Here is a 72,089-nt window from a genome sequence, read left to right on the forward strand (position 1 = left end):
ACAGGTTCGATTCCTGGGTCAGGAAGGTCCCTTGGCCTGGGGAATTCCATGGAAAGAGGAGCCTGGGTTACAGTCCTGGGGTTGCAAAGAGTCGGATACGAATGAAGTGACTTAGCACACACTAATGGGTTTAGTGCTGATCTTTTCAACATTATCTCACCGCAACAATCTCATCAGGTAGACAATGTTGTCATCACTTTACAGATGATGAAATAGAAATGATGAAATAGAAAAATAAAGGAAGTGACTCAGGATCATACAGCCAATGAGCGGTAGGACCAGATATCAAACCTGGGTTTACTGATTCCAAAGACCATGTGGTATTGTGAGATCAATGTCAAAATAAAGGTGCAAAGTTCTGAAAATATTTATTAATAGAAAATATGGAACACTTCTTGCCTACGTGATCAAGGAGGTTTTGCCTAGGTGGGTTAACATTTGAGCTAATCTCTGAAGGTAAGTAGAACTCAATAATTTAGAAGAACATCTTTTGAAGGACAAAATGAGCTTACCTGGAACAACCTGAATAGAATCTGAGACAAGTTTAATCTATCTGACAATGTAAAGAAGCAGCAGAAGATAGAGCTGGAAAGGTGAGCTAATGTACACTTCATGAGTGTGAGGCCCATGCTTCTGGAACTGTGCTGGTTAATACAGTAACCATGAGACACAATTAACTCCCAAAATGTTGCTACCGAGACTAAAGAACTGAAGTTCAAATTGTATTCAATTTCAATTAATTAAAATTTAAATCTAAAAACTGATACCCAGCTTACTTACTGAAAATTTGCAAGAATGTTTGGAACAACTTAAATATTAATCTGCTTTTTCAACTGTACACCTTAGGAATTCTAATTACTGATTAAGGATTTTCAATGAAAATTTTTTTATCTGAATTAAAATGTGATGAAAGTATAAAATACACCTTGGATACTTGAGATTTCCTAAAAATGAACATAAAATATCTCATTAGTAGTATTCAGTATTCATTATATTTTGATATTTTATATATTTTGTGTATGGTCTTCCATGTTGGCTCAGAGATAAAGAATCCCCCTGCCAAGTAGAAGATTCAGGTTTGATCCCTGGGTCAGGAAGATCCCCTAGAGAAGAAAATGTCAACCTACTCCAGTATTTTTTCATGGGAAATCCCATGATGAAGGAGCCTGATGGGCTACAATCCATTGGCTCACAAAGAGTCTGACATGACTTAGTGACTAAACAACAACAACATATTTTTGAATATATTGGATTAAATAAAATGTATTATTTACATTAAAATTACCTAATTCTTTTTAGTTTTTTTAATATGACTACTAAAAAATTTAAAATTATATATGTGACTCAGTATATATCTACTAGAGATTCTTGACACACAGTAGACACTCAATAAAATATTTGCTCACGAACTGCAGTTAAGAACCAGACTGTAACCTCAAAGGCAGACTGAGGATTTTGTATTTTCCTTAATAGACACAAGTCATTGAAATCTCTCAGTAGGGGAAGTGATATGCTTTTTCAGAGTACTATTTTAGGAGGCTCCATCTGGAAGAGTGACCAAAACAGAGGAGGAACTGAAGTTAGGTTAGAAGTACACTGCAGTATTAAAGTTGGACCTGAAACCCCCCAAATTCTTCCAAAGCAGCTCAGCTGAGTAGCAAAACATGCTGGAAGTGTTCAATGCTTCTCGTGGGAATGCTAAATGCTCTTGCAAGTAAAAGGCAATTCCTTCTTAAGTCAAGTCCTAACCCTCTATGTTTCCAATTTCATCATTATTACTTTTAAAGAGAATCAAATGCAGAATCATTGCGATTACTTCTGAAAAAAAAAAATCATTGGGCTATAACTCGCTTCATTAGAGTAATCATTTCCCAAATAAAGCTCCATAGTATAACTGTGAAATGTTATAAACTAGAAGTGTAGCTCCAGGTATAAAAAAAGCCTGAATATCACTCTATTCTTCATCCGGTAAGCAGAGTTTTGTTTGTTTTTTCCATCACATCTCTGTTTGTATCATTCTATGTTGAAAAACTTTAATGTTGAGGACAGAACAAGATGGCAGAGGAATAGGATGGCGAACCACTTTCTCCCCTACAAATTCATCAAAAGAACATTTGAACTCTGAGTAAATTCCACAAAACAACTTCTGAATGCCAGCAGAGGACATCAGGCACCCAAAAAACAGCCCACTGTCTTCGAAAGGAGGTAGGAAAAAACATAAAAGATAAAAAGAGAGACAAAAGAGGTAGGGATGGAGCTCTGTCCCGGGAAGGGAGGCTTAAAAAAGAGAGAAGTTTCCAAACATCAGGAAACACTCTCACTGGCGAGTCTGTGGCAAGCCTTGGAACCTCAGAGGGCCACATAACAGGGAGGAAAAAGAAAAAGATAATTAAAACCCACAGATTACCCGCCAAAGGTTAACACCCAGCGGAGAAGCAGCACAGACGGCCACATCCACCATTAGCAAGCAGAGGCTGGGCAGGGAGGAGCCGGCTGAACTGCTTAGACAGAGGACTGGGCCTGAATGCTGCGAGGGCAATCTGAGAGAACTAACTGGGGATAGCAAAGCAGACTGTGGGGTAGCTACCCCACGAAAAGGCGGAAAGCCCTAACCTAAGACTCCGCCAGTCCCGATCACAGAACAAAGGACTGAGCAGAGCAAGCTGACTGCGGATGGCCCATCCCCCACCAAGACAGGCAGGGGAGGGCAGCCAGAAATGGAAGGGGGCAACCGCAGCCCCAGAGAGGCATCCGATACCAAACTGCAAGCAAGCTTCGTTGCTAACCAAGACTTCATGGGTTTCTGACTGTGCAACATCTGCTTGAGAAGGTGTGCCAGCTGTACAACCAGAAAATTGAGTGAGAGGGACCAGGGGAAGAGATAGGTCGCAGCAACCACGATCACCAAACACCTGGTAACTTGAGCTGCTCTGACCGGGGAAGGCACAAAACGCAGGCCCAACCAAGTACTTGGAGTAAAAAAGAAAAACGAATTAAAAGAAATGAGGACAATATTAGAGACCTCTGGGACAATGTTAAATGCCCCAACATTCGAATCATAGGAGTCGCAGAAGAAGAAGACAAAATGAAAGACTGTGAGAGAATACTTGAGGAGATAATAGTTGAAAACTTCCTTAAAATGGGGAAGGAAATAATCACCCAAGTCCAAGAAACCCAGAGAGTCCCTAACAGGATAAACCCAAGGCGAAATACTCTAAGACACATATTAATCAAATTAACAAAGATCAAACACAAAGAACAAATATTAAAAGCAGCAAGGGAAAAGCAACAAATAACACACAAGGGGATTCCTATAAGGATAACAGCTGATCTTTCAACTCTTGAGGCCAGGAGGGAATGGCAAGATGTACTTAAAGTGATGAAGAAAATAACCTACAGCCCAGATTACTGTACCCAGAAAGGATCTCATTCAAATATGAAGGAGAAATCAAAAGCTTTACAGACAAGCAAATGCTGAGAGAATTCAGCATCACCAAACCAGCTCTCCAACAAATGCTAAAGGATTTTCTCTAGACAGGAAACACAGAAAGGGTGTATAAATTCGAACCCCAATCAATAAAGAAAATGGAAACGGGATCATACTTATCAATAATTACCTTAAATGTAAATGGGTTGAATGCCCCAACCAAAAGACAAAGCCTGGATGAATGGATACAAAAACAAGACCCCCATATATGTTTTCTACAAGAGACCCACCTCAAAACGAGGGACACATACAGACTGAAAATGAAGGGCTAGAAAAAGATATTCCATACAAATAGAGACCAAAAGAAAGCAGGAGTAGCAATACTCATATCAGATAAAATAGACTTTAAAACAAAGGCTGTGAAAAGAGACAAAGAAGGACACTACATAATGATCAAAGGATCAATCCAAGAAGAAGATATAACAATTATAAATATTTATGCACCCAACATAGGAGCACTGCAAAATTACTAACAAGTAAGAAAGGGGAAATTAACAACAATGCAATAATAGTGGGAGACTTTAATACCCCACTCACACCTATGGATAGATCAACTAAACAGAAAATTAAGAAGGAAACACAAACTTTAAATGATACAATAGACCAGTTAGACCTAATAGATATCTATAGGACATTTCATCCCAAAATAATGAATTTCACATTTTTCTCAAGCACACACGGAACCTTTTCCAGGATAGATCACATCCTGGGCCATAAATCTAGCCTTGGTAAATTCAAAAAAATTGAAATCATTCCAAGCATCTTTTCTGACCACAGTGCAGTAAGATTAGATCTCAATTACAGGAGAAAAACGATTAAAAATGCTAACATATGGAGGCTGAACAACACGCTGCTGAATAATGAACAAATCATAGAAGAAATCAAAAGAGAAATAAAAATATGCATAGAAATGAATGAAAATGAAAACATGACAACCCAAAACCTCTGGGACACTGTAAAAGCAGTGCTAAGGGGAAGGTTCATAGCAATACAGGCACAGCTCAAGAAATAAGAAAAAGGTCAACTAAATCACCTAACTCTACACCTAAAGAAACTAGAAAAGGAAGAGATGAAGAACCCCAGGGTTAGTAGAAGGAAAGAAATCTTAAAAATTAGGGCAGAAATAAATGCAAAAGAAACAAAAGAGACCATAGCAAAAATCAACAAAGCCAAAAGCTGGTTCTTTGAGAAGGTAACTAAAACTGACAAACTACTAGCTAGACTCATCAAGAAACAAAGGGAGAAGAACCAAATCAATAAAATTAGAAATGAAAATGGAGAGATCACAATTGACAACACAGAAATACAAAGGATCATTAGAGAATACTATAAGCAATTATATGGCAATAAAATGGACAACTTGGAAAATGGACAAATTCTTCGAAAAGTAAAACTTTCCAAAACTGAACCAGGAAGAAATAGAAAATCTGAACAGACCCATCACAAGCACGGAAATAGAAGCTGTAGTCAGAAATCTTCCAGCAAACAAAAGCCCAGTTCCAGACTGTGTCACAGCTGAATTATACCAAAAATTTAGAGAAGAGCTAACACCTAATCTACTCAAACTCTTCCAGAAAATTGCTGAGGAAGGGAAACTTCCAAACTCATTCTATGAGGCCACCATCACCTTAATCCCAAAACCTGGTAAAGATCCCACAAAAAGAGAATACTACAGGCCAATATCACTTATGTGCATAGATGCAAAAATCCTTAACAAAATTCTAGCAATCAGAATCCAACAACACATTAAGAAGATCAAACATCATGACCAAGTGGGCTTTATCCCAGGAATGCAAGGATTCTTCAATATCCGCAAATCAATTAACGTAATACACTACATTAACAAACTGAAAAATAAAAATCATATGATTATCTCAATAGATGCAGAGAAAGCCTTCAACAAAATTCAACATCCAATTATGATAAAAACCCTCCAGAAGGTGGGAATAGAAGGAAAATACCTCAACATAATAAAAGCTATATATGACAAACCCACAGCAAACATTATCCTCAATGGTGAAAAACTGAAAGCATTTCCCCTAAAGTCACGAACAAGACAAGGGTGCCCACTCTCACCACTACTATTCAACAAAGTTCTGGAAGTTTTGGCTACAGCAGTCAGAGCAAAAAAAGACGTAAAAGGAATCCAAATTGGAAAAGAAGAAGTAAAACTTTCACTGTTCGCTGATGACATGATCCTACCAGAAAACTACTAGAGCTAATCAATGAATACAGTAAAGTTGCAGGATATAAAATCAACACACAGAAATCCCTTGCATTCCTATACACTAATAATGAGAAAATAGAGAAATTAAAGAAACCATTCCATTCACTGTTGCAATGAAAAGAATAAAATACTTAGGGATATATCTACCTAAGGAAACAAAAGACCTGTACATAGAAAACTATAAAACACTGGTGAAAGTAATCAAAGAGGACACTGATAGATGGAGAAACACCGTGTTCGTGATTGGAAGAATAAATATTGTGAAAATGAGTATACGACCCAAAGTAATTTGTACATTCAATGCAATCCCTATCAAGCTACCAATTATATTTTTCACAGAACTAGAACAAATAATCTCACAATTTGTATGGAAATACAAAAACCTCGAATAGCCAAAGCAATCTTGAGGAAGTAGAATGGAACTGGGGGAATCAACCTACCGGATTTCAGGCTCTACTACAAAGCAACAGTCATCAAGACAGTATGGTACTGGCATAAAGACAGAAATACAGATCAATGGAACAAAATAGAAAGCCCAGAGATAAATCCACGCACCTATGGACACCTTATCTTTGACAAAGGAGGCAAGAATGTACAATGGAGAAAAGACAGTCTCTTTAACAAGTGGTGCTGGGAAAACTGGTCAGCCACTTGTAAAAGCATGAAACTAGAACACTTCCTAACACCATACACAAAAACAAACTCAAAATGGATTAAAGATCTAAATGTAAGACCAGAAACTATAAAACTCCTAGAGGAGAACATAGGCAAAATACTCTCCAATATAAATCACAGCAGGATCCTCCATGACCCACTTCCCAGAATATTGGAAATAAAAGCAAAACTAAACAAATGGGACCTAATTAAAATTAAAAGCTTCTGCACAGCAATGGAAACTATAAGCAAGGTGAAAAGACAGCCTTCAGAATGGGAGAAAATAATACCAAATGAAACAACTGACAAAGATTTAATCTCCAAAATATACAAGCAGCTCCTGCAGCTCAAGTCCAGAAAAATAAACGACCCAATCAAAAAATGGACCAAAGAACTAAACAGACATTTCTCCAAAGAAGACATACAGATAGCTAACAAACACATGAAAAAATGCTCAACATCCCTCATAATAAGAGAAATGCAAATCAAAACCACAATGAAATACCATTTCACACCAGTCAGAATGGATGCTATCCAAATGTCTACATTTAATAAATGATGGAGAGGGTGTGGTGGAAATGCAAACTAGTACAGCCACTATGGAGAACAGTGTGGAGATTCCTTAAAAAACTGAAAATAGAACTGTCATATGATCCAGCAATCGCACTCCTGGGCATACACACCGAGAAAACCAGAATTGAAAGAGACACATGTACTCCAATGTTCATCTCAGCACTGTTTATAGTAGCCAGGATATGGAAGCAACCTAAATGTCCATCTGCAGACGAATGGATAAGAAAGCTTTGGTACATATACATATACGCAATGGAGTATTACTCAGCCATTAAAAAAATGCATTTGAATCAGTTCTAATGAGGTGGATGAAACTGGAGCCTATTATACAGAGTGAAGTAAGCCAGAAAGAAAAACACCAATATAGTGTACTAACGCATATATATGGAATTTAGAAAGATGGCAATGATAACCCTGTATACGAGACAGCAAAAGAGACATAGGTGTATAGAACAGTCTTTGGGACTCTGTGGGAGAGGGTGAGGGTGGGATGATTTGGGAGAATGGCATTGAAACATGTATATTATCATATGTAAAACGAATCACCAGTCCAGGTTCAACGCATGGTACAAGATGCTCGGGGCTGGTGCACGGGGATGACCCAGAGGGAGGATAAGGGGAAGAGGGAGCTGGGAGGGGGTTTCAGGAAGGGGAACGTACGTAACCCGGGGCAGATTCATGTCAATGTATGGCAAAACCAACCAATATAATATTGTAAAATAATTAGCCTCCAATAAAAAAGAAAAAAGAAAAACTTTACTGTTATACCATAGCTTAAAGGATGAAGTCCAACCAATCCTATTCAGCCTCAACTCTCTCTAAGCTTTCCTAGAAATATTCATATAGGTCTCTTTAAGTAGCAAGTGACAGGAATTCAACCCAGACTAGTCAAGAAATTTATTGATCCCACAATAGATAAATGTTGCTAAAGAGATAGACACATACACGGTGGGGAAATGGCTATCTTGATTCTGTTGCTCCTTAGGTGCTGGCCATTTTCATCCTTGATGTAGACAGACTTGTTCCACATGGCAGAATAAATGTCTACCATCAGTCCCCACCGCACTTTCTTCCAATCACTTGACCAAAAATGCAAAGCACAATTTCCTCCACTCTAAGTGAGCACACACTACCATGGAGAGTGTGTACCATGTTCCAGGCACTGTTCTCCATACTCCTCCACACTTTCTCTCTCACTACGTGTATATATATGTGTGTGTGTTATACTTTATATATAATATTAATATATTAATGTACAATATTATATATATATATATTAAGTAATTTGGTCCTCACAAAAGCCCTATCATCAACCCCATTTTGGAGATGGGGAAATGAAGCATAGAAAGAGTAACTTGTCCAAGTAACTCGCTGTGGTAAGAAATGGCCGGACCAGAATTTAAAAGCAGGCTCTGATATCCAAGCATTGCTACAGGAATCATTGTGGCCAGAGGAAAAGGAATTGTGATCAGCTATGCCTGCATCATTGATGAGTTCCCACGGGGGAACAGGGGAGTACTAGGAATAACAGTCCCACCAGAAACATAGGACATTATGGAGCAGGAGAAAGAGGGAATAAGAGGCAGATCAAAACAATAGTCTGATGTAGGTTCTACATTTCAGTCACAGTAAACAGGATTGGATAGCCTTTTTCAAATTTTCCATGCCTTCTTTTGCTTCTATAATTTGCCCCTTTCCACCTCAAGCTCCAACCCTCCTTCCTGGAGAACTGCTATTTATCAGTCTATGATGCCAATCTCAAGCAATGAACTCTCTTTTCAACATTTCCTCAGTCCCTGGAGGTAGGATGAATTACCCTCCCCTCTGATTCCTTCGGTGTCCCATACAACCCAGTATCCATAGAGCAAACAGAAGTTCTGTATAGAGTAAGCCTTATCACTCTTTCTCCTTTAAAAGGATACAAAAAAGAAATAAAAAAGGATCCTGTGTTAGCAAGACTCATTATAGTAGAATTAAAATTGATCTTCCGCACACTTTTCCTCCACTTATTCTTAATTGTTTCTTTCTTTGGATCACTTTAGGATTTTGAGAGTGATATCTGCTCCACTACCGTCCTCAGTTCTCTCTGATTTCCGACACCGGCAAAGTCTTCCCTCTCTGCTCTCCTCTTGGCTCCCACTAGCTTCTACATTTGACGGTCATTTCTTTAATATGGATTCCTGGCATGGTTCTAAGAGGCTTGTCTCTGACATACACTCTGGCATATTCCCATTATGGTGCTCATTTCATTGATTTATAATTTTTTGTTTTGATATCTGTCTCTCCTGTGAGACTCTGAGTTCCTTAGGGCAGGCATTAAGACATAAATCACCTTGTTATTCCTAATGTTGAAAGGAGTTCAGTATAAAGGGAATGAAGAAAAAGAAGGTAAAAAGAGAGAAAAGTGTGAGATTATTCCAGTATCTATGTTTTTCTTGGGAAAAGGTAAATAGGAAATAGTATGCTCAATTCGAACTTAAGCCAAATAATCTTTTAAATTTATAATAGTGAAAAAAATGAATGAAACAAGGCAATTTCTGTTGCTGGCCAAGAAAGAAAATTCTCAGAAACAAACTTTTTCCTTAAAATCTTGAGCACAGTTGCCTTTAACTTATATGGCAACTTGAACCTATTGTGATAATGCAAGACAATTGGGATGATTGAAGCAAATCTACCTTTTACAGGCCCAGAGAAGTAGTTTGATAATCTGATCACTTTGTCCTAACCTCAATCTAAGCCTCCAAACAGAAGAAAGTTGGCATTGCCCTGTGTTTCGAATGGACATTGATTTTGGCAATGATTTTGTCACCCATGTTCTTCTCTTGCTGTGCCCTGGACAGAGTGGTGTGGTTGGAAATAGCTGATGGCTGAATCTGAGCAAGAATGCTCACTGATTTAAAAGTGTATTTTTTGACATGTTTCAAGAGATCCTACATCCAACTCTACAGAACAAGTATTGTGAGAGGTAATTTCCTGAGGAGTAAAATCTGTATCTCTCTACAAAATGAGTGAATGCTAACATTTAATACACAGGAGTGGTTATAAATATCAGTTCTGGAACTGGATAATTTTAGTTCAAATCCTGATCATGCACTTTACTGACTGGTGTGACTTTAGGCAGGCTACTTTAATCAATCTGTGCCTCTGTTTCCCCAACTGTATACAGAGATAGTAACACTCATCTCATATGGCCGAGGGGTATAAATGAGCTATCTTTTTAAAATACTTATATATCACTGTGTCTCACACACAGAAAGAACTTGTCTTTGTTAAAGAGATAAAATTAATTCAGCATAGAAACACCTTTGGAATTTTACCTAAAATACTAAACATAAAGAGAAGTCCAAGCAAAATAATAAATACATATATACTATAATCTGTAGAAATATATTAAGTAATATGGAAGAAACCTCAAATTTCTTGAAAATTTTAAATGATATGGGCATAAGAGTTTTATCATTTTTTAGTCATTAGGATATTGCATCAAAAATTATTCTATTGGATACAATTAAAAAATCCTCATGCTTCCTTATATAGTCAGTGTGACTTCTCTGAAATTAAGTTTAATGTTTCCAACAACTCATAAAATATTGTTTTAAACCTTTTAAGTAAATCATTAATGAACTTAAAGTGCTCTAGGAGAGTAGGGCCATATACTGCAACAGAAAAGAAAAATTACAAATTTTATAAATTCCACAAAAGTTCAAAAAGATCAATAAGAGCTATGCCCCCTAAACTCTATCACTTTCTTCTCAGGCTGTGTCATCATCATATGTCTGCCTACATCTAGAAACAAAAGATAACAATACCCAATTTTTAAAGAATCAATAACCTAAGAGGGATTTGATGACTGTGCCAAACAGCGATCATATTCAGTATTATCTACTTGTTTGCTACTCTACTTTTTAAAAGTTCATGAGACCCAGATTCCAGAGAAAAATTAATAAAGTCAATGCCAAAACAAGGGGAGCTGGCAAGAGGACATCAACACACCTACCTAACTCAATCAAAGTATCATTCTACATTTTAGCTGTTTACGATGCTAATTAGATTCTTGGAGAAGCCTTCCAAAAAGCCCAGAAACTTTTTCTCTTCCCTATATTTTTGGAAACACATTTTTAAAAATCCAGATAGTACTAAAATAAGGAAAAATCACCACATGATTAGTGAGGCCAAAACTTTTGTGGAAAAAAGCAAGGCCATGTTATTTCAAAATGAATAAAAAATATTTTCCATCTGAACTTTCACAAAAGCACAAAAGTAAAGAGAGTGAAATGTTCTGCATGCCCCTGCATACAATTTGAAAGAGTCCCAAATGATCACAAATTGATCATTTCCTAACCCTATTCTCCCACAAGCATCCTTCCTTCCCCCACAGGAATCAGTTTCCCATTTCTAATTAATGTTGTTGTCAGATATGCTAGGACCGGATTTAAATGTTTAAGAGGAGAATTGTGCGACCAAGGGAAAATGAAGCAAGCTTTATGAAGGAAAGGATGTTGAATGAAAACCTTATGCATACCTAAAGCCTAAACTCACTGACTTGGTCACAAAATGAGTTTAAGAGAAAAGGGAAATTTATTGAAAGCATACAAGGTTATATTATGAAATCCAAGGTCAAAATATGCAGCTGGGCCTTGTGAGAGACTAGAACCAGGAACAGGAAAGTCGGTAGGAGCCAGCACAGCTGCTACTTCCAACATTTTTGTTTCCTCTGGGAAGCAAGATCTAACTTTTTCTCTCTGCAGATTAGCTTCATTCTTCAATCTTGACATGAACTGACTTCCTAACTTCTGTTTACAAGTGGACCCCTGACTATTGTCATCACAGATTTCTTGCAGAGAGAATCTGAATGGAGGAGACGAGCTTCCAGGTTGGTTCTCTTTGTACACTGAGTGTTGGCCATTGGGGTTACAGAAATAATATACAGTAATGTCATTGGCATGTTGCAGTCCCTGGGATTACAGAGTCAAACACAACTGAGTGACTGAACAAAATAACCTACAAAAGAGTTGATAATTTTTTCCTGTGAAAGGTTATTGAGTAAATATTCTAGGTTTGGGAAACTATTTATTATCTGTAAAACTACTCAATTCTGCTGTTGTAGCACAGACGCAGTCACAGACAATAGATAAATGACTGGGTGTGGCTGTGTTCCCATAAAAGTGTGTTTAATAAAATAGATATTGGCCCAGATCTCTTCTACAGGCTATAGTGTGCTGACCCCTGGACTACAGCTATACTATGAACAGGAGAGACTGTTTAAGATAGGGCTGGGGCAGGTTGGTAAGACAGACCATCTCTGGCAAACACAGCCAGCACTGAGATTTGGAAGGAGGAACTGCCATGTGTGGAGGAACCCAAAACTTGGCTGCACTATTGGCTGCTAAGTCACAAAGCATCAGCATCACAGTCTGAGAAGCTTTTCAGTCTATCAACTAAATTCTCACCACAGGAACATGCCTTTATCCCTCAGAAAAGACATGGAAGAAAGAGCTCAGAAAGAAAGTAGTCACTTCAGCAGGCCGGAGTTGGAATAGAGAGAACCACGCTAATGGAGGAGGAGATCCAAGTCTGACAAACATATGTAGCTACAGCACTTCTGAGAATTATATATTATGGGGAAAGTGGTAGGGAATCTCACAAGGTGAAATTGAAAAACAATGCAGTAGGCAATTTTAAAGTCCTATTTTGGGCTAGGAAGGAAAAGAGAGTATAAATACTGCATGAAGTTGTATTCTGAGACAATATTCCATCCATTTCAGCAAACTAGAAATTCAGTGTCTAATGGCAACTGAAATAAAGTGTGATAAGGATGAAGTGGAGACAGGCACACCACTGGAGTCACTGCCCCCAACAGCCCTCAGTTCAGTTCAGTTCAGTTTAGTTCAGTTCAGTCACTCAGTCGTGTCTGACTCTCTGCGACCCCATGAATCACAGCACACCAGGCCTCCCTGTCCATCACCAACTCCCGGAGTTCACTCAAACTCATGTCCATCGAGCCGGTGATGCAATCCAGCCATCTCATTCTCTGTCGTCCCCTTCTCCTCCCGCACCCAACCTTTACCAGCATCAGAGTCTTTTCCAGTGAGTCAACTCGTCGCATGAGGTGGCCAAAGTATTGCCGTTTCATCTTTAGCATCAGTCCTTCCAATGAACACCCAGGATTGATCTCCTTTAGAATGGACTGGTTGGATCTCCTTGCAGTCCAAAGGACTCTCAAGAGTCTTCTCCAGCACCACAGTTCAAAAGCATCAATTCTTCGGCGATCAGATTTCTTCACAGTCCAACTCTCACATCCATACGTGACCACGGGAAAAACCATAGCCTTGACTAGACGGACCTTGGTTGGCAAAGTAATGTCTCTGCTTTTTAATATGCTATTTAGGTTGGTCATAACTTTCCTTCCAAGGAGTAAGAGTCTTTTAATTTCATGGCTGCAATCAGCATCTGCAGTGATTTTGGAGCCCAAAAAAATAAAGTCTGACACTGTTTCCACTGTTTTTCCATCTATTTCCCAACAGCCCTAGAAGCACTGAAAGCAAGAGCTAAAAGGCATGTTTGCTTCATACTTCCCCTAAGCTACTAGTGTGACCCAGGGAGTTCTGCAAGAACGGATATGATTTCTTCAGCAATTGCTGTAGCCCAAATATGGTCACCAAGACCCAGCTATGCAATCACTGGAGAAGGACAATCACAGATGGATGTCAGTGTCCCATCCTCGTAGTTTTCCTCTGTACCTTAAATGGCTTCAATCAACTCACTGGTCTGAAGCTATCTCTTTGGCAGGACAGTTCTAACTTCTCTGCCATAGAGAGAGGCCGGAAAAGAGAGGGTGGCCACAACTACTGAAGCGGGTGGATATCACAGTATTTTTAAAACATTAAATATTGATACTTGATATTAAAAATCTAAAACCCAAAGGGCTTCCAAATACATTTTCCTTTGCCTGGAGGCAATATAGCATAATGGCTAAAAGCAAACCCAGTTTTTGTGTCCCAGCATGAGCCAGCTGTAGAAGTCAGTTACCTATCCTCTCTCAGGCTCCTTTTCTCATCTGCAAAATGAGAATAATTACTACCTCATACAATTATTGTGCCTCTTAAATAAGATAAAGTACATGAAGAGCTGAGTTTACCAAACTTGTGCTTATCTTAAATGCTAGTTATTAATCTATTATCTCTAACAACTAGGTAGTTAGAAGTTAAAGAGATATGAAATTATTACCGTGACATATGTGAGACAGAGCTCAAGGCATTTTATTATTCCTTGAGCCAGTGTTTACAAAACTCCAGGCTTGGCTACTTTTGCCAGAAGGAAAATGGTGATCACTAGTTTCATTTGTCTGTTCCTTACACACTCTCCTATATGTGATGTTTCATTTCACCATGCCATAGGATTTCTCTGGACCTAAAGAACAGTGAATCACCCCTTCGCTATTTAGCAATTATGCCCTCTATCAGGGCACCTCATGTTAGACACTAGAGATAAAATCATGACAGAAACACTGACCCGGTCCTCCTGGAGGATTACTGTCTAATCTTCAGGTATGTTCTTTGCAGAGTGCCTTGGAGTTCATCTGTTTACTGGGAAAAAAAAAAAAATGTTTACTTTTTTCGAGTAAAGATGAGTAAGATATATACTTACTCATCTGTTTACTACAAAGATGTTGTAGTAGGTATGATATTTCAGACCACAGACTCAGGAGGCAAAAAAAGGAGGTAACCTTATTTGTCTATAAGTGAACTTAGTTTCTGTCTTGAGACCTCATTCCATCAGGTAGTGAAAAGACAATCTTGGGTAGTTTGGCGTGAACTCCCCATCCTCTCAAGGTCTCCTCCTTTTCTCTTTCCCTTCATTTTCTTCTCTGGACCTCATAGCCTTAAGCGATCTGGTTGGGAGAGTTCTCTTGTCCCTGGGAGCTGTTACTGTCACACTGTCACCTCCACCATTGCTGCGTTCTTAACATCAGCAACTGCAGGGTCACCCACCTTCCCTCTGATATCCAGCTGCTCAGTCATCCTTCCCAAGTCTGCCCACCCTCTCACCTGTCCTTCACACTCTTCCCAGATTTACACAAAAATATTGCTGACTCACCCTGAGGCTGTCTCAGGACCTCTCTGTTCAGTAGTCTACGAAGCTCTCTTTCACAGAAATTTGCCATTATTTATGATAATGCAGAAGAATGTCTGTGACGGTGCCATGCCCAAGGCTCCCAGATAACAAGTCAGAACAGGGTTCCTTTTCTCCTGTTCTCATATCCCAAATCTGTAAAAGAATTCTATTTATCTCTCTAACCCAAAGAGACAAAGGTAGGGTCTTCTCGCAGGGATCCATCCCAGCAATTCCTTCTATTGTTTTTATTCCTTCAGTTTCACTATTTATATTATACTCCTCAAGAGTTCTTCCCTTTATCTCCAAACCATAGAGTTTTCACCTCCACTGGTGCAGGAAAAAATTGTGTCAGGAAGCATTCTTCCAACTCTATTGTTTTATTCAAGGTCCTTAACTTCTGGAGCTCAAAAGCCAATCAATAATTGTTTATTTTGTCTAGTCGGGGAGTTTATGTGTTATGTCTTGATATCCCAATGAAATAATGGTATGAAGCTTTAATGTTAAGAGGAAGAGTACTCTTTGAGAAAAGGGGGGATGTGTGAGAACACCTGCAGTCAGAGGAGCCAGGTCCATATCTTCATGTCAAGATAATGATGGAATGTTTTCTTATCACTTCCTCTAGATCTGAAGTCCGGTCTCTACACCAAATGTTAGGGATTGAATTGTGTCTGCCCAGGAAGCTTTGATAAAGTCATTCCCCTGGTACCTGGGGATAAAATCTTATTTACAAATAAGGTCCTTGCAGATTTAATCAAGTTAAGATGAGGTCATTAGGGTGGGCCCTAATCACAAATGACTGTTGTCTTTATAAGAAGAGGAGAACAGACATGGAAACATGGGGACAGAAGGGGAGAATACTATGCAATAATAGAAACAAAGATCGATGTACTGTAGCTGCAAGCTGAGAAATGCCAGCAATTGACATCACCAGAAGCTAAGATGAGGCAGGAATGGTTCTTCCCCAGAGACTCTGTGGGGACCATGGCCCCCCTGACACACCGACTTCAGATTTCTCACTTCCAGAACTGTAAGACAATGCATTTCTGTTCCTTTAAGTCATTTTGTTTGTGTTTTTTGTTGTTGTTATGACAGCCCTAGGAAGCCTGTATACCTACTAAACTCGGCACATCAAAGGCTGCTCATTTTGAAAGGATTTAAGTTTCAAAGAAATTGGTTCATATTATCTAAGCTTTCTTGAGACTTCACTAATTTCTAGAAAACTAAAGTGAGCCCTCGAAAAATCCAGCAAGATGATGTTAACGATGCCTCCTCCGGGCTACATTGCCCAGAGTCCAATGCTGAGTCTTACGACATCTGAGAAAGACAAGAGATGAGAGAGAGGCAGCTCTAGAATTGAGGTGGAGTTGCTTTGAGTGGCCACAGTTTTGATCCCTGTGAGAAGGTGGGGAGAGTGTATCTCCATTAGCAAAAGAAAAAGAAAAGGTGGTCCAGGATGAAAGAAGTGGCCAGAATGAAGAACGTACCACACATCACAGCCCATAAAGAAGAAACAGGTATAGAAGACAAATCTTCAAAACAGATTTTGAAGCAGATGCCAAGGAAGAAAAAGGCTTCATCTGAGCCTGTGAGGTGAAGGTAGCCATGACACACACTGAGCTCTTTCAGATAACCTCACTTGCTGAGTTCTGCCATTCCCTGATGGGTCCTTCATTTCCCTCAGGTCCAAAGCCTACACCTTTGGTTCACAGGAGTACACCATCCTGTGTACTGCTCCTGAGAGAAATTTATCATACTTTTTGAACCCCAGAGACTAATTTCTACAAAAGTGTCCATTTATTTATCAATTTTCTGTGAGAAATATACTGTTCGTTGATGCTGTCTCTTCCCACCAGGAAAAACTACATGAGAAAACTAAATAAATTTCCACAGCTGTTAGTGAAAACAAAACTAAAACACAGGAAATGACAGTTCAGTAAGGAATTTTTCATCAGACTGTACATTCTGATGAATCATCTCTCTCCACAGAAGAGATACACCTATCAAGAGAAGAGCCATGATTGTGAGAGATCCCATACGTCTCTTCCCGTAGAAGCCCTCCCCTGACTTTTACCCGATAACATTGAATGCAGAACCTACATCTTTTTAAAGCATGTCTTTCTCTCTTCCACATATAATTCATAGACTGGTATAGATATTTTTAATTATATTTATTTTAAATACCGTATATTTGAAACAAGGCAAACATGCAAGCATCAATGATGAAGGTAGATCTTTCCAGATGTAGATATGTGGTACTTTCATGACTTCATAGATGCTCTCTCAGACTCACTTGGGACCACAATTCTCTTTTTCCAGAACGTAGCTATTAAACAGAAGTGTCAAACTCAGTCATGTTTGACTCTTTGCGACCCCATGGACTGTCACCTGCCAGCCTCCTCTGTCCATGGAATTATCCAGGCTAGAATATTGGAGTGGATAGCCTTGCACTTCTCCAGGGGATGTTCCTGACCCAGGGATTGAACCTGCATCTCTTGTGTTTCTTGCATTAGCAGGCATGCTCTCTAACACTGCACCACCTGGGAAGCCTAACTATCAAATAAGAACAAAGTAAATTAATGTATCACTCTCAGAAGGAATTTTCATCTAGCTGCTGTAGCCTAATGAGTAACCTCTTCTATTCTACAGATAATTCTATTTAAAGACCAAGGCTGGTAAACAGGAATTTGAATGCACTCTCTCCAAGACATTCCAAATAGATTTTGGAGAATATTTTCAGAGTTTAAACTGAGGGAGTACTTTTCTTCAGAAGAATTAACATGACATCTGAATTGTTGGAACACATCAAGGCTCAGTCATGGGGACTTTTTATTTCATTTTTTAAAACTCTCTATCATAAAGTCCCATCCTTTAAATACTGTTTATGTGCTGATGGATATATTGCTCTATGTCTGATCTCTCCAGTAAAACCAGGCTTCTATATCCAACTCTAAGCTTGACAATTCTGTTTGATTGCTGCCCTGCAACTCAACTTTACATTTCCAAACCAGAAATCATGATCCAGGATATTCTGTCTGCCAAAGCTGCACCTACTCTGATATTCTCCATTTCAGTAAGTGACACCTCCATCCATTCACTTATACTTGTCCTAAAACTCAAATGCACCCCAGATACCATCGATGAGCAATTCCAGTCAATTATATTTCCTAGTTATAGCACTCTCCTAGTTACTTCTATGTAATACCATCTTCTACCACCTATACTTCTACAATAGCTTTTTTTTAAATTTATAGTCCATTTCTTAACAATATAAAATATCATTATATTACTAAAATCCCCCAGTCACTTCCCTTTGTCCCTAAAATAAAATCATAATCCCATTCTCAACATATAGCTGTATATGACCTGGCCTCTGCCTATCTCTCTGACAGATATGTTTTTAATTTAATGCTCCTATTAGTAACTGAAATGAGCTTGTTCCTGCCTCAGGGCATTGATACATGCTGTTTCCTTTGCTTAGAATGTCCTTGTCTACTGCTCCATTGCTGAGAGTGACACACTAGTACCAGTTTGTCTGGTAATGCCCCAGTTTTAGCACCCGAAGTCCTGTATCTTCAGAACTGCTTCAGCCTCAGGAAGACTGGAAAGGTTGTTCACCCTATGACTGAGTGCATGTATTCAGTAAACATTTCCTAAATGAATACATTTAGTAACCATGTCAGTAAAGATAATTTTTGAATACTGAGAACAGTAATTTCTTATTATGGAAAACAAACTATATGACTTAGCAAAAGTTCTGGGCTACTCTAATTATTAATGAAATTTTAAAATAGTTTGCAAAGATAAAAATCTAAACTGGCTGTCTAGAGTTTCACTGGGAAACAGAAATTAAAATAGTTTAGGACAAAATATTCAGTTAAAATATGATCTTATGATCATGGAAAATGACTGGATAAAACCAAATCAATTCATTAAAAATGTTTACATTGGAGTCTATAGCTAGACCTGCATTTCCTAAAATGTGGTCTGATGAAATGCTCCTACAATATTCAAGAAGAGGAGAGAAGATGGGTATGCAAAATACACAACACCTCCCTCATGGAAGTCAACAGTACTTAGTGTATTTGAGGGCTCTGAGAATTCAGAGAGCAAAGACAACTTCTCAACATTGATAAACTCAGAATTTTACATACTGGACTAGATAATTCTTTTTGTCACATTTATTCGTACACTATAGCATTTAAGAATATATTTTGGGAAATGCTACCATAAACCACAGAGTCCCAGACATCAACCAGGATCCAACAAGAAATTTCAAGCCTATGCTTGTAGATATCCAAGCTCTGTCCCAACCTGTCTCTGGGTAGTTTGCAGAGATTTGCAGCAGGCAAAGAAGTACTAATGGTAGCATGGCTCCTTTAAGATGGGTTTACTGTCAGCACCTCCAGACCCAAGATCTGAAGTCTAAGAGAAACTAAGGCAGCTCTTCATGAGAAGTGGAGACAATAGAACCCTCACCATCTGGAAACAAATGACATGGAAACTATAGGCAAATGTTTGGCTACAACTCTATCAAAAGAAGTTTGAAGATTCAAAAGAATGAAAATATACAGTACACAGCTCATAATTAAGTTCAAAACCATGGTAATATGATGCATTGTTATTATTATTTTTCTTTATTAACAAAATTATCAAGTCATATAACTGAGCATCATCAAAGATTTGTGGAGGTTTACCAAAAAAAGACAGAATGATTATTTTGGAAGGACTTAACATTCAATTTTTTAAAAAGGAAGGAATTACGAAATAATTTGTCTGAAGACAACAGTGTAGGGTGGCATTTAGTAAATTAAGCTTTGATTAATAGAACACAGTTAATCAGGAAAGTCAGTTGGGACAAGGTACATTTTAAAGAATCACACACTGGAAAAATAGCATAATGTATGAGTATAAACAATTTCTGTTTCTAAAGGAAGTACAAAAAGTATCAGTAAACTCTTTTTTTTGTCTGAAGGCTGGAGAATGAAGGATAAAATGGGGGTAAACAAAAATTGATGCATAAAATGAATTGCTATTTCCAGAGAAAGCTAAGTGATTTAAAATTCAGAATGAGTAATAGATTGTCATAAATATTTTAAGGGGAAAAAGAAAAAGAGTCCGTGTAAGCTCCCTAATAAATTAGAGCTATTAAATCCATAATGGACAAAATGCTGAGCCATTGAATTTGTTTTAATTGTTGCAGGTAAAAAAAAAAAAAATAAAGGAAGCTTTCAGGAAAGAAAGAATTCGATGTGAGAATTATGTGACTCCTTTGGGAAGATGAGGGGTATATACTAAGCTAGAGAAGAAAGGTGATGGTCAGGATGGGGAAGGGGGGTGTGTTTAGTACAAATTTCATTTATTTGGCTCCCTCAGTGCTCTGATTTTTATAGTTGGAACTGATTCACAGGTGCCCCGTTCCCCACAAACTATGTATGTTAGCTAAGCAAATTACTACTGTAAACACAATTTGAAAACTATTGTTTCAACAAATCTGGCAGGTTCTTTGCTTGGCAACCTTTGGTTGGCCATTAGCGGATGTTACTAATTAACCTGCTCCTTCTGCCATCTGCTCTTTTCTCTTCACAGTCTCTCCCTTGGAGAGTGAATGCATCTATTCTTGTGACTTTCACTATCACCTCTTTGCTAATGACTCCCAAACTTACGTATCTATCTCTCAATCTTTTCCAAGTCCAAGCCTCACAAGTTCAAAAGCTAAATCAAAATCTCTGTGTGTAAAGCCAATTTCATTGTGTATTTCCCCAAACCTGCCACCTGCCCTAATTTCCCTATCTTTGTCAATGACAACATCCTTCTGCCAAGCAATCAGTCTTAATAACTTGGAGCAACTTAGAATTACTTTTATCCTCATAGCTCACATGAAGTAAGTTCTCAAATTCTCCATTCCAATAACCCTACCCTAGGCTATAGATCCACTGACTCATTAATGAAATGCCACCTGGGGCCTCTGACTTTTTATACTTCCCCAGTACACATTTCTTGCTGTATAGCTTTAATTGTGTCAATTCCCTCATCAAAAACTGTCATTTCATTCCCACACCAGACTTTATGAGATAGTGTAACAATGATAATAAAAGCATGTATTCTGGAGCCAGACTACTTGAATTCAAAGCCCATCTCAGCAACATTTCCACTGTAAGGTCTATGCCAAGTGAGTCAAACTTTCTGGACTTCACTTTCCTCCTCTGTAAAATGATAATAACATATCATAGTCTTGTAGCAAGGATTACACAGGTTAATATATTTAAACCTTTTAGAACAATGCCTGGTACAGAGTTAATGTGCAATAAATATTAGCAATTATTATTATAACAAGATGTACTTGTCTATTTTTCAAGGTTCCCTAAATCACACTGCATCTCAGCCTAATAATCTTATTTCAGATGACCTTATAACATGAACTTCCATTCATTATGCTGAGCACCTCAACGTTATATAGGAATGTGTGATTTCTTGCCTCCATGCCTTCCCTGCAAGGAACACATGGTTTCCCATCCCTCAAAGCCCACTGGCACCCCTCCTACCCTCACTACAGCACCTCTAGCCTGACAAGTCAGTCTGCTTGCTGAGATTCCTCAAGTATTTATAGGTAAAAATTTGGATTTTAATTACATACCTCTTTATAAGAGTTCACTCGTGGCTCATTTGTATGATTCTTGCTTTCCTTGCTGTACAGCCATGTGCAATGAAAAGAGGCCTGGACTGGAGTCAGAAAAACTAACCTGATGAACTCAGCCAGTAATTCAAGCATGTTTTCCTTCCTGCCTCCATTCATCACACAGTACCAGCACATCATGAGTACTTAGCATACATGATAAATTAATGAATGAAGAAAAACAAAAAGGAAGTATGGAGGGATATACTATAAAAAGGCGCATGTCAACTAACATTCAGCTATTGCACTCTGTAGCCTGTCTGTTCTCTTTGCTGTGAAAGCGACCAACAAAGGCAGGGAAGCAACTGATCACAGACTTTGTGATAGGTAGTTTTACTTATGTGATCTCGTTTAAAACCCTGTGGAGTGGGTATTGTTAACATCTTTTATAAACAAAGGATCTGCATTCAGAAATATGAATGAGTGAGTGAAGTTGCTCAGTCGTGTCTGACTCTTTGCAACCCCATGGATTGAGGAGCCTGGTAGGCTACAGTCCATGGAATTTTCCAGGCAAGAGTACTGGAGTAGGTTGCCATTTCCTCCTCCAGGGGATCTTCCCAACCCAGGGATTGAACCCAGGTCTCCTGCATTGCAGACAGACACTTTACTGTATGAGCCACCAGGGAAATATGAATAAAACTGGAGAAAGTTTACTTCACTGGAAAGCCCATTTTTTTTCCACTACCCTCTACTATTTCTCTCAGACATATTTCTCAATAAACAACTTTGAAAGTTCAGTTTATAGTATACTTAAAAGTGAAAATCACATTTTAAAACGTGCATATTCTATCATGCTATACTATATGCTCTGTAATATTTAGGGAATTAATGTTTTATATTTCAGAAATTTTAACTCATTCATAATTTTACCCAATATTATACAAATTGGTAAGTTTTCAGTGAACTTAAGAGGCTAAAATGCTTCTTGATTTATGCTCTTTTGTATCCTTATCTAATTTTCTTAAACATCTGAATCTGATATACTAGGCATTACTAATTAGATCAGTGGTTAACAGTTAAATAAACTGATCTTTAAGTTGTAAACCTAGAATATCTTATAGGTAAATTACCAATTTAGTGATTATTGCTTAAATATAAGTTTTAAAGAAATTATCTTATCTACTCTATAAGCCATCAGTGGCTTAAATATTAGATAAATTGAAGAAACAAATGCCAATAAATTACAAAAGAGAAATTTTAAAAAGTTATATAATATGTTAAAAAGCAAAAGCAATAATAACTATTACCATTAGATAGAATAATACAAGCAGAGATAGCATTGGACATAGAGTCAATGAAGCTGAGTTTGCAAACTAGTTCAGCCATTCCCTGGCTATGTAACATTGGATAAATTACTTTACCTCTGTCACTAAATCTCAAGCCACTCATTTATAAGGTATATTATCTAATTAACATGTGTTCATATATGTGTGTAGTATTTATCCTCTTTATACATAACTCATAAATATAAATATATAATTATATTATATATAAAATATCCATATGTCTGATTTGTAAAGTATAAAGTGATAATAAATAGCAAACACTAATATATACATATTAGTTGAAAGATTAGCATTTCTAGAAGAAAATATTATAAAAGCTTTGTATATCAATAAGCTTTTTATAAAAACAGTGTAATCAAATGCAAATAATGTTTAAGTCACTATTGGAAAGTAATTAAATTACTTGATGAATTGTAATGGGTTTGAACAAGACTTCTTGAAACTGCTACTAAATTTTTGCAGGGAAATATTCAGTTTGATATGACTGTATACAATGTGGCATGAAAATCATTTAAAGGACATTTTCACATGGTGAGAAACAAATTAAAAAAAAGAATTCTATAAAATAATGTGACTCATAGAGCTGGATTAAAGTTATTTCTTACCTTCAAATAACTTTAAAGAATACTGCCAGTTTCTGTTCTTAAACAAAAGAAAAACCAAATAGATAGCAAGAGAAAAATAATGTCTTTTGCATGCAGTGTCACAGTCAGGAAGAGCACAGAGGAGTCCCAAACTTTAAGTGCCACTTTAAGTAATGTGAACTTCAATTCAAACAGCAGAAAATTTGCTGGAAATATTTTCCATGAGTTATCTCTGTACTATTTCTTAGTATGAACCACCCTATTTAATCTCTTAATCTCTTCAGCCTTTTCTTTTGAATATTTCTTCTGTGAAAGTAGAAAATTAAGTAGGAAAAGAGAGGAAATTAACATTCATGTCTAGATCTCTTGTCTATTGCCAACCCTGAAATTACAGGAGTCCTTGTGACTGTTTCTTCATTTGCTGAACAGCGAAGTCTCATGAGAAGTGAACAACTGTTGGTGGAGAGTTCATTGTCACCCAGAGTTCATAACATTTCTACTTGCTCTGGTCACACCTACACATTTAAAAAGATACTTTAAGAAAGTCTGCTTTATAATGATTATGGGTACTTTTGTGAGAAAAGGAGAGAGAGGAAAATAATTTGCATCAACAAAAATATAATTTTTAAGATGTATCTTTACAAATTTCAAGTTTTTGCCTCAAATTTTATCATAAAGTGAAAAATACTTTGCAGCCACCACAAGCACAGTTGAATGTTATAATGTTGCCCATAAGGGAGGAGTTGAATTAAGAAGGAAAAGCACCAAATGCCCAGCCTATGAAAAATAAGAGAAAGGAAGGAACAGGACATGAGAGGTAACTGGTAAGAACAGAGGAGAAAAATCTTGACTAAATCTCCTCCCACACATCACAGTTAGGAGCTGATGATACCCTTTGTTTTCCTTCACAAGGAGAAGGCACATTTTGCTCATTAAATCATCTGCTAGAGGCTTGGTTGTTACTTGAAAAAAAAAGAAAAACATGTTTGTTTTGAAAGTAACAAGATGGATTTATGCAAGGCAAATAGCTTACCTGAGACTCTTCACAAAAGGCACATGGAAAGAAATGTTCTGCCAGGAGTAGAATACATGATCCAATTCAATAATTTATGATTTAAAGACTTAAACATAAAGTTTTTAGGTAATGCCACTTGCACAAATGAGCAAATCAATTCTAAACATATTGTTGGAAAACAGTTATGCCTTTTTTCAGCTTATATTTGAGACTGATCTGTTACAGCTTCCTGCCCATCTATAGTTTTTACCTTGCTTGAATTGTAACTTGAAATTGTCTAGAATAACATCCTCCTTGTATAATCATAGGAACCCCCTGTGACACTTGTTAAAAACATACCTTCCTCAGCCCCATTCCAAAGTTACTCAATCAGAAACTTTTCTGGAGAACTTTTAATCTCCAGATAACTTTGATGATCAGTAAATTCAGAATTACTGCCACTGAACATTTTTGTAACCCTCCCTGACCTTAATTCTGTCCCCTGCTGTCCCTTCTCTCAACATGGGCACGTCAAGGTAAAGAAACCAAAAGCATATAACTTTAATTCAAATTTGTTGTCTATGCTCTCGGAATAATTTTATCACTATATCCTTCTCACCATGTAATGTCAAAGAATCTTAATATTAGAGTTATGGAGATCTTTTTCTAATGGATAGAACTTACATAGTAAGTATCAAATTGTATGTTTTAAATCACATCTTTGAAGCAATTCAAGATAAGAAGGCATAAAGAGCACCACAGGAGGAGGAAGCAAACGATTATAGACTATGCTTTTTACTCTGCCTGGGGTGAGTCAGAAGGTTATGAGAAGCCCATTCCACGTCACAAAGTGAAATTTTACAAGGTTCAGTGAATTAAAAGCTTTGTAGAAAAAGGTCTGACCAACAACCATTTTTAAGAGAAGATATAGATCCCTGGTACACAAATAACCATGGATAGTTCAAGAAACTACTGCCTCAGATGCCAGTCTCTAACCATGGAAGTCTCTAAATCAAGTCAGTAATTGTCGTTCCTATTTTCAAGAACAGGGACTTGCTAGGATTACTGTCCTAACATCTCTATTTCATAACTTTCTCTTACATATAATGGACAGTAATTTCCCACCAAAGTTCAAATTCATAAGATGTGTTCATTATCAGATGAATAATGAGGAATTTGAAGGAAAAAGGAACCACAGCCAACTGTCAGATTCAACTGTCATCTGAATTCACCCTACAAGAATTCTTCAAAGTGAGAATTTAGCTTTCGCTTGAATGTTTCCAGCAAGGTGGCTTGTTTGTCTTTTGCCACCCCTGTCAGAACATCATTTTTTGTTCTAAGTTATATAAGTCCATCCCCTTGTAACTTTCGTCCACTGCTCCTTGTTCAACTTACTGAAGTCATCTTAAGAAAGTCTGATCCTTCTTCTGTTTGGTACTTACAAGTATAGGTATCGAGGGCTTCCCTCATAGCTCAGTTAGTAAAGAATATGCCTGCAATGCAGGAGACCCGGATTCGATTCCTGGGTCAGGAAGATCCCCTGGAGAAGGAAATGGCAACCCACTCCAGTATTCTTGCCTGGAGAATTCCATAGACAGAGGAGTCCGGCAGGCTACAGTCCATGGAGTCGCAGGAGTTGGACATGACTTAGTGACTAAATCACCACCCCATTGGTACCAAATCAATATGAAGTTTCTTATCTCCTGGTTGAAGTTCTCTCTTCCATATAGGATACCAAAGTGCTTGCTGCTTATCACAGTCTAGCTTGTCTTTGTCTTACAAACTGTGAAGACCCGCCTGCCAATGCAGGAGACATAAAAGGTGCAGGTCAGGAAGATCCCTGGAGGAGGGCATGGCAACCCACTCCAGTATTCTTGCCTGGAGAATACAGTATTCTTGCCTGGACGGAGGAGTCTGGCAGGATATGGCCTGTGGGATCACAAAGAATTGGACACAACTTAAGCGACTTAGCACACATGCATACAATGCTATCTCAAGAGAACTGTTGGAAGAGATCATCAAGATGTGAAGGTCAGTTGACCTATAACCTGGACTCATGCAATCAGAGTCTCCTAACCTCCAACTCTGCCCTGGGATCTCCTGCCCACTCTTCTCATATCCAGAGTCATTTTCAAAGATGCACCTAGAGAGCAATATGTTTTTGAGACCACCTGGATTGGATACATGACTGAACATCATTACAACCTCTATTATAAATGTTTATGATTTTGGCAGATGTGTACTCTCTTGTGGCCACCCAAGACAAGCTTTTGCATGTACATTTCCTTGCTTATTAACCTTCCTGCCTACCCATCTAGAGTGGCCTGCCTCTTCCTTTTGCCTCTCCTAGTGTGTACATGTAGCGGGAGAACAGTTTCAGATACTGCTCCAGGAACTCCCCATGTTTTGAGCCATCAGAACACTCTGTCACTTTCTTCATGTTCATACTGTGCATCTACCAATGTATCTAAATCACAATATTATTGTGCCACATCACACTGCTGCCTCACATTGCACTTAGTGATGCGAGATCCCATCTTTACTCTGCTAAAGTAACGTCTCCTACAGTTGGCACTTGTGAAGATCTCTTTGTGCTCAGAAGCACAACCTCAAATTTGTTCATTTTTATAGTTTCAGCCTTTATTTCAGCCTGTAAAGGTCCTTTTAGTCCTGATTCTGTCATCTATTTATAGCATATTCAATACCATTCCCATCTTTGGGTCATCTATAAATCTAATAAAACAGCATCTATATTTTAATAGATTAAAAACTCTAACAACAAAAGGCTTAAAAAAATTAAAAGAAGTCCCACAGCAGGTTAACTTGAACCTGCTCTCCATTGACCTTTTTTGGGTAACATACCCATTTCAAATCTTCTAAATATATTATTACTCTATTTTTCCATTGTGTCCAGAAGGCTACTATGGAATGCCTTTGCCAGAAGGAATACAGTTGGAGAAAGTTAAGAGAACCAAGAAAACCTTACGAACATTATGATTAGGTGGGAATTTCTAAATCATCTGATATCTTTTCAGGGAGAATTTTTAAAACCTCAAGAGCTCAAATTTCTATAATCCTATATTTTATACTCTATACTCTAAATGGATGTTTTGTATTTATTCAACTGCCTTGCACTACTGCAAGCCTTCTAAAGAAAAAAGTCTTAATTCAGTGTCATTTGTTCATCAAAGAAGTAGACAAATTTCTCTAAAAAGAATGTGAAACCTACATAAACATCAAGCGTGTGAAGCAGAAATGGATTTTAATTGATTTTAATGGCCAAACAAAGACTCCTGAAAGCAATATGGTGTACTTTCCAAACCTAAACCTGATTTCTGTGTATTAGCAATTAATTTAAGAAAGCGGGATTTCTAGATACATATCGAATTTAGACACAAATATTTTAACATTTTGCATGTGACAATATGAATTGTTCTCAAAACTAATTCCAGCTGGCGGTGAGTGGACAGCCAGGCAGGTAGAGAAACAAATGGTTCCTTCAGGTGGGTCTCTTACTGGCATTCAAGTTTACATGTTCTAGCTGGCTGTGAAGATTTCCCAAGTCCCTCAGAATCTGGGACTCCAATTCAGAAAACGGGTTCATCCATTATTCATCATTACTTCACACCAAATTTCTAAATTAGTATCTGACCTGGAAAAATAAAAGGCTGGCTCCTATAAATCTGAGGAGTTGTGCAATAATGTGATGGAAGGTAACACAATGTGACAGATCAAAGGAAGGGCACATCTGAGATTCTGAAACTCTATTTGAGGTTTCTTTTATTCCACACATAAAAAAATCTAGTTGCCTACCATTCCTAAACACTCCAATCTTCATCTATCAAAATCACGATTGTCAAGGAAAAAAAAGTACAAAAAAACTGTAGTAAATTCCCACTGTGCTCTCTAATACAAAGTTTGATGTTCTTTTTACTGACTTCTTACTATGGATAAGAGCTGAGTTCTTGTAATTTAGGTTTAAGGAGAAAGTGGTTTTGCTAAGAGAAATGAAAAACAAGACCAGAACAAACTAATCCCATGGTGCAAAGATCCCATTTCTTTCTTTTAGTCCTGGAAAGTATATTTCAAGGAAATCTAATAGTTATATAACCACTGCCATTATGTGGTTTTCAGCTGGATTTGCTTCTATGACAGGGTCATGCTCAGCCTGTAGCAGAACAAGTAATGAGTGAAAGGCAAATGTTTGAAGCGTTTGCTGTTGCAAGTCAAAGAGAATCTGTTTACAGAGAGGAGAGCTGGACTGTGTAGTTGTGGAGGAGACAAGGCTCCCTGAGCCCGTGGAGCCTAAGATTGCGGTTGTCGGTTCAAATAAAAGGACCACACACAACTGTGCTAATTGCCAGGAAGCAGGTCAGAGAGGTTCTCTTAATTAAAATGAATGAGTTTCTACCCAAATATTTCAGCTTATTGTCAGGGTTTCTATTGTCTTCTCTAAAGCTGGCTCGTTTAAGAGCCTGGTTTGAATGTAGTGTGCAGTGAATGTAAATGATCACAAGCTGAGGGACCTCTGCAGACAAACCCAGGTCGTCTTATTATCAATGCTAATAACGCTCTACTTGTCAAGTGCTGGGCTGTGTGTCCTGGGTTTTGACATCTCTGCAGTGCTGCATGTTGTGTACAGATGTGCTAGGGCTCTTGACTCACAAAGTCTTAACAGCACGGTGGAAAGCTATGCCACTGTGCAATAAACACAGTGGGGAGGGCTGTGAAGACTGGACCCTGTCTACCACACTAGGGCCTGCGTGAATGAATAGATCACAGAAAGCCAAATGAATCAACTTAGGGTCTACTACATAATAACTGATGAGAATTAAAACAGACGCAGTAAAGCCTCTTCAATAACTTGTCATACTCTCTGAAATGAATGAACAACCATCTGAAATAAACAATACATTGTCTTTAATAGGCAAAATAATACTGGAAATAAGAGAAAATTTCCTTTTACACGTAATTGATTAAATCTGTTTCACCATATTACCTACCCAGCAATGGACCTACAGATTATCATAATGAGTGAAGTTAGTCAGACAGAAAGAAATATCATATAATATCACTTGTATGTAGAATATAAAAAAATGATATAAATAAATTTATTTACAAAATCATAATAGACTCACAGACACAGAAAGTAAACTTATGCTTACCAAAGGATAAAGTAGAAGAAGGAAAGAATAAATTAGGAAGGTGGGATTAACAGATACATATCATAATATATAATAGATAAATGACAGGACCTAACATACAGCACAGGAACTGAATCACTTTGTCATACACCTGAAACTAACACAACATTCTAAATTAACTTTAATTTTTTAATTTTATTTATTTATTTTTTATTTTTATCTTTTTTTATTTATTGTTGGAGGCTATTTTTTTTTATTTTTATTTAATAAATGGTACAAAGCACAATGCCAAAAATATTAACAGTTAAAATTTCACCAAATGAAAAAATACTATAGAATACACAGTTGTAAAAAGCTACATTAAGTTATTTTACAACTGCCTCAAGCTGCAAAAAGAAAAATAAACCCAATGCCATACCTAAGTTATCCCTCTCTCAAAATAATGCCATTTATGTTATAAACCATGAGCACCCCATCAAAAGACGGGAACTGCTTTTGTTAATTCATATATATATATATGACTGTATCACTTTGCTATACACCTGAAATAAACACAACAATGTAAATAAAATATAGTACAATATAAAATAAAAATAAGTAACAGGCCTTCGACCAAGGTAAGAGAAACCCAAATAACGGTAGGTATTGTGAGGGGGCATCAGAAAGCAGAAACACTGAAATCATAATCACAGGAAACTAGCTGATCTGATCACATGGACCACAGCCGAATGTGGTCCACTGCAGAAGGGAATGGCAAACCACTTCAGTATACTTGCCTTGAAAACCCCATGAACAGTATCAAAAGGCAAAATGATAGGTTACTGAATGAGGAATTCCCCAGGTCGGTAGGTGCCCAGTATGCTACTGGAGATCAGTGGAGAAATAATTCCAGAAGGAATGAAGGGATGGAGCCAAAGCAAAACCAATACCTAGTTGTGGATGTGACTGGTGATAGAAGCAAGGTCTGATGCTGTAAAGAGCAATATTGCATAGGAACCTGGAATGTTAGGTCCATGATTCAAGGCAAATTGGAAGTGGTCAAACAGAAGATGGAAAGAGTGAACAGAGACATGCTAGGAATCAGTGAACTAAAATGGACTGGAATGGGTGAATTTAACTCAGATGACCATTATATCTACTACTGTGGGCAGGAATCCCATAGAAGAAATGGAGTAGCCATCATGGTCAACAAAAGAGTCCAAAATGCAGTACTTGGATGCAATCTTAAAAACGACAGAATGATTTCTGTTTGTTTCCAAGGAGAACCATTCAATATTACAGTAATCCAGGCCTATGCCCCAACCAGTAATGCTGAAGAAGCTGAAGTTCAACGGTTCTATGAAGACCTACAAGAACTTTCAGAACTAACTCCCAAAAAAGATGTCCTTTTCATTATAGGGGACTGGAATACAAAAGTAGGAAGTCAAGAAACACCTGGAGTAACAGGCAAATTTGGCCTTGGAGCACGGAATGAAGCAGGGCAAAGGCTAATAGAGATTTGCCAAGAGAACGCACTGGTTGTAGCAAACACCCTCTTCTAACAACACCCTCTTCCTCTACACACGGACATCACCAGATGGTCAACACCGAAATCAGATTGATTATATTCTTTGCAGCCAAAGATGGAGAAGCTCTATACAGATAACAAAAACAAGACTGGAAGCTGACTGTGGCTCAGACCATGAACTCCTTATTGCCAAATTCAGACTTAAATTGAAGAAAGTAGGGAAAACCACTAGACCATTCAGATATGACCTAAATCAAATCCCTTATGATTATACAGTGGAAGTAAGAAATAGATTTAAGGGACTAGATCTGATAGAGTGCATGATGAACTCTGGACGGAGGTTCATGACATTGTACAGGAGACAGGGACCAAGACCATCCTAATGAAAAAGAAATGAAAAAAAAACCAAAATGGCTGTCTGAGGAGGCTTTACAAACAGCTGTGAAAACAAAAGAAGTGAAAAGCAAAGGAGAAAAGGAAGATATAAGCATCTGAATGCAGAGTTCCAAAGAATAGCAAGGAGAGATAAGAAAGCCTTCCTCAGATATCAATGCAAAGAAATAGAGGAAAACAACAGAATGGGAAAAACAAGAGATCTCGTCAAGAAAATTAGAGATATCAAGGGATTATCTCATGCAAAGATAGCCTCGATAAAGGACAGAAATGGTATGAAAATAACAGAAGCAGAACATATTAAGAAGAGGTGGCAAGAATACACAGAAAAACTGTACAAAAAAGATCTTCAGATCTTCACCAAGATAATCACGATGGCATGATCACTCACCTGAAGCCAGACATCTTGGAATGTGAAGTCAAGTGGGCCTTAGAGAGCATCACTACGAACAAAGCTAGTGGAGGTGATGGAATTCCAATTGAGCTATTTCAAATCCTGAAAGATGATGCTGTGAAAGTGCTGCACTCAATATGCCAGCAAATTTGGAAAACTCAGCAGTGGCCACAGGACTGGAAAAGGTCAGTCTTCATTCCAACCACAAAGAAAGGCAATGCCAAAGAATGCTCAAACTACTGCACTATTGCACTCATCTCACACTCTAGTAAAGTCATGCTCAAAATTCTCCAAGCCAGGCTTCAGAAATATGTGAACTGTGAACTTCCATATGTTCAAGCAGGTTTTAGAAAAGGCAGCGGCACCAGAGCTCAAATTGCCAACATCCACTGGATCATGGAGAAAGCAAGAGAGTTCCAGAAAAACATCTATTTCTGCTTCATTGACTATGCCAAAGCTTTTGACTGTGTGGATCACAATAAACTGTGGAAAATTCTGAAAGAGATGGGAATACCGTACTACCTGACCTGCCTCTTGAGAAACCTGTATGCAGGTCAGGAAGCAACAGTTAGAACTGGACATGGAACAACAGACTGGTTCCAAATAGGAAAAGGAGTGCATCAAGGTTGTCTATTGTCACCCTGCTTATTTAACTTCTATGCAGAGTACATCATAAGGAACGCTGGGCTGGAAGAAGCACAAGCTGGAATCAAGCTTGCCGGGAGAAATATCAATAACCTCAGATATGCAGATGACACCACCCTTATGGCAGAAAGTGAAGAGGAACTCAAAAGCCTCTTGATGAAAGTGAAAGAGGAGAGTGAAAAGGTTGGCTTGAAGCTCAACATTCAGAAAACGAAGATCATGGCATCTGGTCCCATCACTTCATGGGAAATAGATGGGGAAACAGTGGAAACAGTGTCAGACTTTATTTTTGGGGGCTCCAAAATCACTGCAGATGCTGATTGCAGCCATGAAATTAAAAGACGCTTACTCCTTGGAAGGAAAGTTATGACCCACCTAGATAGCATATTAAAAAGCAGAAATATTACTTTGCCAACCAAGTTCCATCTAGTCAAGGCTAATGTTTTTCCCGTGGTCTTGTATGGATGTGAGAGTTGGACGGTGAAGAAAGCTGATAGCCGAAGAATTGATACTTTTGAACTGTGGTGCTGGAGGAGACTCTTGAGAGTCTCTTGGCCTGCAAGGAGATCCAACCAGTCCATTCTAGAGGAGATCAATCCTGGGTGTTCATTGGAAGGACTGATGCTAAAACTGAAACTCCAATACTTTGGCCACCTCATGTGACCAGTTGACTCTCTAGAAAAGAGTCTGATGCTGGGAGGGATTGGGGGCGGGAGGAGACGGGGACGACAGAGAATGAGATGGCTGGATGGCATCACCAACTCGATGGACATGAGTTTGCGTGAACTCCGGGAGTTGGTGATGGACAGGGAGGCCTGGCATGCTGTGACTCATGGGGTTGCAAAGATCGGACACGACTGAGCGACTGAACTGAACTTAACTGAACAGGCCTTTGGATCTTACACCGAGGTAGAGTTACTATCAGAGGGATAACCTCACCACAGCCGTACTGAATCCTTATGAAGGAGGCACACGAATGACTGGATTACAAGAGTTACAGGAATGAGAGCTGCTCACTTCCCAGAAACTACAGCTCACAGAAAACCAACAAAGGCAAGAGATACAGACCATTTACATATGAATGTGTAAAACTCAAGAAAGTCCACATTATTCCTACAACATGCTGAAAGTACTTCAGAATTCACACAATACTAATTTTATTATGGGTCTGGTTAAAATATATATACCAGGTTATAACAAATGGTAAAATCTCTGTTCAAAGTTTTAAAAGATTACTTAAGGATAGTTTTTCGTATTTCTATATGACCTTTATAGTTCTGGTTTCTCATTTCTTAATTAGTAAATTCAGCGTGCAGGTTCTATCCCAGGCTAATTTATACACTTCCAGAATGAACGGCCTCTTAAATCCACAGAGTGTTGAGGTGGGGAGCCCCAAACCATGTCAGATTCATTTCACTTATGATAATATACATGTTTCAATCCATTCTCCCAAATTTTCCCACCCTCACCCTCTCCCACAGAATCCAAAAGAGTGCTCTACACATCTGAGTCTCTGCTGTGGTCTCATATAACAGGGTTATCGTTATCCTCTTGCTATATTCCATATATATGCATTCAGTTCAGTTCAGTTCAGTTGCTCAGTTGTGTCCGACTCTCCGCGACCCCATGAACCACAGCACTCCCTGTCCATCACCAACTCCCGGAGTACACTCAAACTCATGTCCACAGAGTCGGTGATGCCATCCAGCCATCTCATTCTCCGTCGTCCCCTTCTCCTCCCGCCCCCAACCTTTCCCAGCATCAGAGTCTTTTCCAGTGAGTCAACTCATCGCATGAGGTGGCCAAAGTATTGCAGCTTCAGCTTTAGCATCAGTCCCTCCAATGAACATCCAGGATTGATCTCCTTTAGAATGGACTGGTTGGATCTCCTTGCAGTATAAGGGACTCTCAAGAGTCTTCTCCAACACCACAGTTCAAAAGCATCGATTCTTCGGCGATCAGCCTTCTTCACAGTCCAACTCTCACATCCATACATGACCACGGGAAAAACCATTGCCTTGACTAGACCGACCTTGGTCGGCAAAGTAATGTCTCTGCTTTTTAATATACTATCAAGGTTGGTCATAACTTTCCTTCCAAGGAGCAAGCGTCTTTTAATTTCATGGCTGCAATCAGCATCCGCAGTGATTTTGGAGCCCAAAAAAACAAAGTCTGACACTGTTTCCACTGTTTTTCCATCTATTTCCCATGAAGTGATGGGACCAGATGCCATGATCTTTGTTTTCTGAATGTTGAGCTTCAAGCCAACCTTTTCACTCTCCTCTTTCACTTTCCTCAAGAGGCTTTTGAGTTCCTCTTCACTTTCTGCCATAAGGGTAGTGTCATCCCCATATCTGAGGTTATTGATATTTCTCCCAGCAAGCTTGATTCCAGCTTGTGCTTCTTCCAGCCCAGCATTCCTCATGACGTACTCTGCATATAAGTTAAATAAGCAAGGTGACAATATACAACCTTGACGTACACCTTTTCCTATTTGGAACCAGTCTGTTGTTCCATGTCCAGTTCTAACTGTTGCTTCCTGACCTGCATACAGGTTTCTCAAGAGGCAGGTCAGGTGGTCTGGGATTCCCGTCTCTTTCAGAATGCTCCACAGTTTATTGTGATCGACACAGTCAAAGGCTTTGGCATAGTCAATGAAGCAGAAATAGATGTTTTTCTGGAACTCTCTTGCTTTCTCCATGATCCAGCGGATGTTGGCAATTTGATCTCTGGTGCCTCTGCCTTTTCTAAAACCTGCTTGAACATCTGGGAGTTCACGGTTTACATACTGCTGAAGCCTGGCTTGGAGAATTTTGAGCATGACTTTACTAGCGTGTGAGATGAGTGCAATTGTACATTAATATACTCTATTGGTTTTTTTTTTTTTTTCTGTCTTACTTCACTCTGTATAATAGGCTCCAGTTTCATCCACCTCATTGGAATTGATTCAAATTCTTCTTTTTAATGGCTGAGTAGAACTGTGGTGTTGGAGAAGACTCTTGAGAGTCCCTTGTACCGCAAGGAGATCTAACCAGTCCATTCTAAGGGAGATCGATCCTGGGTGTTCATTGGAAGGACTGATGCTAAAGCTGAAACTGCAATACTTTGGCCACCTCATGTGATGAGTTGACTCACTGGAAAAGACTCTGATGCTGGGAAAGGTTGGGGGCGGGAGGAGAAGGGGACGACCGAGAATGAGATGGCTGGATGGCATCACCGACTCTGTGGACATGAGTTTGAGTGAGCTCCGGGAGTTGGTGATGGTCAGGGAGGCCTGGCGTGCTGTGATTCATGGGGTCGAGGAGAGTTGGACACGACTGAGCGACTGAACTGAACTGAACTGAATACTCCATTGTGTATATGTATCAAAGCTTTCTTATCCATTCGTCTGCAGATGGACATCTAGGTTGCTTCCATGTCCTCGCTATTATAAACAGTGCTGCGATGAACATTGGAGTACATGTGTCTCTTTCAATTCTGGTTTCCTCGGTGTGTATGCCCAGGAGTGCGATTGCTGGATCATATGGCAGTTCTATTTCCAGTTTTTTAAGGAATCTCCACACTGTTCTCCATAGTGGCTGTACAGGTTGCATTTCCACCAACAGTGTAAGAGGGTTCCCTTTTCTCCACACCCTCTCCATCATTTATTGAATGTAGACATTTGGATAGCAGCCATTCTGCCTGGTGTGAAATGGTATTTCATTGTGGTTTTGATTTGCATTTCTCTGATTATGAGGGATGTTGAGCATTTTTTCATGTGTTTGCTAGCCATCTTTATGTCTTCTCTGGAGAAATGTCTGTTTAGTTCTTTGGCCCATTTTTTTGATTGGGTTGTTTATTTTTCTGGAGTTGAGCTGAAGGAGCTGCTTGTATATTTTGGAGATTAATTCTTTGTCAGTTGTTTCATTTGCTATTATTTTCTCCCATTCTGAAGGCTGTCTTTTCACCTTGCTTATAGTGTCCATTGCTGTGCAGAAGCTTTTAATTTTAATTAGGTCCCATTTGTTGATTTTTGCTTTTATTTCCAATATTCTGGGAGGTGGGTCATCAAGGATTCCGCTGTGATTTATGTCGGAGAGTGTTTTCCCTATGTTCTCCTCTAGGAGTTTTATAGTTTCTGGTCTTACATATAGATCTTTAATCCATTTTGAGTTTGTTTTTGTGTATGGTGTTAGGAAGTGTTCTAGTTTCATTCTTTTACATGTGGCTGACCAGTTTTCCCAGCAACACTTGTTAAAGATACTGTCTTTTCTCCATTTTATATTCTTGCCTCCTTTGTCAAAGATAAGGTGTCCATAGGTGCGTGGATTTATCTCTGGGCTTTCTATTTTGTTCCATTGATCTATATTTCTTTCTTTATGCCAGTACCACACTGTCTTGATGACTGTGGCTTTGTAGTAGAGCCTGAAGTCCGGCAGGTTGATTCCCCCAGTTCCATTCTTCTTCCTCAAGATTGCTTTGGCTATTTTTTGTATTTCCACACAAATTGTGAGATTATTTGTTCTATCTCTATGAAAAATATCATTGGTAGCTTGATAGGCATTGCATTGAATGTATAAATTACTTTGGGTAGTATACTCATTTTCACAATATTTATTCTTCCAGTCCATGAACACAGTATATTTTTCCATCTATTAGTGTCCTCTTTGATTACTTTCACCAGTGTTTTATAGTTTTTTATGTACAGGTCTTTTGTTTCTTTAGGTAGATATATTCCTAAGTACTTTATTTTTTTCGTTGCAACAGTGAATAGAATAGTTTCCTTAATTTCTCTATTTTCTCATTATTAGTGTATAGGAATGCAAGGGATTTCTGTGTGTTGATTTTATATCCTGCAACTTTACTGTATTCATTGATTAGCTCTAGTAGTTTTCTGGTAGAGTCTTTAGGGTGTTCTGTGTAGCGGATCATGTCATCAGCGAACAGTGAAAGTTTTACTTCTTCTTTTCCAATTTGTATTCCTTTAATGTCTTTTTCTGCTCTGACTGCTCTGGCCAAACTTCCAGAACTATGTTGAATAGTAGCGGTGAGAGTGGGCACCCTTGTCTTGTTCCTGACTTTAGGTGAAATGCTTTCAGTTTTTCACCATTGAGGATAATGTTTGCTGTGGGCTTGTTATATATAGCTTTTATTATGTTGAAGTATGTTCCTTCTATTCCCACCTTCTAGGGGGTTTTTATCATAAACGTATATTGAATTTTGTCGAAGGCTTTCTCTGCATCTATTGAGATAATCATATGATTTTTATTTTTCAGTTTGTTAATGTGGTATATTACATTGATTGATTTGCGGATATTGAACAATCTTTGCATTCCTGGGATAAAGCCCACTTGGTCATGATGTATGATCTTCTTAATGTGTTGTAGGATTCTGATTGCTAGAATTTTGTTAAGGATTTTTGCATCTATGTTCCTCAGTGATATTGGCCTGTAGTTTTGTTTTTTTGTGGGATCTTTACCAGGTTTTGGGATTAGGGTGATGGTTTCCTGATAGAATGAGTTTGGAAGGTTCCCTTCCTAAGCAATATTCTGGAAGAGTTTCAGTAGAATAGGTGTTAGCTCTTCTCTAAATTTTTGGTAGAATTCAGCTGTGACACCGTCTGGAACTGGGCTTTTGTTTACTGGAAGATTTCTGATTACAGCTTCTATTTCCATGCTGTTGATGGGTCTATTCAGATTTTCTTTTCTTCCTGGTTCAGTTTTGGAAAGTTGTACTTTTCGAAGAATTTGTCCATTTCTTCCAAGTTGTCCATTTTATTGCCATATAATTGCTGATAGTATTCTCTAATGATCCTCTGTATTTCTGTGTTGTCGATTGTGATCTCTCCATTTTCATTTCTAATTTTATTGATTTGGTTTTTCTCCCTTTGTTTCTTGATGAGTCTGGCTAGAGGCTTGTCAATTTTATTTACCCTCTCAAAGAACCAGCTTTTGGCTTTGTTGATTTTTGCTATGGTCTCTTTTGTTTCTTTTCCATTTATTTCTGCACTAATTTTTAAGATTTCTTTCCTTCTACTAACCCTGGGGTTCTTCATTTCTTCCCTTTCTAGTTTCTTTAGGTGTAGAGTTAGGTTATTTAGTTGACTTTTTTCTTGTTTCTTGAGGTATGCCTGTATTGCTATGAACCTTCCCCTTAGCACTGCTTTTACAGTGTCCCAGAGGTTTTGGGTTGTCATGTTTTCATTTTCTTTCATTTCTATGCATATTTTGATTTCTCTTTTGATTTATTCTCTGATTTGTTCGTTATTCAGCAGCGTGTTGTTCAGCCTCCATATGTTGGCGTTTTTAATAGTTTTTCTCCTGTAATTGAGATCTAATCTTACTGCACTGTGGTCAGAAAAGATGCTTGGAATGATTTCAATTTTTTGAATTTACCAAGGCTAGATTTATGGCCCAGGATGTGATCTATCCTGGAAAAGGTTCCGTGTGTGCTTGAGAAAAACATGAAATTCATTGTTTTGTGGTGAAATGTCCTATAGAGATCTATTAGGTCTAACTGGTCTATTGTATCATTTAAAGTCTGTGTTTCCTTGTTAATTTTCTGTTTAGTTGATCTATCCATAGGTGTGAGTGGGGTATTAAAGTCTCCAACTATTATTGCATTGTTGTTAATTTCCCCTTTCATACTTGTTAGTAATTGTCTTACATATTGCCGTGCTCCTATGTTGGGTGCATAAATATTTATAATTGTTATATCTTCTTCTTGGATTGATCCTTTGATCATTATGTAGTGTCCTTCTTTGTCTCTTTTCACACCCTTTGTTTTGAAGTCTATTTTATCTGATATGAGTATTGCTACTCCTGCTTTCTTTTGGTCTCTGTTTGCGTGGAATATCTTTTTCTAGCCCTTCATTTTCAGTCTGTATGTGTCCCTCGTTTTGAGGTGGGTCTCTTGTAGACAACATATATGGGGGTCTTGTTTTTTTTTTTTTCAGTTAAAAGTATTTTTATTGAAAAAGCACAAATGCAAAGAAATGAACAGAGGAAAATTTAAGCGTCGAACCTGGACTGGTCACTTATGATAATATAGATGCTACAATTCCATTCTCCCCAATCATTCCACCTTCACCCTCTCCCACAGAGTCCCAAAGACTGTTCTATATGCCTATGTCTCTTTTGCAGTCTCTTATACAGGGTTCAGGTTACCATCTTTCTAAATTCCATATATATGCGTTAATATACAGTATTGATGTTCTTCTTTCTGGCTTACTTCACTCTGTATAATTGGCTCCAATTTCATCCACCTCATTAAAACTGATTCAAATGCATCCATCCATCCAGGCTTTGTCTTTTGGTTGGGGCATTCAACCCATTTACGTTTAAGGTAATTATTGATAAGTGTGATATCATTGCCATTTTCTTTATTGATTGGGGTTCGAGTTTATACACCCTTTCTGTGTTTCCTGTCTAGAGAAGATCCTTTAGCATTTGTTGGAGAGCTGGTTTGGTGATGCTGAATTCTCTCAGCATTTGCTTGTCTGTAAAGCTTTTGATTTCTCCTTCATATTTGAATGAGATCCTTGCTGGGTATAGTAATCTGGGCTGTAGATTATTTTCTTTCATCACTTTAAGTACATCTTGCCGTTCCCTCCTGGCCTCAACAGTTTCTGTTGAAAGATCAGCTGTTATCCTTATAGGAATCCCCTTGTGTGTTATTTGTTGCTTTTCCCTTGCTGCTTTTAATATTTGTTCTTTGTGTTTGATCTTTGTTAATTTGATTAATATGTGTCTTGAAGTATTTCTCCTTGGGTTTATCCTCTTAGGGACTCTCTGGGTTACTTGGTCTTGGGTGATTATTTCCTTCCCCATTTTAGGGAAGTTTTCAACTATATCTCTTCAAGTGTTCTCTCACGGTCTTTCTTTTTGTCTTCTTCTTCTGGGACTCCTATGATTCGAATGTTGGGGCATTTAACATTGTCCCAGAGGTCTCTAATATTGTCCTCATTTCTTTTAATTTGTTTTTCTTTTTTCCTCTCTGTTTCATTTATTTCTACAATTCTATCTTCTAGCTCGCTTATCCTGTCTTCTGCCTCCGTTATTCTACTGTTTGTCCCTCCAGAGTGTTTCTGATCTCATCTATTGCATTATTCATTGTATATTGACTCTTTTTTATTTCCTCTAAATCCTTATTAAAGCTTTCTTGCATCTTCTCAATCCTTTTCTCCAGATTATTTATCTGTAACTCCATTTTGCTTTCAAGAATTTGAATCATTTTCACCATCAAAATTGGAAATTCTTTATCAGGTAGATTCCCTATATCTTCCTCTTTTGTTTGTGTTGGTGGGCATTTATCCTGTTCCTTTACTTGCTGGGTATTTCTCTGCCTCTTCATCTTGCTTATATTGCTTTGCTTGGGGTGGCCTTTCCGTCTTCTGGCAGTTTGTGGAGTTCTATTTATTATGTAGTTTGTTCACTGTGTGTGGGGTTGGACTGGTGACTTGTCAAGATTCCCTGGTTAGGGAAGCTTGTGTCGGTGTTCTGGTGGGTGGAGCTGGATTTCTTCTCTCTGGAGTGCAATGAAGTGTCCAGTAATGAGTTATGAGATGTCAGTGGGTTTGGAATGACTTTGGGCAGCCTGTATATTGAAGCTCAGGGCTATTTTCCTGTGTTGCTGGAGAATTTGTGTGGTATGTCTTGCCCTGGAACTTGTTGACCCTTGGGTGGTGCTTGGTTTCAGTGTAGGTTTGGAGGCGTTTGATGAACTCCTATCGATTAATGTTCCCTGGAGTCAGGAGTTCTCTGGTGTTCTCAGGATTCGGGCTTAAGCCTCTTGCCTCTGGTTTTCAGTCTTATTCTTGTAGTAGCCTCTAGACTTCTCTATCTGTCATTTCCAAGGTGGTTCCCTCTGTTTTAGCTTCTGTTTGCTGGTCTCTTCAGTGTCTAATTTCTGCCCTGACACTAGGGGGCAGTGGTGGACACTTTTTAAGGCTCATTTGTTCACTCCTGTTCTGGGAAGGGAGGAACACTGCAGACAAATATCTCTGGCGTCTGTGGGGCGTGCTCACAGTGTCTTGGCCACACTGGGTTTGCCCCCACTCATGGTTCATGTGCTGTCCCAGTCTACACTTCTCAGGCTCTAGGTTGCTCTGCCAGGAGCTTTCCGAAGCCGGCGCTGGGTTGCATGCACTACCCAGGTCTGAGCGGCTCAGGTTCAGGTATTCAGGTACTCCACAAAGGTGCAGACTTGGTTGGGCCTGCGTTTTGTGCCTTCCCCAGTCTGAGCAGCTCAGGTGACCAGGTGTTTGGTGAGCATGGTCGCTGCGACTTATCACCTCCCTGTTCCCTCCCACTCAGTTTTCTGGGTGTACAGCCGGTGCACCTTCTCAGACGGATGTTGACTGGTCAGAAACCCATGAAGTCTTGGTTAGCAACGAAGCCTGCCTGCAGTTTGGAATTGGATGCCTCTCTGGGGCGGTGATTGCCCGCTTCCGGCTCTGGCTGTCCTCCCCTGCCTGTCTTGGTGAGGGATGGGCCCTCCGCAGCCATCTAGCTCTGCTCAGTCCTTTGTTCTGTGAGCAGGGCTGGCAGAGTCTTAGGTTAGGGCTTTTCACCTTTTTGCGGGGTAGCTATCCCACAGTCTGCTTTGATATCCTAAATTAGTTCTCTCAGATTGCCCTTGTGGCATTCAGGCCCAGTCCCCTCTCTAAGCAGTTCAGCCGGCTCCTCCCTGCCCAGCCCCCACTTGCTAATGGCGAATACGGGTGTCTGCGCTGCTTCACTGGGAGTTACCGTTGGGTGCGTAATCTGTGGGTTTTATTTCTTTCTTTTTCCTCCTGGTTATGTGGCCCTCTGAGGTTCCAAGGCTCGCCACAGACTCACCAGTGAGAGTGTTTCCTGGTGTTTGGAAACTTCTCTCTTTTTTAAGCCTCCCTTCCCAGGACAGAGCTCCGTCCCTACCTCTTTTGTCTCTCTTTTTATCTTTTATGTTTTTTCCTACCTCCTTTTGAAGACAATGGGCTGCATTTCTGGGTGCCTTATGTCTTATGATGGCATTCAGAAGTTGTTTTGTGGAATTTATTCAGCGTTCAAATGTTCTTTTGATGAATTTGTGAGGGAGAAAGTGGTCTCACTGTCCTATTCCTCCATCATCTTGCTCTAGTTCAGTTCAGTTGCTCAGTCGTGTCCGACTCTCCACGACCCCATGAATCACAGCACGCCAGGCCTCCCTGTCCATCACCAACTCCCAGAATTCACTCAAACTCATGTGCATTTAGTCAGGGATGCCATCCGGCCATCTCATTCTCCATCATCCCCTTCTCCTCCAGCCCCCCAATCCTCCCCAGCATCAGAGTCTTTTCCAGTGAGTCAACTCTTCACATGAGGTGGCCAAAGTATTGGAGTTTCAGCTTTAGCATCAGTCCTTCCAATGAACACCCAGGACTGATCTCCTTTAGGATGGACTGATTGGATCTCCTTGCAGTACAAGGGACTCTCAAGAGTCTTCAACACCACAGTTCAAAAGCATCACTTCTTCGGTGATCAGCCTTCTTCACAGTCCAACTCTCACATCCATACATGACCATGGGAAAAACCATAGCCTTGACCAGACGGACCTTTGTTGGCAAAGTAATGTCTCTGCTTTTTAATATAATATCTAGGTTGGTCATAACTTTCTTTCCAAGGAGTAAGCGTCTTTTAATTTCATGGCTGCAATCAACATCCACAGTGATTTTGGAGCCCAAAAAAATAAAGTCTGACACTGTTTCCACTGTTTTCCAATCTATTTCCCATGAAGTGATGGGACCAGATGCCATGATCTTTGTTTTCTGAATGTTGAGCTTCAAGCCAACATTTTCACTCTCCTCTTTCACTTTCATCAAGAGGTTTTTTAGTTCCTCTTCACTTTCAGCCATAAGCATGGTATCATCTGCATATCTGAGGTTATTGGTATTTCTCCCAGCAATCTTGATTCGAGCTTGTGCTTCTTCCAGCCCAGCGTTCCTCATGATGTACTCGGCATATAAGTTAAATAAGCAGGGTGACAATATACAACCTTGACGTACTCCTTTTCCTATTTGGAACCAGTCTGTTATTCCATGTACAGTTCTGACTGTACATCTTGCTCTAAATTAACTTTAATTTAAAAACACTAAAAAAAAATATGGTGTATCCCAGGTTTCTTCCCTCCAAAGTCAATATTTTTTCCTTTGTAATTAAGTAATAATTTGTGGGGAGATAGTTTATCATTATTATTTTGATCAAACTTCCCCTCCCTAATTTTAGCATCCATTGATGATTTCTAACTTCATCATTCCTTCCTCATTTATAAAAGTGCAATTCAAGAGACAGAAAGATCTTTCTCTTCTTCCCCTTTTATTTAATCAATTACTTGTTTATGTTAATATGAACTTACAGATTTTTATTTTATTTAATGGGATACTGTCCATTACTATCAGTATTGATTTTACTGCTCAAATTGTCCCAAGTTTGGCTAGCGGGTCTCTCTTCAAGAGAAATCAGGTGTTCTTTTAATATATGTCCACATTTCTTTCATTTCCTGACTTTCTGGCACACAGACATTCCAGACTTTTCTTACATTTATACTTTTTATATTCTGGCCCCTAGAATAAGTCATTTCTCCAAAGAGCCCTGGTTCCTTTTAATAGAAAATTGTAAGAAGCAACAAACTTTTGACCCTACTGTGTTCACTGATACTGGTGTATCATTTTCTTGGCTCTGTCCGCAGTGAACAATACTAGAAAAATAAGTGTATATAATTTATAAAATGTTATACACACACACAATTATTAAAAATTATGAATTCATACTGATCTCACCCATTCCACTCCAAAGCCATAGCATGCATCCAAGCGTTACACCATTTAACTTTTGTAAATCTGTTATTAGCTGCACAAAATCTGGCTGGCATTATTATTTTCACTGCTTTTACTCATTTGCTTAATCCTAGAATTCACACAAAGTAGTTTCAGAGCTGCTAAACCATAGCAATGCAAAATGGAAGTCTACTAATTAGATTTGTGTGTTTGTCTAACAGTGTAGAACATTATGTAAAAATTATATATATGAAATTCATAAATCTTAAGTATATAATTTGATGAGTTTTGACAAGTGCATATATCCCTATAACTCTATAACCCTATCAATATATAGAGTGTTTTCATCATCTCAGAAAGATCACTTGTATTCCTTCCAAGTCAATCCCCCATTCCAAGAGCAACTGCTTCTCTGCTTCTATTCACCATAAATTAGTTTTCTTATTCTAGAACTTCATATAAAAGAAATCACACAATACATGTGTGCCAATATATCACATAATATATTTGTGTCCAGCGTTTTTTGCTTGCATTTCTGTGAGATTCATACATGTGGTAATTTATATCAGCAGTTTATTCCTGAGTAGTATTCCACTGTATGATTATATTATAATTGTTATACTACAATTTGTTTATTGATTCTTTTTATAAGTATTTGAATTGCTTCAGTTTGGGGCTTTTATGAATAAAGCTGCTATGAAGATTCATTTATAAATCTTGTTTTGGAAACATAGTTTGTCTTGGAGAAGTAGCTTAAAAATACATTGCTACATCATAGAGTAGGTATGGGTTTCCCTGGTGGCTCAGACAGTAAAGAATCCTTCTGCAAGGCAGGAGACCCAGGTTCAATCCCTGGGTCAGGAAGATCTCCTGGAGAAGAGAACGGCTGCCCACTCCAGTATTCTTGCCTGGAGAAAACCATGGACAGAGCAGCCTGGCAGGCTACAGTCCGTGGGATTGCAAAGAGACAGACACAACTGAGTGACTAAGCACACATCACACACAGAATAGGTATACACTTAACTCCATGAGAAATTGTCAAACATTTTTGCCAAAGTGATTGTATCATTGTAGTCTCCCAAATTGTAGTTCCATTCATTCTATCTACGTTCTTCGGAGAAGGCAATGGCAAGCCACTCCAGTACTATTGCCTAGAAAATCCCATGGATGGAGGAGCCTGGTAGGCTGCAGTCCATGGGGTCACTAAGGGTCGGACACGACTGAGCAACTTCACTTTTGCTTTTCACTTTCACACATTGGAGAAGGAAATGGCAACCCACTCCAGTGTTCTTGCCTGGAGAATCCCAGGGATGGGGGAGCCTGGTGGGCTTCCGTCTATGGGGTCACACAGAGTCAGACACGACTGAAGTGACTTAGCAGCAGCATCTACGTTCTTGCCAAATTCTATTTTATCTAAATTATCAACAAAATTCGGTATTGTCAGTTCATTTAATTTTAGTCACTAGAGTGAGTGTGTAGAATTATCTTGTGCAATTCCAATCTTCATTTCCCAAAGGGCTAAGAACATTGATCACTACTTCAGGTGCTTATGTCCATTCATTTAACTTCTTTTTTGAAGCATCTGTTCAAGTCTTTTGCTTATTGTCTATTGGATTGTCATATAATTGCATCACAGTAATTTCATTATATATTCTAGATATAAGTCCTCTTTGAAATATGTGTTTAAAAATATTTTTCCCAGTGTATGGATTATTTGCTTAAATGTGTCTTTTAATGAGCATACATTTCTAAATTGGATGAAGTCTAGTTTATAATTTTTCCTCAGAGTGTCGATCAAAGCATGCATGTAAAGAAACTAAAAAAAGCTGGAGACATTTTTCCAAAATGATAGAACAATCTTCAGGGTCTGCATAAGAATGACAATAATGCCTTTTTCTCTCTCCAGACTGTAAAACCTTTATGGGGATATTAGGTAGAATATGGTCTTGCTTCAGTTGAGAAATAATTAGGTCTATATTGAATGCTGTTCTGGTCCATCTAATAAATTTTAAAAGCAAGAATCAGAAGTATCAACCTGCTTCCAGGTAATTTAACTGCACCTCAGAACAAAGTTCAAGAACATTTTTATGAAGACAAAAAATATTCAGCATCCAACAAGATAAAATTTACAATGTCTTGTATCTTATCAAAAGTTACATGAAAGGGACTTCCCTGGCAGTTCAGTGTTTAAGATTCTGTGTGCTCAGTGCATGGGGCATAGGTTCAATTCCTGATCAGGGAACTAAGATCCCACATACTGTTCATTCATTAAAATCATGATTTCCTTCACTCCCCTGTCATATTTATAAAAGTTTATTTTAAAGTCCTTGTCTTCTAATTCTAACATCTAGTTCAGCTTATCATCTCCTTTTACTGAATTGGACTGAAGAATATACTTCAGTGAAAAGCCAAATGAAAGTCAAACTGATTCAGTTCAGTGCCACAGTTTCTTTTGTCACTGTTTCTGTTTTGTCACTCTGTTGCCTTTGAATAGCTGTATATGTGTTTGCTTATTTTTATTTTGACCAAAGATTATAATTATTATATGTGAAGACAGTCCAATACAACCTATTCTACCATTACTAAAAGCATAACTTCTTCAAGATGTTTTAAACTTTTAGAAAACACAACTTTTCTGCCATCATGTTGCATAAGAGAGCTGAAAGTGCGTTTTCTTCCTTTGAGTTGAAATTTTATGAATTAAATATCTGTAACCCTTAATGAGGGGCTGGTTACTCAGATGGTAAAGAATCTGCTTACAATGTAGGAGACCCAGGTTCAATTCCTGGTTCAGGAATATCCCTTGGAGAAGGGAATGGCTACCACTCCAGTAGTCTTTCCTGGAGAATCTCATGGACAGAGGAGCCTGGCATGTTACAGCACATGGGGGCCTCAAAGTGTCAAACACAATTGAGTCACTTTCACACACAGCCCTCAACTATGACCTACTGATCTCATTGGGCTTCCAATATTCATTCAAAAATATTGTCAACCATATGCCAGTCAGTCCTATAAGCACTGGCAATACAATTGTGAATGAGATAAAGCCCTTACCTATAAAAACATATTTAACAACCATTATATTAAAGTTTAATCTTAGAAAAAATAAGCGCTTCAGGAATAAGTTAAAGAGTGACCAGATGAGAGCAGGAGTGGAACAATTTAAACTGGATGGTTAGAAAAGGCCTCTTCTGGATAGGTGTTGTATGAATTACAAACTAAATTCTTTCTAAATGATTATAAAGAATTAGTTATGAGAAAATCTAAGGATGGGTTTCTTAATCTTAGAAATGTTGATGTTTTGGGCCAAATAAGAAAGACAAGAAGGCTGCCCCGTGAACTGTGGGGTGTTCAGCAGGGTCCCCAGTGTCTACCGAGCAGATGTCAGTAGTACTCCCCACCCCAGATTTTGATGATGAAAAATGCCTACAGACATTGCCTACATGTCCCCTGGGGGGTGCAAAACCATGCCCAGTTGAGAACAACTAATTTAGAGGATGACTATTTCAGGCATAAGTTAGAACAAGGGCAAAAATGTTGAAACAGGAAAAAGTTTAGCCAGCTCAAAGAAAAAGGACAGTGGAATTGACAGTTACTGAATGAGAAGAAATGTTGTCAAGATAGGCTCAGAAAAATAAGGAAAGATCATCTAATTGCTTAGCTTGAAAGAAGGAGGAAATGAAATATTCATTCAATGCAGTTTGATTAAAATATATAAGTATTAGCAAGTGCTGTGCTGTGCTGTGCATAGTCGTGTCTGACTCTTTGCAACCCCATGGACTGTAACCCATCAGGCTCCTCTGTCCATGGGGATTCTCCAGGCAAGGAGTGGGTTGCCATGCCCTCCTCCAGGGGATCTTCTCAAATCAGGGATCAAACCCAGGTCTCCTGCACTGCAGGTAGATTCTTTACTGTCTCAGCCGCCAGGAAAGCCCAAGAATACTGGAGTAAGTAGCCTATCCCTTCTCCAGAGGAGCTTCCTGATCCAGGAATCGAACTGGGGACTCCTGCATTGCAGGTGATTCTTTACCAGCTGAGTTACCAGGGAAGCCCATGTATTAGCATACCTATATATTAATGTTGGTATTCATGAAGGTTGATGTGAATTATAGAGATCCTCGGTAATGATATATTTGTGGACTACTTTAGAATGCAAGAAGCTGTGACCTGGAGTTAAGAAGTTGCAGCATAAAAACCAAAAAGCTCTGATACATACAAGAGTTTGCCTCATTTTCTATACATAACTGTTTCCGCTGTAGAAAATTCCACATTGTGACAAATTCTCCATAGCAGGGGTCATTTCCTTGGTTAGCATTAATGTAATACCAAGTAATATAAAGACAGATTTATGAAATACTTAATTTGGATCCAAATAATTTTTGATAAGTATTATATAATAGCATATTTGTTTGATAAATCTGAGTAAAATAGTATTAAAATGAGAGTTGAAGGAGAAAAGGAAGAATTATCTATAACTAGTATTTCTTATGGAGAAGGAAATGGCAACCCACTCCAGTGTTCTTGCCTGGAGAATCCCAGGGACGGGGGAGCCTGGTGGGCTTCCGTCTATGGGGTCACACAGAGTTGGACACGACTGAAGTGACTTAGCAGCAGCAGTATTTCTTACTCTGAAAATAATGTAACTTTCATTAATCCCTAAAAAATATTTCCAGTTTGTTCCCCTCTGTCTGATGCCAATAGCCATCTTCAGGCCAGGATTCTTTCTTTAAAAAGAAATTCTACTTTTGGAGAACTACTGACAGATTTCAGGAGATCATTTTCAGGTTAGTCAATTCTATTATAAATTTCATTCCTTGCTTTCTCTCTATAAGATTTCAGTTCAAGTAGTATAGATATGAGTGCGTCATCTCATCTTTTAATTGTAAAGAATTTGTTTTAGAAAATTGAAATATAGCATTCTATGGATATGTTCCAGCATGTATAGTAACAAGATATTCTTCCAAATCCCTTTATCTTATGTAGAAAGGATGACATGAGTTTTTCCATGTCTTAGTGGTATTAAGATGTCAGTCAGCATCAAATGCTATTTTAAATTTCTTGTATCCACTTTCTGTCTTGAATTCCCTTAACGCTGTGTATTTAGGTTACACCTAAACATGTTCTAATCTTATAAGCTTATGACAGACTGGAAAGAAATAGCATACATTTATTTATAGTCTCATCATAGTATTTAACTAAGTCAAAACATGAAATAGAATGAAAAGAATGATTTGTGATTTGGTGAAGTCATACACTTGGCACATAATAGGCACCTAACTATGAATGCATGCACGCGTGGATGAATGAAGAGTAGTGTTTTAGACATGGAAGGGATCTTAAAGACCATCCAATTCAACCCTCTGAATTTATCACAGAAAAAACCCTAAGGCCAATATATTTAATCAGATGAATTTTCCCAAAACTTTGATAATAAAGACTTCCTTTAGCCCTTTCTTACTATTAACAGTTTTTCTCATGTTAATAATTTTAACATAATCATATCCAACTACCCACACATACCCATTCATATAATATTTATTTTAAAAATTCTTGAGCATTCCCTAAATACTAGGCATGGCCCTTAAGTACTCTGGATACAGAGGGAAATAAGACAGACTTCATGCTTCAGGAGCTTATTATCTGGTAGAAAGAAATATATATATAAACAAATTAAAGAGTAAGACATGCTATAACAAAAATAGTTTACTGAGCACTTAAAAGAAAGATTCATTGGTTCTATCTAAAAAAGCTTGGAACTACTCCTCAAGATGGTGAATTAGAGTGTGATACACTCAAAACGTGAAAGCATTCTAGGCAGAGGAATGTGAAGCAGTTTCACAAATGTGGAAGCTCTGAACCTGCTCTGGGAGCTTGCCACACTGAGTGCCAGAATTGAGACTAGAGACGTGCATCTGACCTAGAATGTCAAGAGCCTTGTAAGGAGTCAGACTTTAGAAAAAGTGTAAACTTCAAAGGATATATCAGCAGCACAATACAAACACCTCAGTGTTTTCTGAAAGACATCAGCTGACAGTAAGAAAGATGGATTCAAGATAATAGTGATACAGAGGCAGAGAAAGGAGTTAAGAGGTTAATGCTGGCATCCAGATGACAGATGATGGGGTCTGGAATAAGACAGTGTCAGGGCAGATAGAGAAGGGAAGCTTGGCCCTTGGTAGATGGTTGGATCAGGTAAGCAGACAAGAAGAAAAAGATGAAGGTAATAGGTTGAGGGTTTTCTGAGACAACTAGGTGGATTAATTTTCTGTGCTGCCATTCTTTAAAATATTATAAACTATTTGCTTATTCTGAGTAAAAGCCAAAATCCTTACAATGCCTTACGGGACCTAAATGATGTGGCTCTTATTGCCTATTTGACCTCATTTTTCATGAATACTGAATTCCTCACTACTAGTTCTGCCTTTTCCAAGGAAGGCCTCTAACTTTCCTTCAAGAACACAAGGTCCATCAACCATGAGACTTCCCTACCCAACAGCCTAAAACTGCAGCCCTCTCCTTTGTGTTGCTCCCAAGATTTCTCCTCTTTAGGTTTCCCTATCTATGTGGCATTTATCATTGATCCCCATAATTTTATATCTATGTGTAAATGTATATAATGAGTATCCTTCTCTTCCCTACTAGGTCGTTAATACATAAACAACAGGGTTATTGTCAGGTTTTATTCACCACTATCTCCCAGCACATAAAAGATTGTCCAATAGATGTTCAAAAATATTTGTTGAATACAGTAATGAATGCACACATTAATGAATGAACATATAATGGATTAATAGTGTCTTAAGCAGAAACATTGGAGAAGGAAATGGCAACCTACTCCAGTGTTCTTGCCTGGAGAATCCCAGGGCCGGTGGAGCCTGGTGGGCTTCCATCTATGGGGTCACACAGAGTCGGACACGACTGAAGTGACTTAGCAGCAGCAGCAGCAAGCAGAAACATTGGGGCCTTCCTGATGGTTCAAATGGTAAAGAATCCTCCTGCAGTGCAGGAGACCCAGGCTCCATTCCTGAATCAGGAAGATCCCCTGGAGACGGGAATGGCTACCCCCTCCAGTATTCTTGCCTGGAGAACTTCATGAACAAAGGAGCCTGACGGGCTACAATCCATGCGGTCACAAAGAGTCAGACATGACTGAGCAACTGACACACTTTAAGTACAAACACTAATTAATGTTTCAAAATTTTTAAATCATGTTTCTAAATCTGACAATTTACATGTCTTTATTCCAGAAAAAGACAGAAAGGGAAAAAACTTGCCATTTACTTTCTTCACTTAATTAGAGACAATGTGATGAATCTGTTTTTACTTTAGTTCAAGCTTTCATCCTCTGTCTCCTACATGTTTTCTAGAATATGAAATATTTGGGTAGGCTACCTTCCCTGGTGGCTCAGAGGTTAAAGCATCTGCCTGGAATTCAGGAGACCCGGGTTCGATCCCTGAGTTGGGAAGATCCCCTGGAGAAGGAAATGTCAACCCACTCCAGTACTCTTGCCTGGATAATCCCATGGAGGGAGGAGCCTGGTAGTCCATGGGGTCGCAAAGAGTCAGACACGACATCACTACACGATACTATTCAGATTAAAGGATTTCATTTTTATTGTCATGAAGTCTATCTTATATCTTTACCCTTCATAGTATTATTTAAATTATATTTCCAGTCAAAATATAAATTCATTCCTATTTCCATCCCAGGAATTTTTCAAAAACTTGTTCTCCATCCCTTACTTCACTACTCCTATTTCTACACTCTGGAAATTTAAAATAGGGCATTTCTTCTTTTATTCTCCCATTAGTTTCCTTTTCCATATAAATAGACCCCTATATCTGATATTAAGATTACTCTTACATCTTGATACTGAAGGAAAGAAGTATATAATATATATATATATATATATTTATATATAACCTTATTTAAATGTCTCATGATATAATTATTTTAATATAAAATTAAATTATAATGCAAACAAAGAATATTATTATAGAGTTAAAATAGAGCTAATATTCTGAAGCTAAACTAATAATACATAATACGTCTGTACAGATCTGTAAAGACAGGTGTAATTGACCCCGTTTTTTGCAGGTAAGGACACTTAGCCTAAGAGAAATCCAATAACTTGCCCATGGTTGCTATTAGGCAAGGCAAGAATCTGAATGCAATTCTGAAGCCATAATCTATACACTTTTTTCCAGGTATAGGGAGAAATATCTTGATAAAAGAACTAGGCTAAATGATTGCTAAGATTAGTTTGAGCAGTAATATTCTATGGATCTAAAAAATCCATGTGGTGATATTTGTCTATGACTACAGTAACTTCAAAACAAAGAAACCTCAAATGAATATTTATTTTCATCTAACAACTAAGGGTAAATAAAGAGAAGCAAAATCATCTGACAATACCAAAGACAGCTACAGAGTATGACTCGAGATAGAAAAGTAAAAGGTCTTCCTAATTACTTTTCTACCACATCCCAAGTCTATTCATGACAAATGTTTGGAGTTTAAGTGACAAGATGTAGACAAATGGGCAAGCCATGGTTTAACTTAATGTCATATCAAATATCAACAGTATGCATAGTATAAACTTGGATATTCACAGCATTCTTTGTCATCAGAAAAGCATGCTATTATTACCAAATTAAGACACATAAGCATGCCTGTGCCCTGCCCTCCAGCTTCAAAGCCAAGTTGCTGAGGATCAAAACACCAACATTATAGTTGTTGATAATCCCAGTTAACTCGTGCAGCTCGATGACCCATCCATATACGGCAATGGCATGCCCTGTGATATGCAGCCAAGGGACTCTGCAGAAAAAGCAGACTCTGGGAGGCCCAAAGGTTGTGAACACTGAGCTCCACGTGGGCAAGAGAGCAAGTGGTTCATTCTTCTCATTTGCCAAATGTGCTTATCATGAAGTAAGAGGTTAAGTTCCCTCAGAGATAATGCCCACTGCATTACCACCGCTCACAGACCCCAAAGTACAGAGAAGCATGGATTGTTTGAGCTTGAAGACATATATAGCCTCTGGGATTCATATGGCCATCCAAGAATAATTGACCCACATAGAGGTAGAATGGGGTTGAGGCAAGGTCTGGGTCCCACTTGTCTTTTATTCCATCCCTTTCCAAAAGTGATATTGCAGAGTCATTAAAATGTCTGAATCAGACTTTGTTCTGCTTTGAAATTTTGCTCCTATATTATAGTAACTCTGTATGTGAGTCTAGGTCACTTGATTTGAGCCTAATTGGTTCAAATAGGACACTGCATGATGGTATTGTCTCCAAGCCTCACAGAGGCGGGTGTTTAATAAATGCTAACTGTTTACATGTGCTTCAGTCCATGGGGTCGCAAAGAGTTGGACATGACTGACTGAGCACACACTCAGCACAACGAGCTTACATAAATTTTGTTATTTATCCTCAGTATCAAATAAAGTATGAATTAACATCTGTAATAAGAAAGGATAAAATAGGAAAAGTGGGCTATTTTAAGTAGTTTATACCTTTGTTCTTTGGGGGCATCACCTTATTCTATATAATGTGACCTCTCAGTGAGACTATGAATGCTCGACCCATCACTTGTTATTAACCAGCATCACTATTGCCTGGGTACAACTTCAGAGCCCAACCTTCAGGATGGATCCTGACCTGTCTCTGAACTGAAGAATCTCCAACTGATTTCAATTTCAGTAATTTCAATTATGTTAAATTCAATCTTATGTGCTTGGGCTTAGTCGTTCAGTCATGTCAGATTCTTTCCAACCCCATGGACTGCAGCCCACCAGGCTCCTCTGTCCCTGGGGATTCTCTAGGCAAGAATATTGGAGTGGCTTGCCGTGCCCTCCTACAAGGGATCTTCCCAACTCTGGGATCGAACCCAGGTCTCCCACATTGTAGGTGGACTCTTTACCATCTGAGCCACCAGGGAAGTCCTAAGTTGAAAAGGTAATTAGAAGGACTTAGGTTTGTAGAATGCAGTGACTAGGTTTATCAAACAATCATAACATGTGGCACCATCTCACAGTTAGGACAATTCCTAGTCAAGTTTGGAAACTGTGGTGTTGGAGAAGACTCTTGAGAGTCCCTTGGCCTGCAAGGAGATCCAACCAGTCCATTCTAAAGGAGATCAGTCCTGGGTGTTCATTGGAAGGACTGATGCTAAAGCTGAAACTCCAATACTTTGGCCACCTCATGCGACAAGTTGACTCACTGGAAAAGACCCTGATGCTGGGAGGGATTGGGGGCAGGAGAAGGGGACGACAGAGAATGAGATGGCTGGATGGCATCACCAATTCGATGGACATGAGTTTGAGTGAACTCCGGGAGTTGGTGATGAACAGGGAGGCCTGGCGTGCTGTGATTCATGGGGTTGCAGAGTCAGCGACTGAGCGACTAAACTGAACTGAACTGATTCTCTTTTTCAAAACCCTGCTCCCCTCTTTTGACTGTGTCTCTCAGTGTCTCACAACAATAGGCCTGGATGACCCTAACTTCCATGAATGTTTGCAGCTTCCCTGGACATAACTGTCTTTGTATGAACAGAACTTCAGTCTGAAAAGGAGCCTATTGACTCACAACAAGATGTTACAGCAGAATGATGTGTGATCTTTCCCAGGGACAGTTGTATTCAAAAGGAGTTTAGAGTTTAACAAAGAAATTAACTTTCAGTCATAGAATTTTAAGTATAAGAAAAATGTATTTAATATATTTTTGAGGCACATGGTTTTCCCAGTTCCTCCCAGATGACATCATTTCAAGATCCACCTACTCTGTTGATGATAAATATTAGGTAAAAGCTTCATTTAAAATTTTTAATCTTAAAGTGAATGTTGAACCTTAATTTCCTGTTTTAAGATACAGTCAACTGAGTGAAACTATGGCTAGCAGGCACTAATCTCAAAAACAGTCGAGAGGCCTCCTCCATCACAACTCCCCAGCCAGACAGTTAAAGAGCCTTCACTGACTTGACATCAGCCTAACAATGGAACACCTGCTATGTGCAATACACAGCACTAGACAACATGGGAACAGAAAAGATATTTTTTTCAGTCAGATCCTGGGACTCAATCAGAATTAACCTGACTTGTGTATTTGTCCCCTAAGTTTTTTCTTTATTGCTCATTTGTACCTACCACTTGACTTAATTATGAGGTTAATTGTGTTCGTGACTGCCTTCTTTATGAGAGGAGATCTCCACAGAAGGGATTGTTTTCTGGACATTCCTGCAGGGCTCAACATTTAAAACAATATTTAGTCCTTAAGAAGTAACTCTAGATACCAAGGCCTGAAAATCCTAACTCTATAGCTATTTCCCAGGTGACTCAGAGGTAAAGAATTCTGCCTGCCAATGCAGGAGATACAGGAGCTGCAGATTAAATCCCTAGATTGGGAAGATCCCCTGGAAGAGGAAATGGCAACCTACTCCAGTAATCTTGCCTGGAAAATCCCATGGACAGAGGAGCGTGGCAGGAATCCATGGGGTCACAAAGAGTCAGATGTGACTGAGTCCAGCTATTTCCTAGAGCTGAAAAACAAGTTCTTTCAGTTAGAAGACTTACTTCCAATGTGAAAAAATTCAGTTACTATAATGCAGAAAGGGAGTCAAAATAGAAAATTATCGCATGTTATTTACTACCTATTTCATGACAAAATTTGAGACATATTGTTAAAAAATATTTTCCATATCTAAATTAATATTTAAGATCACATAATAAAATAAAATTGAGTCAATCACATGACTAAAACATTTTTTGAAAAAATAAAATTCTATGAAATGCAATGCAGAATTCAATAAAATAAACACTTAAAATTAGGTTGTCACATTAGTTTTTCCACTACTATAATATGATAATATCTTAATGTACTGTGCTATGCTAAGTCACTCCAATCGTGTCCAACACTTTGCAACCCCATAGCCCGCCAGGCTCCTCTGTCCATGGGATTCTCCAGGCAAGAATACTGGAGTGGATTGCCATTTCCTCTTAATAGATTTAATAAAAATTTTAGTCTGCTTTTTAAAAATTTATATATTGCTTTTTCTCCAAAAAAAAAAAATTGGCAAGTCTGTGCTTTTTCACTTTGATTGCAAACATTTTAGAGACACATATTTCATTTCTGATGTTCAAAAGTTATTTTTTAGGAAAACAAACTTTATATCATAGTATTTGTAGGTAACAATGAGACAATGAATCCATGTAATTCCTTTGCATGTGTTTCAAATCCTAATGTTCACATACCAAACATCTTTATATCCTCTTAGCTATCTCTGCTCTGTAGAGTCTTTCCACTCACCTATCTGTTCACAAATTCTCATTAAAATATAATTTTAGAACATGTTTATTTAAAAAATTATTTTCTTAAAAGTAAGAAAACCATCTTTGAATTTACAAAGAAAACAAGATCTCCCTTCTTCTACCTGTAAGTTAATAAAGCCTAAAATAAATTGATTTTTCTTTATTTGAATATACAAAAGCATATCAAATTCCCAGTGCTAGCAATATATTGATATATCTCACTTCTAAAATGTGCACATCACTTGTGATTACTGGTTATTTTTTAAAATGTGCTATTCCTTTTACACAGTTGCCTTAAAAGTACACATCTTCTTGACTTTTACATTCATTTTGACATTAATATGAAATATAATTTCTTTTGAATACACTTCAAAGAATGCCAGCAATGTAGGCAAGTAAATGCCTTCAATTACACTTGGAAATACTTGTCATTGCTATCACCTTGAATCAATGACTCAGCCTTGCCTTGCTCAGGCAAACACAATTGCCCTAGCATTAACATCAGGGAGGTTTTTGAAGAGAGTTGTTGTGTTGTGTTAGTCACTCAGTCGTGTCCGATTCTTTGTGACTCCCTGGACTGCAGCCCATCAGGTTCCTCTGTCCATGGAATTCTCTAGGCAAGAATACTGGAGTGGGTTGCCATTTCGAAGAAGGAAGATTATTAGAGCACAGAAAAGCTCCTGTATGTTTTTGTAAACCTTTATTCCTCTTTAACCGCTGACTTGAGTCATTCCACTGTTATTGCTAAATCTGGGGGATTCCTGTGCTGTTTTGATGTTTTCAAACATGAGTAAGATGTTGCTGTTCAGTTGCTAAGTCAGGCCCAACTCTTTGCAACCCCATGGACTGCAGCACGCTAGGCTCCTCCATCCTCCACTACCTCCCAGAGTTTGCTGTTGAGTTTACATGTCTGTTGAGTTGGTGATACTATAAGGTATGGTGTTTAAAGTCAGGACTATCCTGGAAATTTTGTGAATCTGATTTAAGAACAACAACCCAGATAGATGAATAAACAATATGATGTAAGGATGTCTTCACAACAGAAACTGACAATATAGCCTGGAGCTTGTCACTGAGCTTAGACTCATTTCTCAGTTAAAAAAAAAAAAAAAAAAGCAAGAGCCCTTGAATAATAATCAATATCCACAATTAGTGCTTATCAGTCAAACCCACTATTGCTTACTGAAATGTAATCTGGGGGAAAAGCAGGCTATTATTCAAAAGTGTGAATCTGACCTTTCCAGACGAGCATTGTCTAACTCTCTGAAGGTTCTTTTCCCCTTTGGTTGCAGCCATGTATTAATAAACTAAAATAGAATGTCAGGTGGCATATTCAAGAGGAAAATAGTACATGAACTATCTAAATCTTTTAATACCACCTCTTTCCCAAAGAGCTACTATTTCCTGATAGCTCTTTGTATCACTAGATTTAAATTGAAATTCATGCCAAAGCATATATAAGTCTCATAAAAATTCAATAGTACATCTTTTATTAGGAGAGTCCTTGATATCCTCAAGAGACATTAGGACCAATCTGGAATTTAGGGCTCAGAAATGAAGCAAAACAGAGCCATGTGGTGTGGAGCTGCTATTAAGAGGAGTACAACTAACAGCTCATGTCATCTTCCACCAGAGGAGGTGGTGGTTAGATTAGAATTTTCCCCGTTTGGGCATATTAGATTCAAAGAATTACTGGATCCTCTGCATTCTAAGACTATAGAAGCAGAAGTCAGGGCAGATTGGGTTTAGACTGGGTTCCACCATAAGATAGCTTTAAAACCTTCCAAATTAATTTATTGACTTATTCACCAATAATTTATGGACCAACCTTAACCCAGATACCATTTAGTGCTGGAAACACAGACGAACCAAAGAAACAGAGCCTCTGCCCTCATGAAGCTTACAATCGAGCTTGACTGACAAGTACCTAATATAATCATATAATGTGCAATAAATACTAGTCAGCTAGGAATTCAAACAGTAAGTGGTAAATCAGGGAAGGTTTCTCTATGGAAGTGATATTTAGGCTAGTAGTTCTAAATTTCGGAGAAGGCAATGGCAAGCCACTCCAGTACTCTTGCCTAGAAAATCCCATGGATGGAGGAGCCTGGTGGGCTGCAGTCCGTGGGGTCGCTAAGGGTCGGACACGACTGAGAGACTTCACTTTCACTTTTCACTTTCACACATTGGAGAAGGAAATGGCAACCCACTCCAGTGTTCTTGCCTGGAAAATCCCAGGGATGGGGGAGCCTGGTGGGCTGCCGTCTATGGGGTCACACAGAGTTGGACACGACTGAAGTGACTCAGCAGCAGCAGCAGCAGTTCTAAATTTTGTATATTAGAATCACCTGAAGAAGCTTTAAAAGCAATGAGTGCTTGACCATGTACCAGATCAAAGGAACTGAATCTAAGAATGAGATTCAGGTATCATCATTTAACCTCAAATACGCAGATGACACCACCTTTATGGCAGAAAGCAAAGAAGAACTAAAGAGCCTTTTGATACAAGTGAAAGAGGAGACTGAAAAGTTGACTTAAAACAAAACATTCAGAAAACTAAGATCATAGCATCTGGTCCCAACATTACATGGCAAATAGATGGGGAAACAATGGAAACAGTGAGAGACTTTATTTTCTTGGGCTCCAAAATCACTGCAGATGGTGACTGCAGCCATGAAATTAAAAGACACTTGCACCTTGGAAGAAAAGCTATGACCAACATAGACAGCATATTAAAAAGCAAAGACAATACTTTGCAACAAAAAGTCCATCTAGTCAAAGCTATGGTTTTTCCAGTAGTCACGTATGGAAGTGAGAGTTGGACTATAAAGAAAGCTGAGCACCAAAGAATTGATGCTTTTTAACTGTGGTGTTGGAGAAGACTCTTGAGAGTCCCCTGGACTGCAAGATCAAACCAGTCCATCCTAAAGGAAATCAATCCTGAATATTCATTGGAAGGACTGATGCTGAAGCTGAAGCTCCAATACTTTGGCCATCTGATGAAAAGAACTGACTCATTGGAAAAAAACCTGATGCTGGGGAAGATTGAAGGCAGGAGGAGAAGAGTACAACAAAGGATGAGATGGTTGGATGACATCACCGACTCAATGGACATGAGTTTGAGTTAACTCCAGGAATTGGTGATAGACAGGAAAACCTGGTGTACTGTAATCCATGGGGTCACAAAGAGTCAGACAGGACTGAGTGACTGAACTGAACTGAGCATCATTTATTTAAATCTCACCTAAGTGATTATAATTTGAAGCCAGCATTGAGACCACAGATTTCAACTGATATTGGAAGGTAGGAAGAGGCTGAGTAGAGAGTACAGAGGAAAGTTTTCAAAGCAGAAAGAATGATATCTGTCAAAGCCCTGAAAACTGCCTGCTATTTAGGAAATAAGAGGAAAACACTGGGAGATGGATTAGGCAGAGACACCGAACCTCTGTCTCTCCATAAGCAATCCGAAGAACTTGGGATTCTACCCTAAGTATAATGTAAAGTTATTAAACAGAACTGACAAGACCAGTTTTCAAAGATTGCTTTAGGTCCTCTTGATAGAAAGCACCAGAAGGGTCAAAAGAGGAACAAGGGATGAAGGAAGTAAGAGAGAATGATGGTGACTTTCACTGGGCTTGTAGCAGTAGAGATGGAGAGAGAATTATTTTGAGCTGTTTCAGAAGCAGAACTGACATTTTGATGAATTAAATAAAGGAGGATGAGGGAGAGGTGTGAAAGAGGATTCTCAGGCTTCCACTCTGAACAGCTGTGCCAAAGGATGCACATTTGCTGAGATGCGTAACACTGGAGAAGATAGAGGCTTTGTACCTGGAAATCTGAGGTGCCTGCAACACTCAAACACAGGTGTCAAGTAAAGAACTTGGCTACGGTCTTAGGAAAAAAGGTCGAAGATGTTACAGTTTGGGAGCCAACCGCATATAGGTAGTAACTAAAGCTACATGTGATATGAAAGCCTGGAGAGAACACAGAATAAAGGAGCTGAGGTAGTCTCAGTCTCAATTTTGTTAATTGTAAAATGCAAGGATTGGATATTATCATTGGTTCTTGAACTTCAGTGTGCCTCAGAATCATCGGAGAACTTGTTAAAACATCAGCTGTTGTGCTCACTTTTCAAACCCTCTGATTTTCTGGGTCTGAGGTAGGGCCTGTGAATTTGCATCTCCAACATTGCCCAGGTGATATTAATGCTGGCAGGTAGAAGCCATACTTGAAAGCCAGATAAGATCCCTCTTCATTCTTTAATTCTATAGGAACATCAGTGTGCCATCTGCAGAAATTCACAGGAAAACATGTGCCAATGACAGATAGAGATTTTAGTATAGCAAAATGAAAGAACTGTAAAATGAAGAAACAGAGATATGTGAGCACAGGAATGATTGAGTTGTTTTATGCCTTCTTCAGGAGGGGGAACTCATGTACACCTGGGGAGAATTCATGTCAATGTAGGGCAAAACCAACCAATATAATATTGTAAAAAACAAATAAATTAATTAAAAAAATAAAAAATTTTTTTTAATGTTGGGCAGTTGACAAGCATTTGTTGAACAGCTTCATGGAAAACATTGCATAGGAAAATAAATCTGCAGTTCTCTCAAAGTTAAGTGTGCATATTCTCTTGATATTGCAGCTATTTTTGAACAACCTGCTGAAATTCAGATAATTCTCTTATTTAAGTATCATTCTTTCATTCATAAAGAAACCTTGAGGTAGAGATAAGCCACACAAACCAGCATTTTGTACCTTGCACACACACATGCACCCAGAACAAATTCATTTCAGTTCAGTTCAGTCGCTCAGTTGTGTCCGACTCTCCGTGACCCCATGAATCACAGCACGCCAGGCCTCCCTGTCCATCACCAACTCCCAGAGTTCACTCAAACTCATGTCCACAGAGTCGGTGATGCCATCCAGCCATCTCATTCTCCGTCGTCCCCTTCTCCTCCCGCCCCCAACCTTTCCCAGCATCAGAGGCTTTTCCAGTGAGTCAACTCGTCGCATGAGGTGGCCAAAGTATTGCAGTTTCAGCTTTAGCATCAGTACCTCCAATGAACATCCAGGATTGATCTCCTTTAGAATGGACTGGTTGGATCTCCTTGCAGTATAAGGGACTCTCAAGAGTCTTCTCCAGCACCACAGTTCAAAAGCATCGATTCTTCGGCGATCAGCTTTCTTCACAGTCCAACTCTCACATCCATACATGACCACGGGAAAAACCATTGCCTTGACTAGACGGACCTTGGTTGGCAAAGTAATGTCTCTGCTTTTTAATATACTATCAAGGTTGGTCATAACTTTCCTTCCAAGCAGGTTTTAGAAAAGGCAGAGGCACCAGAGATCAAATTGCCAACATCCGCTGGATCATGGAGAAAGCAAGAGAGTTTCAGAAAAACATCTATTTCTGCTTCATTGACTATGCCAAAGCCTTTGACTGTGTGGATCACAATAAACTGTGGAACATTCTGAAAGAGATGGGAATCCCAGACCACCTGACCTGCCTCTTGAGAAACCTGTATGCAGGTCAGGAAGTAACAGTTAGAACTGGACATGGAACAACAGACTGGTTCCAAATAGGAAAAGGTGTACGTCAAGGTTGTATATTGTCACCTTGCTTATTTAACTTATATGCAGAGTACGTCATGAGGAACGCTGGGCTGGAAGAAGCAAAAGCTGGAATCAAGATTGCTGGGAGAAATATCAATAACCTCAGATATGCAGATGACACTACCCTTATGGCAGAAAGTGAAGAGGAACTCAAAAGCCTCTTGATGAAAGTGAAAGAGGAGAGTGAAAAGGTTGGCTTGAAGCTCAACATTCAGAAAACAAAGATCATGGCATCTGGTCCCATCACTGCATGGCAAATAGATGGAAAAACAGTGGAAACAGAACAAATTAAGGTAGTGAAAATAGACTTTTATTTTACTCATTACTTCATTTCACTCAGGCTTACTTTAAGAAGCACACAGCTCATCATTTAAAGGAAGGTTTAAAGTACATTATTAGTATTAGTTATTGGCAGCCAAAAAAATACCCATGTATTTCCTTCCTAGACTTTTCAACTGCCACATTATCAAAGAATTTTTATTACATATTTTTCACAGAATTGTAAAAATAGATACATTATTCAACCTCAACCTACCTCTTCTGTGGACGGTTCATGGATAAGTAAACCCAATGCTTCGAAAAGGACACAGTAAACCAACTTACCAAAACCATTTGAGAGAACTCTATCTACTCTTTCCATTTCTAAAGCAGCATAGCGATATTATTTATGCAGTTAGAACCATACAATCTTCCTCCAAAAATCCTAATCTTCTAACAGGTGGTGTGCATATTCAAGAGTAGTATTTACAAGGTTCCTGATTGAGGCGAGGGCCTCATTTTTTTTAAAAAATGAAATAGATCAAGGTGTCATAGAACCTTGCTAAAGTGAATAACAGCTCCCCTGTCTGGGCTAGGCATTTGATGTTACTTTTTAATGTCACCAAATAAAAGTTTTAAGCTATCCAGTGACAAAGACCTGAAGATTTTTCCCTTATTTCTTGGTTTCCTACCCAAACACCTGCGTTGCTTCCAGCCTTCAACTGAAGGTGACAAGCTTTACTTCAAACATTGTAGGTCCAAGATCCCTAAGTTGATAAGCTTGTTTGGACACAATGGTGCATTCACAGACAAGCTCCTGTGCATGAAGGTCAGATGCTTTAAAGAGAAGAGGTCAACTGCCCTCTTTTTTTTAACCTCCCAATGGCAGAAGCCATGAGTCTTAGGTGATATCCAGCCATGTGAGGTGAGTTCCATGTGACACCCAAACCTCAGCTATCATGACAGGGCAGCTCCTCGCCACTCTCTGGTAAAAATATTAAGATCTAAAGAAGCAGAATTTCTGGACAATGAGGTGCTTCTCACAGGAGTTTTGGGAGAATCATGTGTCCTATACTCTTGCTGAGTAAAAAGAGACATAAAATCTTGCTGTGTTTTAATGTTTCTTAGTCCATTTGTTTCCAATGAAAAAGAAAAAGGTATTACTTTTTTACAATAGGATCTTCAGTCTATTAATTTTAATTATGTATTCTTCAGTCCTGTGAAGGGGAATCTGACTGAGATCTCTTATTACAAAATGGCTAACAAAGATATAAATAACAGAATGTTCTGAATCAAAATCACGGAAGAAAACAGAGGTGCAGGGCTTCTCTAGTAGTTCAGACAGTAAAGAATCTGCCAGCAATGCAGGAGATCCCTGGAGAAGGGATCCCTCGTGAGAGAAGATCCCCTAAAGAAGGGAATGGCTACCCACTCCAGTATTCTTGCATGGAGAATTCCATGGACAGAGGAACCTGGGGGGCTACAGTCCATGAAGTCACCAAGAGTCAGCTAACACTTTCGCACTTTCATTTTTTCAAACAGAGGTACAGAAACCTATACATATGTGATATGCAGATAGAAGTAAACAGTATTTTTTAAAACCACCAACTAGACAGGTATGTTAATTTGGGTCCTCTGAGAAACAGACGTCAAGAGAGGATTAGATCTCTGAACCACTTTGCTGTACACCTGAAACACAACATTGTAAATCAACTATACTTCAATTAAAAATTAAGAAATTTTTTAAAAACGAGATTAGATGTGCAAGAGATTTATTCGGATAATAGAGTTTCCATTTCCCTACCTTATCTACCCAGTCCCAGTCCTGATTCTTGTAGAGTAATCTCCTTTCCAGCAATACGTTTCAGATAAAAAAGGAGAGTATTGATTTAGGTGCATTAATAATACCACTACTGATATTCATTGAATTTTATTGGGTTCCCGGCACTACCATGCATATATTTTACATGCTCTGTGTCACTTAATTCTCATAATCAACCTGTGTGGTGTGTGCAGGAGCCCTGTTTTCACTCTTACTTAACAGATGAAGAAATTTATTTAGGCAATTTGCCAAAAGTACAGCCAGTAAATGATAGGTAAGCTTTCAGTTTGGATAGCCTGATACCATAGTCCTTTCCCTTAAACTGAACTCTATCTCCAAACAAATTAAAATGGACAGTAATTAATGACCATGCATTGATTGGACATCTACTGTGTTCTCAGTGCTGTGAAGGATACTAAAGAACAGGAATCCTGGCATTTATGACCATACAGTATAAAGATGAAACAAGGAAGACAAATCTCTTATAGATAAATGATATGAGACTATATATAATTAAGTACTAAATTATATGGCTCATTCTGGAAGTACTGTGGGAGTTCAGATGAAAGATTATTAAATAAGTGTTTAAGTGAGACAGAGTAGAATTCCTAAGAAGATGGGATTGGAACTGCTCTTTGGATCTTGCATAAACTTTAAACAAGCAGAGCAGAAAGGAAGGCCTTATAGCCCAAGACAATAACAGGAACAGAAATTTGAGGGCAGAAATGACTGACTCATTCCCAGAACCAGCAGGCACAAGACAGGTCATGGATCTATCCAATGACATTGGAAGTTTGTTTGAGAAAGTCAGGTCCTCACAAATGTGCATAAATCAGTGAATCAATAAATAAGTGAACAAGTAAATGATGATTATATTTTCAAAATTATAAAAGGATGAAGGTAAAATTCTCTCTTTAAATTCAATTTTCTCTCTTTTTTCTGTGCCTTTAAGTTTAATGATAAAATGTCATGAAAAGGTTAAAACAGAAAACTAAAACTCTGGCATATACCTTCTATTTTGACAGTATTCACTTCAAAACATACCCCTAAAAATCAGACACCTAGCATCCTAATAGAAAATGCTCCTTTAGTTATCTATGTATCTCTATAAAATTTTTCTGATTTCAGCCACGCAGTGATTTTAATTTAAAAAAACTCATTAACAATATCCCTTACTGAATCTGAATCTTAAAAAGAAAAGCTATCTCAAGGGAAAGACAACATCAGAAAAGTATTAGAAACATAAAGTAACAAAATTAATCATATATTTTGTATGGGAAAAAAGAAACAGGAACATCTAAGTATTTTCTTTAAAATATATGAGAAATATTTCCCAAATTAACAGAGGAAGTTAATGGTAACTTGAGAAGTCAATTTAAAATTTCTAATGTAAAGCTTTTTTCTAGGTTTGAAGGAATTGGGGTCAGAGAATAGAGACTCTTTCTTTATCAAGCAATAGATCATGCGATAACAGCCCATGTGAACACACAACACATTTTCAGAATCTCAAGGCTGCAGGAAGGTCAGCATGTGGCTCTGTGTTCTTTATTTCCTATCTCCAGTCAACCTTAGAATGTTTTATGTGCACCAATGCGAGGGAGGAAAAAAGCTTTAAAATGACCTCTGGCATGGGGGGGAAATTCTCTTGGGCTTTGTTGAAATTATCATTACCATTCAGTTTATACTAATCATTTGGTCAATTCTCCACTCCCATGTAAAAAACATCCAGCAAAAAAATTGCCATAGGTGAAAAGATAATGCACACCTCATGCTTCCCTACCATATGAAGTCAATAACAGGGAGTGCAATCAGGAAATTAGCAAACTGTGTTAAAAGAATGCCATAACCAATCAAGTTCGGAACTTCCAGGGCTGGGATATCAACTGTGGCACTGCGGTACTGCTTTGTCAACAAGGATTCCCATGACAACATGAGACAGCAATTCCCAATTAAAACATTTTTAAATTTTAAACCAATTCAAGGGCTACACAAATTATGTTTTCTCAACCAGGGAAGCTCCACTGACTCTTTAGATTGACAGGAAGACTTATTTAGAATGATACCTCCTAAAGTGTATTAAATGATACCTTAGTTTCAAAGCATGTTCAGAGCTGTGACAGAAAGAAATGGTCCCATGATTAAAGGCTGGATGAAACAAATGTCTTTACTACTGGGATCCCCAAACTTCTTCATATGATGGTGTACATTATTAATATGAAGAGGGAATAGTATGTGACATTTTTCCAACGTGATTGACTATAGAACTCATTTAAATTGAGCACAGTGTAACTTTCCAAGAAGTATAATTTAAGCACTTTTTTAAAACAGAAGGGGAGGAGAAAAACACATAATCACTAAAGATGAGGCAACTCATTTTGAAACTGCTCAAACAACATGGACTGTTTTCCATACATGTGTTTATATGTTTAAAATAAAACTATAAAATTCTTCAATGCCAAAATACATTTGAGTCTGACAAAAATATGATTTTTTTAGGGTACTATGCTGTTTCAGCTTCTTTTCAATTACCTTAAACATTCTTCAGGTAGAAAAATGTTTTCTTAAAGTAGAATTTCGTGTGGAAGATAAAATATTATAGAATTTAAAGTGACATTTTTAAATTAAATTCTTCAGAAGAAAAATGCAAAAGATGGAAAAAATGTATCATAAATGAGAACTGATATTTTACCATCCTTAAACTTCTACTAGCATCCATAGTAAAAGCAATCATTTAAAATATATGGAAATTTTTATAATTATTTTATATCAGTTGCTGGGGAATACGGAGAAGGCAATGGCAAGCCACTCCAGTATCCCAGGGATGGAGGAGCCTGGTGGGCTGCAGTCCGTGGGGTCGCTGGGGGTCGGACGCGACTGAGAGGCTTCACTTTCACTTTTCACTTTCACACATTGGAGAAGGAAATGGCAACCCACTCCAGTGTTCTTGCCTGGAGAATCCCAGGGACGGGGGAGCCTGGTGGGCTTCTGTCATGGGGTCACACAGAGTCGGACACGACTGAAGTAACTTAGCAGCAGCAGCAGCAGCAGCTGGGGAATAGAAATTAAAACTATACTTAAATATAATCTGGCAAGATATTTACTATTATTTGAAAATATTAATCTCAAAATTTAAAGCATCTTACATTTTCCATAAAATAAGATAATACTAAATCTATGGATACATACTATTTTGAGCAATAGAAATACTGTACATAGTTTAGATCTTCAAAATTTTTTAATTACATCAGAAAATTTTCATGAAGAATTATCTTTTGTAATAATATTTTGAATATTTTATAATCATATTCAAACAGAGAAACAACTGCTATTTTAAAGAATAGTAATTTCCAAAATGACTTCAAAGATGAAATAGGGGAGACAACCTACTTGGATTTCATAGGAAAGTGAATGGAAGAGTAAAAGAAGAAGATGCTATGTCAACAAGTGCTTCCCTCATAGCTCAGTTGGTAAAGAATCTGCCTGCAATTCAGGAGACCCGGGTTCGATTCCTGGGTTGGGAAGATCTCCTGGAGAAGGAAATGGCAACCCATTCCAGTATTCTTGCCTGGAGAATCCCATGGGCAGAAGAGTCTGGCAGGCTACAGTCCATGGGGTCTCAAGAGTCGGATATGACTTAGCGACTAAACCACCATCATGTCCACAAAGTAAGAGAATCAGAGAAACAAGACATAAGTGTGGGTCAGGGAAGACAGTAACCCAGGCCTTAAATGTTCTGAAGCTTATTAGCAGTGGAATATAAAGGTAGTGTTTTATTTAAAACAAGAAGTTACAGACAATGTGTTCCTTGTGTCAATTTTAATAAAATTCAGACTATAATATGTCCCTGATGTACTTTTCCAGATCTTTATTGGTTCAATTCAAGAAACAAGTATTTATTTTGCAAAGCATAGTTGTTTTAAAAGTAAGAAAGCACAAAGAATGCTATAGAAGCAAAGCATTTCTTATTTTTCTTACATAAATAACCAAGGAAATAAAGAACTCAATAAATGTCCAAATGCTTGGATTTTAAAGTATCTTGCAACAGCTGGATTTTATTTTGAGACTGGTTAATTCAGCAGTTGGGAGCCTAAGTTCTTTCCCCTTCTCATTTCAGCCACCCTCAACTATCCAACAGAAGAGTTGGCTCCATCCTTAGACATAGAACAGTAGGGCAACCAAAAGTTTCAGGAAAATATCCAGACATGAAAATATTCAGAGATAGTTTTTCTTCTGTGAAATTCTCTTAGAAATGATGAAAACTCTTTCCAGATCCTCCTAGAATTCCCCTAATAATAGTCCACTAGCCAAGGTTGATTCATGAAACCATTCTTCAAAGAATCACTATCCTGAATCCGATGAGTCCTCTACTAAAGCTGCAGTGGTGATCAGCTTTTCCAGAGGTATAAGACTGGTTGAGGAAGAGGTAGATATCTGGAAATGATTTTTTAAAAAGGGTTCATTCAGGAAGAAGAAAGAATGAAAGCCAGATAGAAACCAACAGTGTCCTTCATACGTGTACCATGTTGTCTATCTTTTTAAAGACAAAGATAAATAATATTTTTGGAGTTTACACAGTAACACTAAAGAAAGCTTAACTTAAATATCTGAAAGAACATTCCTAATTTGAATAATTTTCCTCTTCGGAGAAAGCCAGTAAACTCCTGAGAACTCAGTTTCTGGGGACCTCATTTCTTAAACATTTACTTTGGTATCCTGGTTCTTTCCTGCAAAGAGCCTACCCCATAGATCTATGCAATCACTCATTTAAGAATAATGACAATGCTTTCAGGCAGTTAATCTCATCTGCTTCCCAAAGAAAGACAAATGTGACATAGCGATATTAGTGGCTCCCAGAAGTCTGCCAGGGCCCCCCTCTCCCTGCATGCTCCTGAGAACTCGAAGTATCGATTTGTTCAGCATCCCATTCTTGTCCTGATGACCCATTGTTTACTGTTAATAACATATCCCTGTTAAGACAGTCATAGGTAATTAATGTGTTGGTGGGTAAATTTAGCTAAAGAATAACTGCCTCTATGAAAGTCATATTTAAAAACACAGAGGTGAAATTATCTTTCAGTTCCACACAGCATGAAGCTAGAGCAGTCACTAAGATCTGATGGGATCAGAAGTGATACCAAATGGCATTTGCCAATGACAAAGTACTATTAGAGCATGAAGACAATTTTAATCAACCAGCCTAAAAGATAGGAGATGGTATCCACAGGTCTCTTCCTGCTTCAGCCTTTTGTGGGGAGGGTATTTAATCTCAATAATTCATAGAAGCTTCCTATGAGAACTACTGAATAATAGTGAGACAAAGTGTTTCTTTATCTGATATGTTCTCTTTTCTCAGAAATACATGGATCAATGTGAAATAGGGCTTAACAGATGGAGCACAGGGGATTGCAATAGAATTAAGTAGAGAAAGGAGTAGGAAAGAGGAAAGAAATAAAAGGATAGGGACTTCTAGTACTTGTGAGAAGTTGGTGCAATAAAGAAAATAAAAAGGTTTGCACACTGCTTTGTATCCTGGTGGTAGTGGTTTAGTTGTTAAGTCATGTTTGACACTTTGCAACCCCCTAGATTATAGGCCACCAGAATTCTCTGTCCATGGGATTTCCCAGGCAAGAATACTGGAGTGGGTTGCCATTTCCTCCTCTAGGGGATCTTCCTGAACCAGGGATCAAACTCTGGTCTCCTGCATTGCAGGCAGTCTTTTGCATTGCAGGGAGTCTCCTGAACTATAGGAAGTCTCCTTAATTGCAGGCAGATTTTTTACCAACTGAGCCACCAGGGAAGCCCCTAGTCAATCCTAAATAACAGTAGATATTTCCTGATGATGGATGAAGTCTACGAACCTCTTCAATGCATCACAACAAAGGCACAACCATCATAGGGAAAATTCACTCATGGTTCAAATTCCAGCTACTCTCAAAGTTCATTTCTGGCTCCAGGATTGGGGATAGTGCGACAGCTGGCTTCCCCTTTACACGTAGGAAGATATTTAGATTTTTGCAACCTCTCTTGTTAGCTAGAGAATAATGTTTACTCCAACGTCTAAGAGGCAATGAGGCAAACTGCAGCCTGGTATCCCCACAGGCAAACCTGCAGCTCACCTTGGTTCCAGTACATTGGTCAAGTAACAGCTTTAGTGCTAAGCAAACCATGCCTCTATCATCTTCATCTTTTTTATAGATTAGGAAAATAGAAGCTTCCAAAGACTCCTTGTTAATAATAACTGATAGGAGGTACTTGAAAGTCCAGTTGTAGTGCCATGTTATAGGGGAGGACACCGAACAGCAGGCAGGTTTAACTGCACTGGATGGCTCCAATTAAAATAATGTTTAACTTCAAATCTGTACCAGTCAGAGGTAAACTCTGTTACCTAAGAAACATTGTCTGGCATGCTTTTGTTCATTTAATGATTAGAAAATATATATTAAATACATATTTCTATGTGCCAGTAATTGTTGTAGGTATTGAGCATACCGTTAAATGAAACTGACTTCTCTGCAGCTAAATGGAGACAAACAAAAACAAAGTAACTCTGGAGTTTACCTAGAAACACTAAGGAAAGTCTTACATCCACATAAGAAGGATTTTACATCTAAATACCTATCTGAATCACTGTTTCTGTCTGAATCATTCAGAACATTTTAGCAAAGATACCACGTTCAGTAATAAACAAGTTATTCAGTGTAAATGTAACCAAAGAGTCCAAATGACAATATAAGTATTGGGCAGCTTTCGGTTCGATTCGGTTCGGTTCGTTTCAGTCCCTCAGTCGTGTCCGACTCTCTGCGACCCCATGAATCACAGCACACCAGGCCTCCCTGTCCATCACCAACTCCCGGAGTTCACTCAAACTCATGTTCATCGAGTTGGTGATGCCATCCAGCCATCTCATTCTCGGTCATCCCCTTCTCCTCCCGCCCCCAACATTTCCCAGCATCAGAGTCTTTTCCAGTGAGTCAACTCGTCGCATGAGGTGGCCAAAGTATTGCAGTTTCAGCTTTAGCATCAGTCCTTCAAATGAACACCCAGGATCGATCTCCTTTAGAATGGACTGGTTGGATCTCCTTGCAGTACAAGGGACTCTCAAGAGTCTTCTCCAGCACCACAGTTCAGCTTTAGTAGCATATAAACAAAAGATGGAATTCCAGTTGAGTTATTTCAAATCCTAAGAGATGATGCTGTGAAAGTGCCACACTCAATATGCCAGCAGATTTGGAAAACTCAGCAGTGGCCACAGGACTTCAAAAGGTCAGTTTTCATTCCAATCCCAAAGGAAGGCAATGCCAAAGAATGCTCAAACTACCATGCATTTTTGCACTCATCTCACACGCTAGTGAAGTCATGCTCAAAATTCTCCAAGCCAGGCTTCAGCAATACATGAACTGTGAACTTCCAGATGTTCAAGCTGGTTTTAGAAAAGGCAGAGTAACTAGAGATCAAATTGCCAACATCCGCCAGATCATTGAAAAGGCAAAAAATTCCAGAAAAACATCTATTTCTGCTTCATTGACTATGCCAAAGCCTTTGACTATGTGGACCACAATAAACTGTGGAAAATTCTAAAAGAGATGGGAATCCCAGACCACCTGACCTGCCTCTTGAGAAACCTGTATG

Source organism: Moschus berezovskii, chromosome 1, assembly GCF_049115385.1.
Source record: "Moschus berezovskii isolate FMDL1 chromosome 1, NW_MosBer_1.0, whole genome shotgun sequence".
Lineage (NCBI taxonomy): Eukaryota > Metazoa > Chordata > Mammalia > Artiodactyla > Moschidae > Moschus > Moschus berezovskii.